Source organism: Liolophura sinensis, chromosome 6 (genome assembly GCF_032854445.1).
Source record: "Liolophura sinensis isolate JHLJ2023 chromosome 6, CUHK_Ljap_v2, whole genome shotgun sequence".
Lineage (NCBI taxonomy): Eukaryota > Metazoa > Mollusca > Polyplacophora > Chitonida > Chitonidae > Liolophura > Liolophura sinensis.
This window is the reverse complement of record NC_088300.1, coordinates 5,183,573-5,241,759: the sequence shown is the minus strand read 5'-3', so window position 1 is coordinate 5,241,759 and position 58,187 is coordinate 5,183,573. Positions and strand designations below refer to the sequence as shown.

Here is a 58,187-nt window from a genome sequence, read left to right as displayed (position 1 = left end):
TCATATATTTCTGTTAAGAGTTTTATTTAGTCTAAGAATAATCAGGTGACATATCCAATCTATATATTTTCCTAAATCACCATTTTCATCACCACTTTGACATTCCACCCAAAATTACTATAGACCTATATACTTGCTTAAACCGCCTGTTTGTTCGCAGTAACTGACATAAACAAAGTTTTAGTGAATATTTGAGTATCCCGCGCCCGCAAACTTCACGCCCAGTGGATGCAGTATGTATGGAATCATCTCGTGTAGCCCGGTACGATAACATGGGTCTAATATGTAGTTCAGCTGGTCAGTGGCATCAGATGATCTGCGCGGACGTGTTATGGCATGACATGAGACAAGTGGATATACATTAAGGTGGGACAGTGGTATGGCAACAGACAAGTGAATATAGGCTAACGTAGGACAGTGATATGACAACAGACGTGGAAATATACTAATGTACGACAGCGGTGTTAAAACAGGCACAAACGCTACTAAGGTGTTGGAAAACAAGCAATTGGACACGTGCTAAGTTAGCATAGCGGTATAACGGCAGACAAGTGGACACACTCTAAAGTAGAACAATGGTGTGACCTACAAATCACCCCACTACGTTAAGCAAAATTGCGTAGCCATCTATACAGCATATTCAACCCAGTGCCCCTGTTATTCATTGCCGTCATTAACACATTGTCAAATGAAGACTTTTTGAAACACATGTATGCTTTTGGTGCTTTATCTTTTACACGTTTATAGACCTGTTGTTTTTACTGACTTTATTAAAGGTTATTGTAAAACTTTTAACTATCTACACGACGAACAATTCTCAGTTCACGTGAAGCTTATGACTGATATGATCAAGTGACTGGAAGACTGAATATAGTTCCTTTATCTTCCCTAAAAGGTATTTTACAGACGTATACAGTCGGTGACTGAATTTTCCCTGACCTGTTTTATGGTTTTCGACCAAGTCTATAGGGGAAATGCTTTATATTATTAAAATATAATTCTGTTTTATGTTAAGGTCGCCAGACTGGATGTTTTTTATTTGCTTGCCTTACGGCTACAGTGTGTATATCGATGCCCACTTTGTAAGCAGAGCAGTATTAAAATATTCTATTTATTACCTTAACGCTTTTGTTCACTTTTTCTTTTTAGTAGTGGGTTTTTCCATTTATTCCAAGTTTGGCGTACAAAACGTACGAATCGGTTTCACAACAGGTAGGTTTTGACACGTATATTATAAAATGCGGGCTGGTCGTGACCGAGTGGTGAACGGACTTGCTTTCATTCTCCCCATAACACGAGACCTGGGTTCAGTAAGCCTACAATTCTCCCCATAACACGAGACCTGGGTTCAGTAAGCTACAATTCTCCCCATAACACGAGACTGAGTTCAGCAAGCCTACAATTCTCCCATAACACGAGACCTGGGTTCAGTAAGCCTACAATTCTCCAGATTTACTTCCGTGTTCTCGGGGTCAATTTGACGTTACACATGAAAATGTTGGCTATAGTATAACTTGCCATAGGTCGATGGTTTACCCCTTGCACTACGATTTCCTTCACAAAAACTGACCGCCATCGCAGGAATGAACAAAGTCTTCAGTATGGCGTTAAGGAACAATCAAACAAATAAAGTAAATTAATTTACGTTTTGAAAGTCATGAGATTTCTTCCAAAGATACAGTCGACACGATATGATTTAATTACTGCCAATTTGTCAGAATCCAGAATTACTCCTTCGCCGAATCATAGTCATTTAAACTGAGGCCCTCGTTTGGGCTCTGCCCAAACAACTCGGTTGTTTGGCCCATGAACATAGTGGTTTGGGACTGAAGGGCCTTGCAGTCTCGTTTTGGTCGTCTGTCCCAAGAGGTCCTTGCACTGAGTCGTTTGGACTGTACAGACGGAGGGGCCCTGTTCAGTTGTTTGACCCACGAGACCCTAGCAGATTCAAACATTTTGGACGAGGGTCCTAGCAGAATGTATCATTTAGACTGAGGGCCCCTCGGTCGTTTGGTCCACTGGGCATGGTTAACACCTGAGAACAAAGTGTAGAACTCACGATAACCATCTATTGTTGGTTAAGTGTGATGACAACACAACCTTCTTGGTAATTCTAGACCGCTGAGGTCTAATAAAATTGCTAATAACCTCGTTACGTTTTTTTACCAAATTCTGTTTGATCCATGATCATGAAATTGCTGCTGTTTAGGTATTTACATGGCTACTTGAAATAAAACTCAGACCGAGTTCGAATTCCAGCAATTACGTGTGACCATTAACCAGTTATCATTCACAGTGTTGTCGCTGTTCTACTTTTTCTTTCAGCGCTCGAGACTGTTATATTCATTACATAACGCCTTGGGTCGGGCCGGTGAGGCTATGATCAGCATGTACATGTACATACACATTAGTCATAGTCTGCGGTTGTCTCATTACGGATGTAAGGATATGACGATTGTCATGCTGACGTCTATAGCGGAATCAGGAAGAACATGACTTCCACTGTATAACATATCATATATCTATATAGTACTGCACAATAAACCACAAAAGTCGTAAATAACTTTTAATAAAAAGTTCTGTAACACGTTGCATTTCATAAATTGTGCGTGAGCAAGTCGCAAATCCGTGTATTTTATACATACGAGCTTGGTTATTGCAATGCCTGTCGTAATAATAATCGTGTAGTAATAATCTGTGCAGCTCGTTAACCTGTCCTTAACTGACAGAAAGGCAATGAAAATGAACCCGCTTCAAACATTGATCTTTGATAAACATGTACCATCCGTAAGTCCCCTGATTAATACACCAGAGGACCTGGTGGTGGACCCCAGAGAGGTACGATAAAAAAGTTCAAATTTCAAAATCCCAGCACAATTCTGTAAATTTCAGAATAAGAAGCATAAAAAACTTGGTCGAAGCACTTATGAAAGTGGTATGCCAAAAAGATATTGTTGCTTAGTAGTAACAATCCAAAAATGCACGCTCGATCAAAAATACCAATTTTTCGGTCAGTCGAGGTACTGAGTTTTGACGGGAGCACTGATCCGTGGAACGTTGAACTGAAAGTACATGTATAGGTGACTGTGTCCATCTGGTTGATTGCAACGTCAACGGTGGTGCTGACGTGACCGTTATTCCGTCACACCTTGCTCCCGTCTCAAAGTCAAAGTTAGCAATTCGCAGAAGTTGTTTTGGCCCTGGTGTAAAACAGCTTTCAGGGCATTTCACTGCAAAACTACACACATCAAAACATTCAACGACGCCGACTTTGTATGTAGTACAAGGTCTAAGAGAACCTTTGTCAGGCCGATCTGCAATCACCGAGCTTGAATTACTTCATCGTGTGGATGCTGTGGACAGTGAAAATAGTGGAGTTCCTCATGAGGAATCGTCACAGTCTCTGAAGACATTCACAACTCCATTTGGGAGATCTTGTATCCGACGCCTCTGCTTTCGCATTTCCTGTGACCCGGAAGTATTTCACAGGATCATGTCCCAGCTGCTAGATGGTATTCCTGGAGTCTTTTGTGATATTGATGATGTTCTCATATCAGGAAAAGGCAATGAACAACATGATGACATCCCCCATACAGTACTACGGAAACTAGAAGATGCACGAGTCACCTTCAGTGACAAGTGTGTGTTTTTACGACAAGAGACAGCTTTTCCAGGACACAGAATTTATGGGGAAGGTGTCGCAGTGGACCCTAAACAAGTAGCAGCGATCGAGAACTTTCCGAGATGAACAAACATGACGGAGGTCCGTCGATTGTTAGATATAGCCAAGCATGTTGGAAAGTTTAGTAGAGAAAACAAAGCTTTTCCGGGAGGTACTTGTGAAAGAGAACCAATGAACTTGGAGTGAATCACAGGTGAAAGCTTTCACTCAGATCAAAAAGGGTCTCACATCAGCGCCATTGTTTGAACATAACCTCGTAACTTTGGTATGTTGTTGTAGTCTAGAATACCTCCCCAAGTACTGACAACCTCGTAACTTTGATATGCTGTTGTAGTCTAGAATATCGCCCAAGTACCGACAACCTCGTAACTTTGATATGTTGTTGTAGTCTAGAATACCGCCAAAGTAATGACAACCTCGTAACTTTGATATGTTGTTGTAGTCTAGAATACCGCCTAAGTATTGACAATCTCGTAACCTTGATATGTTGTTGTAGTCTAGAATACCGCCCAAGTAATGACAACCTCGCAACTTTGATGTGTTGTTGTAGTCTAGAATACCGCCCAAGTACTGACAACCTCGTAACTTTGATATGTTGTTGTAGTCTAGAATACCGCCCAAGTAATGACAACCTCGTAACTTTGATGTGTTGTTGTAGTCTAGAATACCGCCCAAGTATTGACAACCTCGTAACTTTGATATGTTGTTGTAGTCTAGAATACCGCCCAAGTATTGACAACCTCGTAACTTTGATTTTGTTGTTGTAGTCTAGAATACCACCCAAGTACTGGCAACCTCGTAACTTTGATATGTTGTTGTAGTCTAGAATACCGCCCAAGTACTGGCAACCTCGTAACTTTGATGTGTTGTTGTAGTCTAGAATACCGCCCAAGTACTGGCAACCTCATAACTTTGATATGTTTCATCTATAGATCATAGTTCATAGTTCCCGATATACTTCAAACCTTACAATCTTTCAATGTTCATCGTTTGGTTACATAACAAACTAAGGAATATCTTTCCAGAAGGTGAATTTCTGAGAGCTTCTGCATGTGTAACTTTTAAAGCCAAGTACATTTACTGCGCATGAATAGCTGTAAAGTGTGATAGCCTTGTCTCTTGCCATCCAGACACCTTTTTATTATATGTATAACAAACACGCGATACTTTCACTTTGTTGTATATATTAGAAACATGATTCATGATGAAATTGTGTATTTCGCAGAATTTACGGGATAACAGTTGTTCATGTTAGTCGCAAAATGAAGGGGCACATCTGAAGAACCTCAAAAATGGGCGATGTTCGTCGTTAGAACCGTTGACCTCTGCGCTCTTTACAATCTTTATGTGGTAACGCCACAATTCCATACTCTTTTTGTTTGTTTGGGAAAGCCTGTTTGAATGATTAATGAACATTATAAAATTAGAAAAGAGGGTAAGGTATAATGGGCTTGTACTAATCTGTTATAAGGCAACATTCGCCTTGTTCTGATCGTGCATGCTTCTCCAGAATAAACGTGTGACCATTATTCTACCCCGATGTTAGTTGCGGGCCGTGTGCAAAGACACATATTAACGAGAAATGATCTTTCAAACAGCATAACGTTTGCCACGCAACACACCAGTCGGTACGTTTACCTCCTCGAGTAATATGATTTCATGCTGTTTATGTCCACAAATAAAAGAATTTGAGTTTGTTTACTTGTTAGGCTTGCTTTGGTGATTTATATAAAGGTGAACTATCGGAATTTCCTTCAGTGATAAAAGTGTTATTTCGCGCAGTTTATAGATATCGCTTCTGTTTTTATATTTTGATCGTTTACACCCAGGCACCATGGCGACCATGAAATGCCGTGTTTGCCTCATTTTGTTAAATTTTTAGGGCAGAATAGACTTTAACGCCTTCGTCTTGGTGTTTGCTGTGTAACCCGATACCACTGAACCTTGTTTTGTACCTCATCAAATCCCTCGAATGCTGTGCATTCTCGGAATTTGACTTGGTACGAAACAAGATTCAGCGGTACCGGGTTACACAACGGCGATCGCTACGGCGGTGTTAAATCCTTAAACAGCTACTTGGACAACTTCTGGAAAATAACACTCAACCAGTTTTAGTCATTTCCAGAAGCCGGTTTATTGTTGGCCCACTGATCTGAAGCACTGCACAGAATTCGTCGACAAACACTTTAACTGTTCAATCTCCCTCACTGAGACACAGTATAGATCACGTGTGTACAACCCCTTAGTTTAAAATCAAACCTATATAAGTAAAACCAACGCTAAAAAAAAAAATAATTCTTTAAGAATTTGGAACGCACAAGCAAGCACTATATAACTAAAATGAATTCCAGCGTAAAAAAAATATGCATTGATTAGTTATGAACTGTTGAATACCAGGTTACTTTTCTCTAATTTGGCTAACTGTTACTGTTGACAAAATTGATAGTATAACATTAAATAAAACATACCAATTTCGTTTCTCGAACAGAAAGATTTTTATGGCGTGAAGAATAAAATCGCTATAGGTTTCCGCCATGCAGGCGACTCTTCATTATATGATTAAAACACGATGATAATAAACATAACGTTATTTGTGAAGTTATACCTTAAACAATTTGATAGGGTTTGACAGTTTTTACATTTATTGTTCATGCTTTTACTTTTAAACTTTTACAGTAGTACAATCTTGATGCTCGGCATGCCAAAAGCTTTTCGAGTGCCCAGTTTCCTCCACTTGTATAAGCCTAATCGCTACACGCCTACAGATATATATATGGGTGACTTTATCTTAAGTATATACGTACACAGATGAGTCAGTAGGGTGCATGGGAGCTTACAGATAACATATCCTGAAAAGGGGTTGACCCTACTTCCTTCCTCCATTCCGACCTACAGCAATATCTCGATCTGGCACCGTGTAAGACATGTACGCAACGGTTCACCACCTATAGTTATGGCATGTGTGCATTATGTATGTGTTGGGCTCTGAGCAAGGTTTGATCATACAGAGGCGTTATGTATGTGTTGGGCTCCGAGCAAGGTTTGATCACAGAGAGATAAGATCAATGTAACACATTCGAACATCACTGGTGCTCGTATACAAAGATATATGATCCTGCCATCAGGTCCCCATGATATGGTGCTAGGCTTGAAATCCAAGTTGTGTATAGTTCCATGAACTGATCAAAGGGTAGGCCTATGCGTTGGGAATCACATACAGTTCGACAACCTCTTCACAGGCTACAATTCCAACAGTGCTTATTTTTTGAGCATGCAAACATCGTTGAATGGTTTAAACAATACCATCGTACACCATTTATTAGGGCCAGTTCTTAATATTTATAATGAATAAATATTCCTTAAGTACAGCCATAGTTTAAAGGCCCTATAGCCCGACCGTTGAGCGAACATTCTAAACACTTACCATTATAGCTTTCGGAGTAAATGCCAGTACTGTGCGTTACTATGCGAATATGCATATAAAATGCCGTTATATGCTAATCACATGGATATTGCAGCGTCAGTAGGAAGACTGAAGCGCCGTCTACTTTTACACGGCTTAGCATGGTCCGAACATGTATTATACTTCCTTTACATCTGTTCTTTAGAGGCAGTTTCGCCATCATCGTAAGATTGAATCTAATTCGAAAAAACGTTAATTAAGTAGTAAAAATGCACATCAAGAACAGTTGTTCAGCGAAAATGTCACAGATAGTATATAGGTGTATATGCATAAAGAATACAGAATGGAGAAGGCTTATGGCTTACTCCTGGCACTCCAGTTACCACCTTTGAACTCTTACGGCCAAAACTCGGGCAAATATTTTTGTGTTCAGTCGTAAAGTTTATTTTTGACGCTTATGATTTGGTTCCTGATTTTGTTTATTTGTTTTAGTGTTTCAGTCAATCTTTTGTAGCTATCAGAAAGATACTTCCCAACCAAATACGCAGCTGCTACAAGTAAAATATATAGATATCATGCCTTCAACCGGTTATACCCAGTTGTAACATAAAGGGGAATATAGACACTGGTAAAGATGGATAACAATCTTGTACCAGAATATCAGTTAAACACCGAAGAGAAATTATAAAAGGAAATTCGTTGTTCTCTTTTGCAATCTTCTAATTTCTGCCCAAAACCTGACCCCGTCATGTAAGTATATAGCTGCAGTTAAATAAATGAGCAAGTACTATTGCGTTGTACAAGGGACCAAGCTATGGTTATAATCCTCAATATGTATGGATAAAAGTAGCGTACACAATAAGGCACTCTCCATAAGCTCAATAAATTCAATGCCAAAATATACACATGAACAATATATATAGTCACAGAAGCAAGAAATGAAGCCAGCTCTTATGTCAAAGGTACGCATGGACTATAAAGGAACACAGAAGAGAACAATGAACTTCCAAGTCGAAAGTACGTAGAAGACAGTTCTGAGGCGTTAAAGTAAAGATATACGTTCGCAAGGATAAATTTGAAGCGCCATGGCCAAAATATACAGCAATCATACGGTCGCGGAAAAAAACAACGCAGTTCTTTGTCAAAAGTACACAGAAATTATGCGGTTATAGATGATTTTTGGTTAATAAAATTATGACCGAATTTCAAAATTTAAAATTATAAAACCGAAAAATCATTTTTCCCATCAATATTCATCAATAACTTTATTTTAAATCTCAGTACATATTTCCATGAATAAATATGCAGGCTTCGTGCCATACCAAATTCAATCTCCGTATGATATACATCATAACTGATATTACACTCATAATATCAGGGGCCTATCTCGTCATTCTTTGCTCGATCATCGCAATGATATCATTGAGTGTAAACTGATGTCAGCCGACGGCTCAAGTCGGACGGCAGACAATAATAATGTCATATCCAAACACACCCAATATGTGTCGAAACAAACATTCATAAAGCAAATAGAAGTTCTGAGTTACTAATCGTAAGATCAATATCTAAAACATTCAATACAATCAACAAAGTAAGAAATTAGGATGGACCCATGTCAGCAGAAGCAGTTAACAAACTAGTAATCCTCTGTCAGTCTTCAGCGCTTTGCAAATGTGGATATATAGCCACGCGTGAGTCGAAAGGCTTTATATACTGACCCGCTTCAAAAACATGCCAACATGAATCCATGAAAATATCATGATAGTTTGAAAATAACAACGGAAATGTCCAAGGTTAGAATTTGAAGCTCCAAAGATATTGTCAGGTTTGATAGCGTTTGTGTGAGCCGTCACCGAAACACAACAGGGAACAGTACTGGAAAACATGCTTTTACACCTGAAAAGCACGAAAAAATCAAAGTGTCATTTTTGGGGTGCTGAAATGGGGTATAAAGGGAAGGCATTCAACGCTATCAGGCAATATCGCTGTAAGACCGGAATAGCAGTGAGGTCGCAAAGCGATTAACATCTGAGGAACGGGAACGATTCATTGCCTTGATTGAAGTTGGTCTGGCTGTAAGGGCAACAGAATCTAAGTCTGGATGTCACCACAATAGCATCACACGACTGAACCAGCGATTTCAGCAGGCACGACGACCCATAGATCGACAACACCCAGGACAACCACGTGTGACAACAACCAGTGAAGACTGATAGATTGTGAGGGCTCATCTACCTGATTGAACACTTCTGGCGTCCAGAACAGCAGCTACCATCAAGGCCAACGATGAGTTGTCAGTGCCGAGACTTTGCGCCGTTGGCTTACTTGCACGTTGTCCTTATGTCGACAATGCTTGCACTGGTCGTGTATAATGCAGTTTACTATAAGAACGCCATTTTAAGACGTCATCTTGTCCCATTTTGCCGTCAACACCAACAGTTGCATTCTTTCCAACACGACAACGCCAAAACACATATAGTACTTGTTTCTCTGGACTTCCTGGCACAGAACAATGTTATGCCATGGCCTGCCTTACTTGTATCTATCGATCTATCGCCCATCAAATTTGGGCCTATACCTGGAACAGCGCATTGCACGTCGATCCCAATCCCGAGCTGTTATATAGAGGTTTATAAGAGTCCATGAGAAGGCGTTATGTGGCATGCTCTGCAAAAAGTGGTGGTCATACCCGGTAGTGATTTGTGTTTGGACTTGTGTGTTCCATTTCCTCATTAAAATTGTGTATTTTCCAATGACACTGTGACGATTTTCAATGTGAGCAGTCAGTCACAATTAATAACTGGTGGTAAACCTCTGCCAGTGATAACACAGGCATCCAAATAACTATGAGAGCTAGATGGAGTACGGAACAAACCCTGGGGAAAAGATGACAGAGAAATGATGTAACATAGATACATGGAAGTCTTTAATAAAACAAAGATACATGCGTAAGGTAAGACGAATTTAACAACAGAAAGAATCAACACGGTCTCCGTGTAGGCCTGGCAGTAAAGGTCCGGCCCGGTCGCTGTCCTGCGGCCCTCCGAGTATCCGGCCCAGCCGCGGTCGATGCGGCCCCCTGTGGATATCTCCGGCCCAGCCGCGGTCCTTGGTATTGCGGCCTGACTGCAATGCACCTGGCCCCCTATGTATCCGACCCAGCCACGGCCCCTGCTATTGCGGCCTGACCACAAAGTGCGCCCTCCTCCTCCCCCTACCAGCAATTACCGCCGGTGATCACGCTCCTTGTACCCACATCGGCCCCGCTGTAGGTCCGGTTTCGGCCGCGGTCCCTGATCACGGCTTGCAACCTTTTGGCGAAAAACCTCGCGACCTTGCGGAATGTGTTTGAATTGACCAGCTTACATACCCCACTGTTCCCGTCTAGCAGCACTTGAACAGTTCAGCCCTGAACAGCTTTCTATCTTGCTGTTCACGTCAGCAGTTTTCGATAGCAAACCTAACCAGCCGTGCAACAGCAGGGATTTGCGCTTATATACACGCCACCAAAAATGGAACAGTCCAGGAAAGGGGTGTCAGACCTATAGCCTTCTTAACCCGTCGCGCTCTGCCTGTCGCCCCTCAGCGTCATCGATTGCTTTCGACGTCCTTTTCATTCGTTACATAACACATGCCTTCGACATCAGGCGTCCTCGCCGTTTCTCGGTCATGGTTACGTCTGAACAAAGGAAAGTTCAAGTATCCTCCGGTAACTTCCCGAAACTTCATCAAAACAAATGAACTCAAGTAATGAACGGATGGCAAATTGGTTTCGTCCGAGTTTCATCCATGCAAGTTACTTTTTCTTAGCGTGGTGGTGGTCCTTCCACTTCCACGTCTCCTTGGATTTTTTGTAACATCACCACGAGCGTCTCTCTCGTAAGTGGTCACAACTTTCTTTCCTTGTGCTTTATTAAGCGGTGGACTCACTGAGCGACAAGATGTCGGCGATGCCTCGAACATCTCGTCCACTGGAATATCACCTTGGTTCGACCGAGGTGATGAATCTTCTGGCCATGGTAACAATATCGCTTCATCCTCCAGAACCATGCTTGCCACATACGAACAGAGTATGAAACACTACTGTTTTCAAAACAGCTTGAGTTACCAGAGATACAACGACAGACAAAGTTGTCAAGGTGAACCGGTCGACGTATAACTCGACCACGCCTCGTTGAAGTCGCCCAGGCTATCGCTTCCCTAGTGTCAGGTAAACACACCGTATCAACCGACTGCGAATGTGAAATGGGGAAGGGAACTCGATAGGGAAACGGATCTTCGCCGTCGCTATCGCTCTGGTCAGTTTTCCCATTCGCATTCAACTCAGACTCTTCTCTCGGCCATCAGGGCTTTAGACGGTCGTGGTGAACAACTTGCGTTTTCCCATCTGGACCCTGTATTCGATAAGTTACATCGGTTAAAGCTTCTAGTACGTCAAACGGGCGCAACCAACTATACCGTATCTTCTGATTCTTGCCTGATTTCTTTACAGTGGTAGGTAATATATCAACCTACGAATATCGAGTAACGTTACTGCCCAGGTCATACAACTTCTTCTGACGCAACAAAATTGCTACCCAGTGTTTTACGGGCTTCCTCGTGGACCATAAATAGATCATTCTCGAGGTTCTGAACCTAATCAACGGGGTCCACAGCTGCGACGGGGGGACTGCCAACAACCAGTTGTACAAGAAGGGTAATCTCCCTACCGACCATCAGTCCGTTTGGACTGTACCCTGTAGAATCATGCTCCGCAGACCGATATGCCATTAGCACCAACGGTACCTTACGATTCCAGTCGTCTGTGCAATTGTGGACAATTGCTTGCAGCATCTGGGCCAAAGCCCGTTTAAATCTCTCGATCATCCTGTTCGACTGGGGATGATATGCTGTCGAGCGAGTAAGTCCCAAGCGTCCTGTACATTCCTATGAAAAGACGACTCTTGAACTGCCTACCCTGGTTGGAGTGCTCCCAGACTAGATACCCAGTGGTCAGCTATGGCATTCGCCACAGTCTCGGCCTCTTGATCCGGCAAAGCTGATGCCTCATCACACTTAGTAAAGTAGTCACCTATGACCAGGATATAAACATTGCCATTGCAAGTTCAAGGCAATGGCCCCAAAATATCTACAGCAATCCTCTCACTAACACCTCCGGTCATTCCACCACGGTGGGGGCCCCGAGGCCTCTTCCCAGAAGATTGCACGGGTAACATGACCGACAGCACTGTCGGACATCATTCTGTAACCCAGGCCGTATGTACGACCGGCGAATTTTTCCCATCGTCTTTCTCATCCCCATGTGTCGGTCATGACACTCAGTCAAAATGGGTCTTTTGAGAGACGTTGAAATTACGAAAAGGCGTACAGTTTTCCCGTGTTTGCCCAACCACTTCCGAACCAAATGCGGGTCTTCCTTTGCCCAAAGATTAAACTGCCGCCACAAAGCTTTGGTCACAAAACTGTAACCCCGTACCTCTGTCCAATCTGGTTTACGGCCTTCTTTTACCCACTGGATAACAGGTTGAATAGCTTCGTCTTCCCGTTGGGCTTGGGCTAAATCATCATTCGGGACCACCGCTTCCACGATACGCAGGCTATCCCCTGCGTCGGTCAATACAGTTCGGCCACACTGTCTGCATGGAAGTCGACTTAATGCATCTGCATTAGTGTGCCACTTGCCAGGTGGGTGCTCAATGGTACACTGACAATATAAGCGACATGTCCGACGTTTGTATACCATTTGTGGTCTGTAAAGGGCGTTCCATGTTGATAATCGCAAGATCCATTTCCAAAACAACGTTTAACACTAGCTCCCAAAGACAAAGGTGTGTAAAAAATTATACAAATAGCAAATAAAGCCGGAAACACATAAGAGGGAAGCAGTCATCAGCTTTCAATGATGCCGGGCAGACAGTGGATATTGCAGGCATGAATTCCATATCAAAGTTCAAATTCATAGTCCAGGAATGAGTTCCAGGTCAAATAACAATTAAACAAGATATATCAGTCGCGCTTTGATTACAACCGTTCATAAAAGCACCATGCAGATGTAATGAGTATGGCTGCCTTTACGGCCCATAGCCCTAGGTTAAGCGGTATTAGATACAGTTCGAAAATGACGAGCGTTACAGACCTTAACTGAACAGATTGTGATTCAAAAGTAACGGTCGATTACGTCTTTCCGTTGATATGTAAGGATCTCATACTACAAGAAGCGCTATCTATGATGTTATACATGACATGCTGGTCTGTATAAAAGCTGTCTACAAGATAGACGGTTACGCTCGGCAACCAGCGCCAGCTATGTTGTTAAATACCATGTACGCGATAGATATGTACGTAAGGATAACAGGGCCGTCTATGTGGTTGATCACAATGCAGATCGCAAAAGATTCCGAACGCACTGTCCATACCTGCCAACGAGAGTGTTATACTCATTGTATACTTTGAGAAACTTAGAATGAAGGCGTTTGATGGAGTATCCGCCTCAATCCACATAGCTACTTGTCCCTTGGGCTCCTTAAAGTTCATGAGCCATTGCAGGGATGAATGGTCGGTTCTCAGCAGAAACTTTTCACGAAGAACACCACCGCTAGCAGCTCTCTACGGATAACACAGTAGGCCCTCTCAGGCTTGGTAAAAACCCTGCTAGCATAAGCAACAACCCTCTCACTATCTGCCTGCCTCTGTGACATTACGGCCCCGATTCCAGTGTTGCTTGCATAAATTCTGTGCTTCGCCAAAGTTGTCGCAGATGTCAACCTCTCTTTCAGGTTCCTGAATGCTCCGTCACACGCGTCATTCCACAAAAACTCGCTGTCCTTCTATGTAAGCTTATGAAGAGGGGCTTCAATTCCAGCAAAACCCCTGGACGAATCGTCTGTAATAGCTACAAAGCCCCAAAAAGCTACGAACCTCCGTCTTATCCATCGGTGTAGGTCACTCCCGTACAGCTGCAACCCTTTTCGGGTCCGTCTCAATTCCGTCGGTAGACACGACATACCCCAGGTATGTTACCCTTTGTTCTTCGATCAGGCGCTTTTCTTGTAGCAAACGCGGTCTTGCCTTTATCTTCTGGCTCGAGTTTAACCTGCCAGTATCCGGACATCAAGTGAAGGGTACTCCAGCCAAGCCATCGAGAGAGTCGTCAATTCTGGGCAACGGGTATGTATCCTTCTCGGTGAATTTATTTAAGGCACGGTAGTCAACGCAAAACCTCATTTTACGGTCTTTCTTCCTGAGTAAAACCACGGGGGCAGTCCATGGGCCGTAGGATGGTTCAATAATCCCACGCCGCAACATGTCGTTCACCTGCCTGTCCACAACTTGTCGTAAGTGCAACGGTGGGGGGGGGGGGGGGGGCTCGTTTTGGTGAAATGCGAATCGGCGGAGCATTTCCAGTCTTCACAGGACGGCGCACTAAAGTGGCTCTACTCAAGTAACCACAAGTAACCACACAAGGTGCCTGCACGAACCACTACTGGGTTTTCTGAGGGGTTTAGAAACCACACTGGTACCTGTCCCTTTGATGTAACTCTTGAGAGTGTCCTTGCCATGTAAACACCCATCTTTTCACTAAGCATATGTTCACTTTCAACAAGTCTAACTGCTCCCGGTAACTCGTGCTGAACCTTGGCTGAGGTAACCATCTCTACCCTTGGAGCGATGTTAAAGGTGTAAAGACCACCAAAGTTTTTTCTCGTTTCACTCCATCTAGGTTAATGAGGAATTTACCCTCCCCGTACACAGGTATGTCCGTTCCATCTGCGATGCGCACGCCACCCAAGGAAGACACAGTGAGTGTCGGTCTTGTCTCGGCTTTCATATTTTCCCGCACTCGCCAACTTAACAGAGACAGTGAAGCTCCAGTGTCAACACAGCACAGATCTTTACTCGACCCCATCCTTCCAGAGAGAGAGAGAGAGAGAGAGCTCCGCTTCAGTTGTCGTCGACAGACGCGCTCTTCGCCGTGGGGGACGACGTCTTCCTATGTTCGGGTTCCCTAGGCTCTTCCCGTCGAGGACAGTCACGTTTAAGGTGTTCCCGATCGCCGCATCCCCAGCAGCCTTGCCTTGATCCTCCACCTCGACCTCGCCCCTGCTTCGAAACGATCGATCTTCTATTGTAGCGATCACTGTCTGATGCCATAATCTCGCTCATCATAGAAATAATCTCTTTCCGTAGAGACTCTCTGTCACTTTCCTGTTCTGGCACATCCGAAAGTGATTCCTCTTTGGAAGCAGACCGGGATGTTGGCTGGACCCAACGCCTCTGTGCAGTTTGAAAAGCCTCAACCTGAACTGCCGCATGTACTGCTTCGTCAATCGCCTTAGGGTGCGTTTGCCAGACTTTAAACCTCAAGTCATCACCATCCAGAAACTGATCTCTTGTCAGCGTATGCTGCAGCGTCTCTACCAAAAGGTTAGCTCCTGACAAATCTATGCCAGCCTGACCAACTCCTGGGCTCATTCCGGCAGGTTTTCACCTTTACCCAGTTGTCTAGCTCTGAAGTGTGACTTATACAAGTGCGTGTGGTTGGGAGGTGCGAACCGTCGCTCGAGTGCCTCCTTTAAGTGATCGAAATATACATACCCTGGAGTAGATTTCAAGTTCGACAGCACCTGCTGTGCTGTTCCCCTCAGCGACACTTCTAGGTGCTGTCCCCTCTGCTCTTTCGTCCATCCATTAATAGCGGCCACGTGCTCAAAATGAACCAAGTAGTCCTTCCAAGGGGTCTTCCCGTCAAAAGTGGATACATTTACGAATGTCCTTGCATGCTCCGCTTGGGCGTTTCGCCGCCCCTCTTTTGTGGACTGCCTACCCGTCCATGATGGGTATCCATTGCTCCTGACAAATGTGGTCTCTTCGGGCATGGCAGCGGCAAAAGAAGTACCCTGTTTCAATCTATTGATTTCCCCCTGCAACTGCCTGACCATCTCCGCCAGAGTTAAGACTGTATTCTCTAGCGCACAACCCTCTTGCTTTGTGCGTCTACCAGTCTGCCCACGAGGGGTAAACTCATCACATCTGTCGTGAACCCCTGATACATCTACCTTAGGCTGCACTGCGGCCACACTGAAACTGCCTAAAGTGTCAACTAGTGTCATCCAGCCGTCTTCACCTACACCGTCTCGGCTCTTCCGGCTAAGGTCAGTGAGAAATTCTCCGCCTTCGGACATACTGCCAATACTAAGCAACATTCCACTCGTCTCGAAGTATCGGTCTACCCCATCCACCTCGTCCCTTCCCTACTTCAGGATTTTCCGAAAATTATAGGGCAGATCCCACCGCTGCCACCAAATTTGTGACGATTTTACTTCTGAGCGGTCAGTCACAATTAATAACTGGTGGTAAACCTCTGCCAGTGATAACACAGACATCTAAATAACTATGAGAGCTAGATGGAGTATGGAACAAACCCTGGGGAAAAGATGACAGAGAAATGATGTAACATATATACACGGACGCCTTTAATAAAACAAAGATACATGCGCAAGTTAGGACGAATTTAACGACAGAAAGAATCAGGGGCCTGGTTGCTGCCTGATATTGCTCAACACGAGCTCGATGCGGCCCCCTATGGATATCTCCGGCCCAGCCGCGGTCCCTCCTGTTGAGGCCTGACAGGAATGCACGCGGCCCCCTATGTATCCGGCCCAGCCGCGGTCCCTGCTATTGCAGCCTGACCGCAATGTGCGGGCCCCTTTGCAACCTTTTGGCGATAAACCTCGCAGCCTTCCGGGATGTGTTTGAATTTACCGGCTTACATACCCCTATGCTCTCGTCTAGCAGCACTTGAACAGTTCAGCCCTGAACAGCTTTCTATCTTGCTGTTCACGTCAGCAGTCTTCGATAGAAAACCTACCCAGCCCCCGACAGCAGCGATTTGTTGCGCTTATATACACTCCACCACAAATGGAACAGTCCAGGAGAGGGGTGTTCTGCGTAACTGGGTCAGACATGTAGCCTTTCTAACTTGTCGCGCTCTGCCTGTCGCCCCTCAGCGTCATCAATTGCTCTCGCCGTCCTTTTCATTCGTTACAACACTTATTACTAATATATAACCAACATACGAGTCTGAATGTAATACACAGCCAACACCAAATAAAATCTGGCTTAGCATCAATTTCACTTTGTACCACTGTGTTTTGAATGCGTTTCAGTATATTAAAGTTTGTCTAATTTGCGTTTCCGGTCTTGAAACGTGATAAACAAACAAGACCTGATATGTAGGCAATCTAAGACACGTCGCCATAACTATCGGAACATTACCTTACAAATTTATTCATGGATTAATTTTCTACAGAACTGCAACAACATTGTAACAATACTTATCGAGTTCTTTGGGTTGCACAAATACACAGAGGAAGAAGACATATGATCTAAGCCAACATATTCCCTCAGGATCTGTCGATTTTTGGCTTGCTCAAGCCCCTCTGCCGACCTTAATCCCAAGAGTGTCACTATTAATTTTCTAGATAGGATCGACTATCCCGCACAACAGGTGAAGGTCCACAAAGACCGTAGATTTGCTTTTCTGTAAGAAAACGGATAGGATAATCAAATGTTTAGGGGTGGTAGAACATCACAGGACTTGTGGTGGAGAACTGTGGGCAAAGCTCCACGGGCCGCCTAGACCCCGGAAGGTCTGACATTTCAGATTACAAGAGACGCATTTTATTAATACAGCAGGAGTAAGGGTTGGGTTATCATCAGTCTTACGCATGATGCCTTGACTATGGTCTTTATATCTAGTTTATCTCAACGACTATACTATCAACACACAATGGTCAGATTGGTTCTACAATCAGACCAGAGCCTTGACCAATGTGGTTAAACTGAAACCGGGATTTGTGGGCTTTCCTCTGGTTTTCTCAACCACCTGGACAAGTTCTGACTCCTCCAACAATACATATGACTGCCTCACTTACATCAAAATTTGTGACAACACAATAACAAATACAACATTTTTATATCACATTTTTTACTTCAATGTTTCTTATGGTAAAGTTTTCTTACATGTACATCATGAACGATTGTTTAGAAATACGGATAAAGTATATCAGATCATATCAGAACTATGTGCACGATTATGTAAACAGACATTATAGTAACATCAACTATCTTAAGACAATGAAAATACAATTCCATACAGCTTATTTCCAACAAATCTCATGGATGAACTTGTGACTACTGCTTCTCCTAGCATGGTGTGGCTCTGTCAGATGAAATTCTTAAGAATTTAAATATAATGAAACTAATAAATGATAATGGAACATCAAAGGTTAAGGTATATATGATGTATGACAGCTTTCAACTCAGGATATCTACATCAGTTCTAGGCCCAGATCAGCTCATGTTGTTTTCCACAATAAATGGAACAGACATATAACTTCCAATCAGGTACAGTATCTACTCAGTACACCCAATGTCTTCCTGGTGGAAATTCACAATATGGCAGAAGGAATGTCCCTTTACTGATTTCACTTCCATGAAAACGAAGAAACTAGACAAGTCAATGTAAAGAGGGTTTCCCTTTCACTCTGTCCACCTATGAACACACTGTTGGTTGGTGCACACATAATACAGTCTCATTCCCTCCTGAAATATGAACGATATATAATATCAGAAATGAGACTGTCAAACAAACTACTACATATACCAATCACTGCCAGTACTACACTGGTGAATTATGGGTATACAAGTCATATTAAAGTAGTCCATGCATTCAGCTGTTCCAAATGGATTACACAAGTCATATTTCAGTAGTCCATGCATTCAGCCATTCCAAATGGATTACACAAGTCATATTACAGTAGTCCATGCATTCAGCCATTCCAAATGGATTTCACAAGTCATATTACAGTAATCCATGCATTCAGCCATTCCAAATGGATTACACAAGTCATATTACAGTACTCCATGCATTCAGCCGTTCCAAATGGATTACACAAATCATATTACAGGACTCCATGCATTCAGCCGTTCCAAATGGATTACACAAGTCATATTACAGTACTCCATGCATTCAGCCATTCCAAATGGATTACACAAGTCATATTACAGTTCCCCATGCATTCAGCTGTTCCAAATGGATTACACAAGTCATATTACAGGACTCCATGCATTCAGCCATTCCAAATGGATTACACAAGTCATATTACAGTTCCCCATGCATTCAGCTGTTCCGAATGGATTACACAAGTCATGCATTCAGCCACTCCAAATGGATTACACAAGTCATATTACAGTTCCCCATGCATTCAGCTGTTCCGAATGGATTACACAAGTCATGCATTCAGCCACTCCAAATGGATTACACAAGTCATATTACAGTTCCCCATGCATTCAGCTGTTCCGAATGGTAATAACATTCCTGCATACATCAGCTGACTAATGGACAATAAATCTGACCATATAATTCCATTGAGAAGAAGGAAACTGAAATTTTCTGACATGCTAATTCTATAACCACACTTATAATACCTGGACTCCAATGTAAATACACAGACAGTATTTTAACTCAATAAACCACTTTCACACAACCTGCACTATAATGGACAAATTATAAGTAGAAGTAGTCCTGTCATATGGAACTGCACGTGGAATTCTGACTGGATGACAATATTCTTAAAAGAACAAACCATGTGTTATGTTACTGATCCATTAAATGCACTTCAGAATAAGTGTTTTACCTCAGCCTTTGTGCTGTGGGACTGAAAGAACACAGCTTCCCGGTGAGAACATTTTGGACATGGATGATCTTCTGTTCTAGGTAAAGTGGGATCAGCTATGACATCACCTATAATCTGAGTGATTTCACTGAAACATAGACAAGACACAATGTTCATACAGGGATGAGACAGTACATTGTACTGCAATATATCCAAAATTACTGCCACGTAGGCACTTAAACCCAAGTGAGGCAGAGGCGTCAATGACAAACTAATTAGAATACCAGCACACATTATTAGTTTGGGTATACTGATTGATGTTTAATGCCATACTCAAGAATCTTTTACTTACTATGCGATGCCATCAGGTTTATGGGTGGAAACCAGAGCGCCCAGCTTGAACTACCAACAAGTTACTGACAAACTAACCCACCATTTATGTACAAACTTGCACACCATACGCTGGAAGACAAGCAGTCTTCATCAAATATACACGCACCTACGGCCCCAAACAGTGCCATTATCTGATTTTTATTACCAAAGATACTGTTTATAGTGTGATATTACACATTAAGAGGACTTCGCATTACCTTACATGCTTAGGATATGTACATGAAGTCTTACATACGTGTACAGGGAGGTAGTATGTGACATGGTGTAATTTGAAAGGAGAACTGACTTACTCGACTTCGTGCTGAATCTTGTTGACATAGATGCAAGGGTTATCAGACACCTGCTGGTAATCACAGTTCCGACACTACAAGTAAGTTCAATAATAATACGGTTATCGGACACTGCCAAACAGAACAAGTCTGTATCCTTATCCAATGCAAGTGTTACAGTAGTTTTATATCTAGTACACATAATAAGTGATCATGTGAAGAATGTCTGAACATGTGACAATAATGTCTAAATTCTGAGCAAATGATGCTAGTTTAAAAGAAAAGGCAACAAATAATACATCACTGGTTGTTTTAGAGAATGGGTGCAAACAGACACACCTAAAAAGCCACAGAAATTTTGTTCTGATGTGCTTGGTAAATCAACTTTTTACTTCTTAGCAGGTCATGGGGTACACGATGTTTGAGAAACCAGAAACAAGACATCCCGTCAGTCGTACCCCACAATCATATAGCTAAAATGCATAACAGGGTTTGAGTGACGTCATCAAAAGCAGTTGCATTCTGAAAGTTATACAAATAACTCAAGGCTGATTTGTTTAAACTGATAACATGGCGGCGCTTTTGATTCTCTCAACGTGCAGGATTTGGCTATATTAGAACTATGTGTTTTGGTTATGCAACATTTTAAAAATAAAACGCATGCATTGTACACCTTATATGGGTTACTATATTGATACATACTGTAAATATTCAACCCTTTTGCATGTTCGCAAGGTGTTTATTAAAGCATATTCTGAAGGCATTATCCTGTGTTTGATAAAATTATACTTTTTGTTAAGTCTTGAAACTGGCTAATCCAACCAATGTACATGTCCAAAATCAAACGTGCATTAACTGCATTGAAAGTTCTGTTTCATATGTGAAAAGGATGAGAAATTAGGTATATATACATTTTGTCCAATGTTGTCTTTTCATTTAATGGTTTTTATACTTACAGCATACAGCAATACTTTTGTTTCTTTGTCTTCCTTGGGGTACAACATGTTGTTACTAGAAATAGACAAGGTACAACAGTATTAATTCATCTAACTGAATAATGTTTTATAAACCAATGGCTATCTATGCCCAGAGCCCCGGATAACCGTTGTTTTAGACATATGCCCCGCGGTCATTAGATGTACTTTAAACGGCAAGAAAAAAACACAAAGTGAACACTGACTTCCTATCATCATGACGAAAGGTTTTTGTTCACTCTACTCTTCTGTAATCATTGAAATATGTTGAGATTAATGATACTGGTCTCTTAGCATTTTAGCATTTAGGACTTGTGTAGTGAAACCAATAATGTAAAATGGTCTTGGCCAATCCACATAGGGCAACCCATGAATGGTATCTGAGATGATGTTCCAGTTGGGGCAGGCAGCCCTAGATATATGGTAAGACTATCAAAGCACATTTATCTGTATTTATTTATCATTTATTTATCAATTTGATTGTTGTTTAATGCAAGAAACAAGAGTGCCCCAGGAAAACCTCAGACGTTGGAACATTACTGACAAACTTACAGCATTTGAACCTCCCCATGGCTCTCATCTATAAGACACTTTCAAACATACTGTCATTCCTCAACCTTTTTGCATGTTTACAGGAAGTTTATTCAAGGAAATTCTGAGTGCATTATTCTGTGTAGACCAATAAGATACTTTTTGTGAAGCCCTGAAATTGGCCAATCCAACCAATGTAGATTTGCCTCCAAAATCAAATTAAAAACATGCATAAATTGCACTAAAAGTTGTTTTTTCATATGCGAAAAGGCTGAAGAATTAGGGTCACAGAGCCACAGATCAAACACCAAAAACTGTCCATATAATGACTGGTAGCAAAGTTTTAACTGACATATCTGAATTCAAATAAGCAAGCAATTGTTAGTATGACAGGACAATTCTTAACACAAGATGACTGCACGGGTATAATACTATTAATAAACAGAAATTTATTTATTTATTTGATTGGTTTTTTACGCCGTACTCAAGAATATTTCACTTATAATAAACAGAGATTTGCAGTAGATTCCAGCTCAATGTCAGGTCAGCTATCACATCACAGTAAGAAGACACATCAGCAAAGAAAGAACTTACATGTCCCTTAACCCAAGTAACAAAACACACACAAATGATTTCCTTGGAAAGTGGAGTGTAGTTTTATTCTTGCTCTTCAGAGCTGTGACAGTATATTTTATGTGCAGGGATGTGATTACGTATAATATCACAGCCCTGTCTTGTTCCATAAGCTTACCTTGAAAACCTTTGTGTTTCCCTCAATACACTGATGCTGTCCGCAACATGTGTCTGCCTGTACTCATGGTGGTCTTGACTATCAATTCCAAGTAGGTGTTCCCATGTACTAGTAAATCCACACAAGCGTAAAACTCGTGGAAATGGATAAATCCCAACTCCAACCGCTGTGTTTGAATGCATATTCCTCGCAGTGAGGGGAATCATGTATACGAAGGTAACACTGCCACCACTAGACAAGTTTGACCTTTTCACACGCATGGACTAATTTTCCATGATCAATCTCATCAGTAATGACCCTGTGCGAACCCATAATCAACATTTCGCTCGGAAAAGATTTCTGTTCAAAATATTCTGATTGGTAGTAGTGTATATGTGCCATGTATAACCAGACCAGTAACTTGGTTGTCTCCCTTGTATGCGCTGTGAGAAGATTGTATTGAAACAAGTTGCAACTGATTCACTTTCCACCAGTTTTATTCTTGTGTGGATTTACTAGTGAGGACACATACGCGTACGTAATTACCTGAAATGGATAGCTGATATCACTATGAGTATCCGTAATAACATTATTTGGCGGACAACATTAGTGTATTGATTTATTTTCATTGATTTGATTGGTGTTTCATGCCTCACCCAAGAATATTGGGGGAATCATGAAGCCTTGAGTGCTGTTTATGTGTTCGTTTCAATATTTCACTCACCTTTACTGATTTTTCATTGGCTCAAAATGAATGGGGAGACATTAAATTTACATACACAAAAATGAAAAACAGCCATAATTGAAGTAAGACGTTCTTCGCTCTAGTCATCCACGAGTGTTCTACACTCAACTGTTCCCAGTGCATACACATTTCAGAAAGTCGTCTTTTCATTTGTTGTGAAAAGCTCTGGATTTTACCTTGGAAACACAGCGTGTTGGGTCCATAGTCAGATGCTTATACCACTTGATTACTCAAGTTGTCGTGACAGAATGACTTCTTTAGACGAGTTTAAGACAGATGAACATGGCAGGGCTTCCTCTGGGTCAGTATTTTTTTAGCCCACCACTTTATCCACTCATCAGAATTTGTAAGAAAAACACTATTTTTCTTCAGCAAAGCTTTCTTAGCGGCCTTATCTTTGTGATCACCAACTGACTGAATGGGAGCAGTATCTATATGACTTGTTGGTCTCATCTGTAATTTGTTTTTATCTGCCTTGGTATAGCTGCTAGAATCAGTTTGATCTCTTCCACCTATATCTGGAGTTTATCCCATGCTACATTTACAATAATAGCTCTCAAAATAATGGACCAATGCTTGGCAGAGCATTTTTTTTTTTTTTAAATCCGTCTTTTTTTCAATCAATCGCTGTAGGGTCCAAGTAAAATGTAATTTCCTCTATAAGAAAAATTTGTTACAAAATAAATTTGTAAATTTAGCCCATTTAAATGTAGCATTATGATCGATACATTGGGGTAGGACAGTAGGAGAGGAGAAAACCAAAACCTACACACATTTATGCAGCGATACATATTCTGAAACATTTAATTTACTTCCAAAAAAAAAAAAAAAAAGAGACTATTCAAGTGGAAAGGTTACATTTTTCAAGGGAGGTAACTTTATTTACAGATCTAACACTATTAAGATATATCTCCCTTGACAATGTTTTTTCTTCTTTTTTTTAGATTTGGCGATAGAAGGCATCCCAAAAATGCCATGACTCTTGTTCATTATTTAACAAAAATGATTTTCAAGCATTATTTCATGGAAGTCACCTTGCAAGAATGCTGAGCCCCCTTTGTAGATTTCTGTCAAGTAAAATCGCCACAGGACTGTGTTGTTTCACAGAGATGAGGCCGTTTGAAAAGAAAGTATATGGATTGTTTTCATCAGAAAATTAGTGAAAACACGCTGAAACTCAAGAAAAATCTCATGCTTGAAAAGTACTAGGAAGATTTTGCCAGGTAGTTTTTGTATAACGTTTGTAAATTTTCTTAAGTAAATAAATTTGTTGCCAAACAAATTTGCAACAATGGCGAGTGCCAGCATGACATGGTAAGAGTTCAATTTGCATGTACATGTGTCACACGCTTTTGTCATATTGACTACATCTGAAAATGGTCTTTTCCATATCTGGCCTGCCCCATTCAGTGACCCTCAGGCTCTGTCCAGTTTCCTCCCACCACAATGGTGACCACTGTTATAAAAGTGAAATGTTCTTGAATATGGCATAAAACACCAATCAAATAAAGAAATAAATCATTCAGGGAAGCATGAATGAATCAGCCGAGTTGGCATTTCAGGAGTCTCGCAAGATCACTCAGTTTTGTATGAGACAGGGTGGGGGCTTTCCGGACTAATACAGCTAACAGAGGTGATTTTTACGAAAGCCGCTACCAGTGCTGTTGACAGATGTACATTCAAGTAAAAGACAGCACCTGAATAGTGTTTACATCCACTGAAAGACTACCATTCAAAGTATCTTAAACTGGCATTAAATATTTTTTAAAAATTTTTTCAACCCAGTGAAAATTTAGTGCAACTTCGCCTTGTCACAGCTTCAGCGCGTCTCCATTAACGGCAGCAAGGTGACATCATCTTTATTCTAGCTCTATAACTTCGAAGGTATTTCCTTTATTATAGTCTAAGCAGTAGCCAATGGCAGTTTAACACTGTGGACTTTGGCAATGAAGGATGAAGTGACAAATAGCTTCCTCTGAAATTAGACATACTGAAAAGATATTTCTTTCACTGCTTGAACTGTTCATACAGCAGGCCTACAATAACATACATACAATTAACGAGTAGCCTGCAGATGCACGGCTAGGATATTCCTGGTTCAGGTCGTAGCCTCCGGATGGGTTGTGCTAGTGATTTTGACCCCCATTAAATGTTTGCAAAAATACATTAGGATTGTTGTATAACTGAATTCATGACAGGAATGTAAATTAATGTAAGCACCCCAACTGAGGCTAATCTAGGCATGCGACTGTCGCTAGATTATATGCTTCAATTTTGTAGTGTTGGCTTCTAAGATAAGAGCAGTGCTGACCTAGTTACCGCGGACGTCAAAGAAAGCACCTCGGCTTAAACAAAGCGTTTCAATCATTTCACTGTATTTTATGAAAGAAAACAGAGAAAAACATCCCTTACACCCCAGAAAGACAAAGGGCAAAATTTAAATTCTTCAGTTTTAATAAATTCAGGGAAAAAATATTATATCACATAATTTAATTAATTTTAAGCATTGTTTGATGAGATGCCATCTTCTCATTCCCATAAACCTTTGGCAAGATATTTGTTATTTAGCAACTCTATGTGGACTAAACGCTAACATGAAGGACTAAACGCTAACATGAAGGACAAAAATGTATTTGTATAATTTGAACAGCGTGTCTAAGTAGGCCTAAGGTCTACTAGGCAGATGAATGAGGTTTGGGCCGAGATGATATGCTGCTGTCTCACATTAATTTTAATACCGTCTTTGAATAATCTTTACGTCTGCAGTGGTCTGTAAATGATAGACAAGTCCTACAACACTTTGTGAAATGGACCTGCGGCCACACATAAATAAACCGTTGTAAACGATCCAAAAAGGATGTCTTATGCAGTAGTTCTCTGTTATCATATGTCACTTCATGGAGTGAACGGCTAAAGGCTACATCACAGTTGATGCCTCACAACCTTATAGCAATGTGTTTGACTGGATAAAGTTCTCAAGATGGCTGCTTCGATTCACACTTGCCATTTGTACAGCAATGTCATTTCATTCTACATGTTATTTGATGAAATCTCATTGACATAATAAAGCATGAGACTTTTTAGAAAGCTTGACTATCTTGCATTCAATTGCAATATGTTTTACCCACATACAATCTTGTCCTTTCAATGTAGTAAGTACTGAAAAATATCGACTTTTAGCTACATTAGTTTGTGAGAGTTCCTCTCTATCTCGTCAATATCGGCGAGAACACGCAGGACTCTTAAAGGGCTGACTCAGTTTACTGACGTCGGTAGTCGCATAGAAAGTTACACGTAATGCAACCTCTCAGTTTTACTCTATCCAATATTTCTTGATTTATTCTGACAATGTCATGTAGGTAGCTCAACTTCTTTATAGTCATTTGTTATTTCTACATGACACACCATAAACATCTTGATTACTAAATGACTTGGGCCATTGGGCACAGAAACGGATTAGACTTTTGACTAACAAACTGCGCAGTTTTCATGTTACTTTTTGTCCTGTTATTCCTAGTAGATAAGTGTATATATAGATAAAATAAATGTATGTACAATGTTCACTATCAGGGCGTTGGGGACACGAACTTATAACGTTATCAGGAAGACAAAACAAAAGAAACATTGTAATTATTACCGATGTCAATGTTGTGAGGAGAACTGAGATGGTTATGGTGACGTTGTTGTTGTCTACTCTTAATAAAACTCCCGCATTTTAGTCCTCAGAAATGGAAAAAAAATCGGGTACTTTCTTCCAAATAAAAAATTAGCAGCGATACTGACCATTCTTTACAAAATTTGATTCCCACAAAGCCAGGGCCTTCACTCGCATGAGGCTCATAGATGTCCATTTCTTTTTCAGATAAATGTGTTCGTAGGCTTTCACCACCGGAAGTTGAACAAAAACTGGTTCCGGTTTACGGACAGGCTATTTCCATGCACGCTGGATGGGGGAGCTGTACCTTGAAGATAGAATATACATATTTTATAAAATAGTTCATTGCACCGGTAAAATTGTGAAGGGACAATTGTATCAAAAGCTGAAGTATCAAGAAACAACATGCTGATATGTTGCGTTGCATCTAAATCTGATGTCTGGAAGGGAGGTAACCTACTACTTAAGTGGACTGTCTCGTTGGTGCTGTCTACAGCGCGATACTCGCGTCTAACGTATCCTGGGTTGCAAGAGCCTGCTGCAAATTTACAATGTGAACGTCAGTTTCTGGGAGTTAAACGAGATCAGTTCGGTTTTCAAACAGGCTTTGGAATGGAAGCAAATTTTAAAGAGTGGGATATTGTTGTGTTTGGTGCAACGGGGTTTACAGGACATTTTGTAGTTGAGGAACTAGCCCGCGTAGCAGACGAAGAAAACTTATCATGGGCTGTTGCTGGTAGAAAAATGCACAAACTTCAAAACATGTTGGAAAAGACTGGAAAACGTATAGGTTAGATTACGAGGTTGTAAAGCCCAGATACCCGTAACTGCTCCAATGGCTACTGAACTAACGTACATCGTTTGCAAAGCCTGTCATCATATTTTCCCCACATTGCAGCTACCCCTCAGTAGAAAGGAAATACCTCTCACTCGCTTTCGTGAACGAACTTTCAGCTTTGAGCAGGGTGTCATTTGTGACAATGATGTCTGTGGAGCAGTTGTGGCTAAGGGCACCATAATGAAAAGGGCAATTACACTTGATTTCTTGTTTCCTGTCAGAATATATATATATTTTGAAACATTTGTGCATGTGGTGGAACAATATTCAGTATCATTGTCTGCTACATTTTTTAACATAAAGTGCGGGTGGAAACAAGCAACCAAGTGAGATTCGCTTAAGCTGGGTGATAGTGTGATTTAAAGCTGGGAGCTGAAGTATGAAGACCTCTGTTGTTGGAGTTCCTTTCAGCCATTAAAAAACTTCAGTTGTATTTGTACCATTATAGCTATGTCCTTTAAGTTGGAATAACATTAAGTAATCTGCATGTGCCTCCTGATGCATTTTATACTATTCTAATAATGTGCCCAATGAAGTATGCATTTGTAGCCATACCTTTTTGAGAGTACATTGTACATGTACTCAGATTCTTTTGTTTGTAGGGAGAGATTTAGACAATACAGCAATCATCAAAGCTGATGTCTTCAGTGTAACGTCACTGAAAGAAATGTGCCAGAAAGCCAAAGTTTTGATCAATTGTGTTGGCCCAGTAAGTATTCAGCTTTATTCTCAACACGTAACAATTGTCTGAAGAACTGTATTGTATGACCTAATTCATGTCTATTCTTCATTACCCCTTTTAACAATGATTTAGTAACTTATTCATTTTGAATTATCTGCATTTACATGCCTTGTGTTTGTTTTTATTTTTATAGTATAATTACTATGGTGATGCTGTCATAAAGGCCTGTATCACAGAGAAAACAGATCAAGTGGATGTCTGTGGGGAGAGTTTTGTATGTTCCTGAGTATTAAATTATTTCTCAAGTTATAAGGTTATAATCATCGCAGGGCCTTCACTGTTTCATTTAAATAGTTACTTGTCCATGCAGACATTCAACCTTGACAAATGAATTAACCACCTTGAACCCAGCTGGGGCCTCTGTGGTTAGTATGACAACTTTGTGCAATGACCTAGGAGCCTCTCACCAATGCAGTCGCTATGAGTTCAAGTCCAGTTCAGACTGGCTTCCTGTTTGGCCATACAGAGGAAGATCTGCCAACAACCTGCGGATGGTCGTGGGTTTCTCTCGGGCTCTGCCTGGTTTCATCCCGCCATAATGCTGGCCGCCATCAAATCAGTGAAATATTCTTGAGTACAGCATGAAACAGCAGTCAAATAAAATAAATACAATGAATCCAGCTCCTGCTGGTTTATCTGTGCTTTTGAAAATCAAGATGTTTGTTAGGTATCTTTAATGAGGCAGCACTTGGTTTCCTCTGCATATAAACCTGATAGCTGAAATATATGTGAAGTATTGTGTGAAGCATTAAACTCCAATGAAATAAATGAATATAAACACAGTCTTAATACCCAGAGATTTATTCACCAGTTTTGACTAAAGATTTCATTTGTGATGATATTAGTAATAATACATGCATTTAATCTTATACATAATACCACCACTTTTTTTAGTTCTTGGAAAAATCACAGTTACTTTATGACCAATATGCAAGAGGATCTGGAGTTTACATTGTTGGAGGATGTGGATTTGACAGTATTCCTGCTGAGATGGGAGTTCTTTACACAGAAAAGCAGTTCAAAGGTGTGCAGTAAGTTTAGTACTTAGGTCATGTGAGTTAGTCCATACACAAATTACAGTGATACCTAAAGGTATTATATGCAAAGAGGAATAAAACGCAAGTCATTGTAGGTCAGTGAATGTTTTCATACACTTTACAAGTGCAGTTGAATTTTTTTATATTATGTGTGGAAACCTTTGTTAATACAGCTTTATTAAACCTCCAAGAATTGCTTTTTCATGAAGTTATTATTTTATTTGTTTTTCATTTCTTGTATTAGGTGAGCTTGTGTCAGTTGACAACTTCATCAAGTTTCACCACCAAGGAGCTGTAAGTATACCCATTTTCTAAACCAACCTGTCAATAATAACTGTAAAGGAAATGTGCTCAGTTAGAGCTGGTGGTTTTTCTGGATCATTACATATGCAAAGCGTTCAACTATTACATTACAGTCTGACAGACATGACATGTTTTGTTACTATTCTCAACTGTAAAGAAAAATTACAGTTAAGACAAGCAAGAATGTTACAGAAGTTTTTCATTGCAGGGAATAACTGTCCATGCAGCATCTATGGAATCCTTTTTGGTGGACTTGGTTCGTGTGTTGGACAGAAGACATGTCAGGTCTCAGCTTCTCCCAAAAGATTTACCAAAGGGCCAATATCAACGCAACAGGTACACCATTAACTCACAGAATAATGGTAGTGAAACCTAAAGGATTATCTCCCCTTATTCCATTTGGCGTGCAGTACAAGATACATCCTTATGTTAATCATTTAGAGCATTCTTAAAATGCACACGTGCCACATCTGGTAGTTTATCAGTTTTTTTATCTCCTTGTAAGCTGCCAGGCCATAAGTTAACTCAAATTCGAGACATTGAAAAGGAATGCACTCTCACTGACAAAGACACATTATGATTTAAATAACAACAAGAAATAATTACCAAGGTGTAAGGTTAAAACAGATTTCAGGGGCTTCTGTGGTTCAGTTTGTTAGTGCGCTATCATAGCGTAATGACCCAGGAGTCTCTCACCAATGCGGTCGCTGTGAGTTCAATCCCAGCTCATGCTGGCTTCCTCTCTGGACATACATGCGAAGGTCTGTCAGCAACCTGCAGATGGACGTGGGTTTCCCCCGGGCTCTGCTCGGTTTTCACCCACCATAATGCTGGCCACCTTCGTATAAGTGAAATATTCTTGAGTACAGCGAAAACACCAATTAAATAAATTAATAAATAAATAAATAAATAAAATGGATTTATTAATTCACTTAGGTATTTTTATAATGAGTTATTTGCATTTTATTTGAGAAATACCACTGGTGAGAGTAATTTGTTATATTTTTAATATAAACTTCGCAGTGTAACACAATATTCTCTTGCAAAAGTTACGCTGGGACAATGGGCTGTTGCACTGCCCAAAGAGATACATAAGTGCCCCTGATTTGTAATTAGGAATTATTTCGTAAACATTAGCAGTTTTTTTTTTTTTTTTTTTTTGCTGCATTTTTGAAGTGCATATGCCACAAATCTTCTTTTTTTTTTGAAGAATAAACAGAAACAGAAGGTTTTTTTACTTGTTGTGAAGTATATTATGATGATAATGAGATAATCATGCGATCTGTTAAATTCCCCCTGTGTGTGAGGCTTTGGTGACAATAAACCTTTTCCATGGGACAGTTTGTCAGTTACTTGCCAAACACAAAGTGGATTGCGCCACCCTTAAACTAACTGCCATAGCATGAGTTAAAAATTCTTGCCTCTGGCCTCAAACAACAAATCAGATAACTAAATAAGTACATAGGCAGGTTGCTTTCTTCACTTTTTTCTTCTGCCTTTTATCTAACAGCCTTTGTCAACATAAAGTAATCTAAAGTGTGAAGTAGGTAATCATGCAGATAAATCTTTCCTATTTAGGTTGCCTGTGTTTTATCAGAAATCTATGAATTCCTGTTGTCTTCCGCTCATCAATGCTGATGGCTCTTGCGTGGAAAGGTCACAGAGCTACTTTTATCAGAAAACAAAGAAGAGGCCAGTAAGTTCTATTGTAACTGGAGATGTGGAGGTGTTTCCATATCTTATACCTGTCAACAGTAACGTTTTTAGTCAAAAATCACATCATTACAGCCAGTGTGTAATGCATTACATTTTTTGCACAAAAATGTGTCTTAATATTGTTGTATGATGTTTTAATCTTATATAACCATGAAATAAGTGTATACTTGCTAGCAAAGGATTTCAAAATACAACTAGTTTTATGATTTCCAATGTACAGCAGTTTGATACGTGCTAAATCAAGGATTGTACTGTTAACTTACTTGTAACTAGAACTAGAAACTTACTTCTAATTAAGTAACACCGGTGTACATCATCATGTACTTGTAGGTTGAGTTTCGTGCCTATCTGTGTCGGCCAAACCTCTTGTGGATCATGGCGATGTTGGGGTTTGGTTTGGTCTGGGGCATGTTTGGACTCTTCTCTTGGGGTCGCAAACTCTTGTGTGCGGTAAGAGATGATAGCCTCCTCACTTCATCATTTGTGACTTGTGACTGGGGAAATCAATTATGAATAAGACGAAAAATAGTATACGTTTATATCGGAGTTATTTAGATAGATGGCAGGAAACAGACCTAAATGGCAACAGAAATTTTTTTGACTTGCTTAGTAACTCTATCAGAGTAGTAAACTTTAAAATTTGGAATTCTTGTAAAGACATGGTGTTTGCAGTGTTAGAGCATTAAGAAACATGATATTGTGTCATTCATACCCAACACAAACGGTTAAAAGACAAACCAACTCTTGGCTGATGTAAGCATATTCAACTGCCTTCTCGGTTTATAGAGATATCTTGAGCCTGAATGGATAAAATTGATATGGTGGCACTTTTTGATTTCTTAATGTGTGCGATTTTCCTTACATTGAAATTTGATATCTGATTACACAACATCACAAACTTAAAAAGTTCTGCTGTCTAAACTAAACGTGGGATACTTTATTGATGCCTGCATACAGTTGGTCTGATCTTGTCTGTTTTTTAAGGAAACAGGCTCATTAGATGTTTATCAATTTATAACTATGTTGTCTTAAATGGAATTTTTATTCATATTGATTAAGCACACAGTAGAAACCAAATGTATGGAAGATGCTGGTGAGGTAAGAACATGAACACAGTTAAAAGCTTCGCGGGATTGATATAGAGGTTCATATTTATGAAAGCATCAGTCCTAGTAATATGTTTTTATTGTACTGGTATTTTCAGTTTCCAAGGTTTTTCACCGCTGGATTTTTTTCTAACCAAGGACCAACCAAAGAACAGGTAAATATCTCACTTAACAATCAAATACTTTTTACCAGTTGGCCACTGGCTGTGGTTGATAAGATTGGTTTAAAAGTCATGCATGTACATGTACCTTACTGATGGGACAGATATGACTAAGAGTAAAAGATGCTTGTACTTGTGTCGATGTCACATGGCAATCCATTTAAAATTTAAAATATATTGAATTATTCTATGTTGCAAGCAATGTAAAACAGAAGAAAAAAAACTTCACAAGGACTAATAATTGGAACGTTTGTGTTGAAGGATGTAGAAGGATAACATTGTCAGATGCCAGTGTGTTCTTTTTTTAGATCAATGGCACTTCATTTGTGATGACCTTTGAAGGATATGGTTACAGTGGTAATCATCGGCACGTTCTCAAGCCAGATAAAAAAATTGTAACATGCGTGACTGGCCCAGGTGAGAACAGTAGTGTTTGCCAATAGTGATTATAACATGTGTGACTGACCCAGGTGAGAACAGCAGTGTTTGCCAGGAGTGATTATAACTTGTGTAACTTTACCAGGCAGGAACAGCTGTGTTTATCAGGAGCCCTTATAACACACCTGACTGGCCCAGGTGAGAACAGCAGTGTTTGTCAGGAGTGATTATAATACGTGTTACTGGTCCAGGTAAGAACATCACTGTTTGTCAGGAATGATTACAAACTGTGTGACTGGCACACAGGTGAGAACAGCAGTGTTTGTCAGGAGTGATTATAATACGTGTTACTGGTCCAGGTAAGAACATCACTGTTTGTCAGGAATGATTACAAACTGTGTGACTGGCACACAGGTGAGAACAGCAGTGTTTGTCAGGAGTGATTATAATACGTGTTACTGGTCCAGGTAAGAACATCACTGTTTGTCAGGAATGATTACAAACTGTGTGACTGGCACAGGTGAGAACAGCAGTGTTTATCAGGAGCCCTTATAACATGTGTGACTGGCCCAGGTGAGAACAGCAGTGTTTGTCAGTAGTGATTGTAACTTGTATGACTGGCCCAAGTGAGAACAGCAGTGTTTGTCAGGAGTGGTTGCAACCTGTGTGACTGGCACACAGGTGAGAACAGCAGTGTTTATCAGGAGCCCTTATAACATGTGTGACTGGCCCAAGTGAGAACAGCAGTGTTTGTCAGGAGTGGTTGCAACCTGTGTGACTGGCACAGGTGAGAACAGCAGTGTTTATCAGGAGCCATTATAACATGTGTGACTGGCCCAGGTGAGAACAGCAGTGTTTGTCAGGAGTGATTGTAACTTGTATGACTGGCCCAAGTGAGAACAGCAGTGTTTGTCAGGAGTGGTTGCAACCTGTGTGACTGGCACAGGTGAGAACAGCAGTGTTTATCAGGAGCCCTTATAACATGTGTGACTGGACCAGGTGAGAACAGGAGTGTTTGTCAGGAGTGATTGTAACTTGTATGACTGGCCCAAGTGAGAACAGCAGTGTTTGTCAGGAGTGGTTGCAACCTGTGTGACTGGCACAGGCGAGAACCGTAGTGTTTATCAGGAGTGGTTGCAACCTTTGTGACCAGTCCAGGTGAAAGCAACAGTGTTGCCAAGAATGATCATATCATGTGTGACTTGCCCAGGTGAGAAGAGGTGTGTTTGTCAGGAGTGATAATGACCTGTGTGATTGCACAGATTGTGTTTTTATTATGCTTTTTTTTTCTTTATCCTTTTAGCAAATAAATGTTATATCTGTCTTGCCCAGAATATGTTTCTCTTACCAATAATCGTAGTGGACAGTATTTGTTTTTCCAATACTGTAAATCACCACCACCTCCAATATGTGTCATTCCAGACATGGGATATGTGACAACCCCCATCTGCTTGGTTCAGGCAGCAGTCGTGCTCTTAAAAGAAAGAGACAAACTTCCTCAGGAGTAAGTGACTAGTTTTGTGGAGCCCAAAAAGTGCAAGATTTGCAGCCCTCCACAGCAAATGTTGATTCAGTGCTATAAGGCCTAGTGTTAGTCTGTAAGCTCTTACCTGATGACATGAATGTGTTTGTCTTCCAAAGGTTCAGTGTCGCTTGAACATTGCATGTAATGCGTCACCAGATACAGTGGTTTAGTCTGACAAGAATACCTGACGAGTTACACTTTTCTGCCCAGAGTTCTGCCTGGTTTCCTCCACTCAGCAATCCCCAACCTACACACTTTGCTTTGTTCTTATCGAGGCTTGACAGGATGAGTTACACTGGTTACTCTGACCTTTGCCTGGTTTCCTCCACTCATCAATCCCCAACTTACATACTTGGCTTTGTTCTTATGGCGGCTTGACAGGATACCGGATGAGTTACAGTGGTTACTCTGACCTCTGCCTCGTTACCTCCACTCATCAATCCCCAGGTTAAATGCTTGGCCTTGTCCTTGTTTTAGGGTTGACAGAATACCTGATAAGTTACAGTGGTTACTCAGACTTCTGCCTGGTTTTCTCCACTCATCAAGCCCCAACCTACATAATTGGCTTTGTTTTTATGGAGGCTTGACAGGATACTGGATGACTCCGCTCAATACCCTCTGACCTGACAACTGTCTTCTGAGGGAAATCGTATAACTTTGAAGTTCATGTGGGACTTAATGGCAAATCTTACAGTTGATTAATAAAAAGTTAAAAAATGACAGTTTTGACCTGTACCAAACAATCATAATACTATGTGGTGCAACATATTTTCCTACTGCTGATTTTCTGGCTTGGTGTGAGGCTCAGATTGAAGTGAAATTGATCAATCACTCAACAATTCTGAAAAATTTTAAGAAATATTATAACATTGCTATTATTTGAAAGAATTTTTGTTTACATTTTCAGAGGAGGGGTGTACCCTCCTGGAGCAGCCTTCTGTGACACCAGCTTAATCCAGAGACTGAACTCACACAATGTCAAATTCTCTGTCCTGGAAACTGACTAGAAGACAGACCTATTGGACTTTAAACTTCTCCTAAGGCAGCACAATATTTTGCAATAATTATCATGAGTATTTATCATGAATGAAATTTTCACAGTATACAGTGATATTTGTTACATGAACTTTACTTGCCATGTACATATGTTTATAATATTATAAACATATTAAACATCATGGTTGCTAATGCCAGATAAATATATGGATAGACAGGTACGTTAACACAGAGCTAACAATTTGTGATCAGTTTTGTGTACCGTAATTTAATTTCTTTTAGCTTAGTACTGTAGTATCACTGAACATACTTCATCACTTTTATCTTCACTCATGTTTCAACCATACGGTCAGAATAAAATTTTTCGAAAGCACTATTAAGCTTTGCATAAGTGGTTATAAGAACAAGTGCTATAAGTGGTAGAAGAACAAGCATTTCAAAATATGAAATACGTCAAGCAAGGAAAACAGATGGACACTAGTGTAGGGGAGAATGGGGTATTGTTAAAATTAAGCACATTTTTAAAATGTCTAAAAAGTTTCTTGAAGTAGGAACTGAAAACAGTCTAACACATATTCATAATTAAAGAACATCAGGTGTTTTATTTTTTATTTTCCATGTACAATCTCTGTTAGCATACTGAAAGAATAAATATACTGGAAAAACATTCACATTTGTATCTCATCAGTCTTGTTATGGACAGTTTAGTGTGAAATAGGAAGTGTCTACTATTGACAAAGAAATTTTTTAATTCTTTTTTATTATATCTTTCTGATCTGCATGGAATAAATATAATATACAAAGAAAACAAATGTTTTTATTATTGGATTGTCCTGTCCGTTGCTCGTAATGCAGTAATGGTATTTTTACTGTCTAGTCATTAAATTAAACATACATTTGTAACTCAATATAATCTTGACTCATTGGTCATCATAAAAACTACAGCAGTGTGGTGATTAGTGGCAAGATTTATCCACAGGGACAGGGTGACATATTGCTGATTAGATGTTCAACTACCTGTATATATCCTGAACTTTGGATTCGAGCATTACCATCAACCCAAGACAATTCCTGCAATGTAAATCAGCTGTTTGTTTTTCTTTTCTTGAGTGTATGTTGTGGTCAGTTTGACAGTCACAGTTTACTTTTATCTCATGCCAGTATTCATGATGGCCTTTCTCACTCAGAGTGAATACATTATTCCAAGCATGGGGTCGAGCTAGAAACAAGTGTATCATGTGAGATTAACAGTCTTCTTAGTAATGGGCTGTCACGGTGACTTGATAATAACAACATACTCTTGACACATGCAATCATAAATTCTGCACAGCCTGGGTGTATGATTGATGCTGTATGGCACACTAAGAATGTCGCCTTCATTAAGGCACAGGTCAGCTTTATGAGAAGAACAAATTTAGGAAGTCTTGGGGAAAACCAGAACACCATTGCCAGAAAGACCCTTGACATGACTCATTGCTGGTAAGACTCATCCAAACCAGCCAGAGCTGGGGTCAATTTCATGAAGTGTGCTGTGCGTACTTTAGTGCTTAGTAACCGGCCTGGGCTTAATGCACTTTATATCTCTACAACGGAGGTTTGTCAATGTAATAAAGGTCTTGGTTAGCTAAGTGTGCTTTGTACTGCTTTATTTGAACATGTGATTGATTGGTCACCTTGTCGGCTTTGACAGCGAGGACCCTATATGTGACTGAATTATGAAACATCTGAAGCAGTATATAGATGCAGTTAAGGCATTCATGCCTGGTGAGATGTGAGATGTAAGTCTACAGACTTAGGCCCACGTGTGCGTGAACATGAGCATAACTGGTGTTTCAGGTATACCGACATCTTAAATGAGTTTCGTCCTCTTTAGTCAGATGCAAATGCCCATTTTCCTTTACATTCATTACTTTTACTTGAAGGCCTAACCGTCGTTTTCGTCATTTTATAGCATATGTCAGCAACTCTTCACCTATCCTCTCCCCCGCACCTTCCATTCTCCCTGCAGAGACGATGATACACATCTGTACATGTTTTCCTCATTCGACAATTCATTTAGACATTGTCGCATTGTTTCACTTGTGAAACTTACTTTTGTACACGTCATACGAGGACAGTCTATTTCAAATGCAGGTAACTCATATGGAATGTGTGAATCGTGTTAAGCATCACTGAAGCGCATGCTTCAAGATTCCATGGCTGCGTTGTAGTCAGATGATGTTACTAAGCTTTGACAGTTATAACCACATTGCATAGCTAAGTCTTATCGTTGATAAACAAAAGAGTGGATACACCTCCTTACCCCCTGCATTGAATGGACTTGCCTCCTGAATTACACGCAAGTACTAGCTAGAAATAGCTCACTTCCATCAAAGCGAGGACCTAGCTCTCGACGAGAAAAATGGCAGAAGGCGAAGTGACGAGTTCAACCGTGGAGAAATACGACTTTGTAATATTTGGGGCTACTGGATTCACGGGTAAATATGTTGTAGAAGAGGTAGCTAGAATCGCGGATGAAGAGCCGGGGTTGACATGGGCCATCGCGGGTAGAAGCATGGAAAAGCTCCAGGCTGTCTTGGAAGCGGCGTCAAAACACACGGGTAAGTGTATTAAGTCTGCGGCGTGGTAACTGGGATAATCGGCACGTGTTCCGCATAATGTTATCGTATTGCAGACTGCCTAACAAAGATCGAATACATTTCAAGTATGACTGACATTGCATGAGATAACAAACATGTCAGCGGCCTTTCATGTCAGAGTGACATAACTCGAAGTGCTTACTACTCTTGTTTCTGTCTGCTGGCTGATACTTTGACCGCTGTACATGGATTAGTTACGACGACATGTCAGCGTGTTATTGACGTAGGCCTAGCCTACATGTACATTGTATTCTCCCAAGTGAATCCCCAAGCGCAGCGGTAGCCATGCACGACGTAATTAAACTAGGGTATGAAAAAATTGATGAATTCTTATTCAAAACAACTTTGCCCACAGTAGGTCAAGCTATTGCATATTATTGATACTATCTGTGTATTATGGACAGTGTAGTGTGGAGAATGCATGGATTTGCCTTGGTTTCACTGTATGTGGATTGTTATGAGATGGTGTCATTCTGGCCAGCATGCCTGTTGTAAGGCTAGTTCATTCATTATATATGGAATTACGCTCTCTTCTAACTTTTTGGATATAATTCATGTATTGTCGGGATGTCTTGTTAGATCTTGTGAATGTTTTTTTGAAGATGGGTTGGAGGGAATGGGGGGGGGGGGGGCAGGGAAGGGCATCCCAGCTGCAACCAGTTAATTATATGTTTGCATATGTGTGATCCGCTAGCAAAATTGTGATCAGTTCATTGCAGTTATGTACATGTATAATATGAATTACAATGAAGGAATAATGCATAGCACTTGATTTAGAGCACATGATCAAACAAAGGAGCTAATCAGAGCAGATGTCTAGGGTTATTCACCACTACTCACTGTCTCTATGTACACATAGATATGCTGGAATGTGGAGTAGGTGGATATCGCTATGGTAACAAGTCTCCTGCAAGTAGGTCACATAATAAAATATCAACCAGAGTGTTTGAATGTCAGCATTTCCAGAGGTTTCCTCTGTTATAAAATGTGCGTTATTGCTGAATGTTGGCCTAAAAACCCTCATGGCAGTAATCGTGATGAATATTGCTACATATTTACTATTTGTATACGTAACAACCTGGTATACTTATTTAAAAGAAAAAAAAAATGACAAATATACCATGCAGTGAGTAAACATATAATTATACAAGCAAGTTGACTTCAAGTTAAAAAAAGTTGACTGATGTTTTAAAAAAAAGGGGATAACCTGGAAGGATGTGACATCATGACTTGCATATCCAGCTGATTGTTAGGATTCTGTGTTAAAGCTTTTTTGCAAGTGTAATTCCTGTCAAATCTACTATCGTGCCAGTCCAGCTATTGCTGGCTTCCTCTCTGGTAATTCAAGGAAGCCTGCCAACATGCAAGTGAAATATTCTTAAGTATGGCATAAAACGCCCATCCAATATATAAATAGATCATATCCGATCATAGCCTAGCTATAAGTATAGTTAAACACCCCAATTTGCAGAAGTTTGTATTGTGTGAAAACAAGTGGACACAGAGTCAAGATGTGCAGCTACTTAAAACATGTCTCTGCATCTCTAACGGCACAACTAAGCTTTTCTGATGTGGAAGATGAATAATAGTAGTACACAGCAACATTAGTGAGAGGGTTTTGATTGTGAAGAATTGTCATAATTGTTAGTGGGTTTTTTATGTACATTTTTATAATAATACCAGTAGTTGAGAAAATGTTTGTCATGATTTACCTGTGGGTACCTGCTTCATAGTGTCAGCATAATGTGCCTGATTGGGGTGTCATGTCTGGTGTCTTCAGCATGCTTCAGTGGCGGCAGCATTTTGGCAGCTTGGACTTGTCTTTGCACAAGAAGACACAGCATATGTTCACACACCTAATGACCCCTGGCCATCATATGACTAAAAAATGGTTAAGTACGACGTTAAACTCCAAGCATACATACATATATACACACATTCATTGTATATAACTCGGATATAAAGAAAGTGAGAACATGTTCTAATGAAGCTATACACCACATTGTGTGTCATTGTCTGTGAGGACAGTCAGTAAGGAGGACTGTCACACACACACCCTGCTTGGGGTGGTATGCCAGGACTGAGATAAGGAGGGTCACATACAAAGCTGACTTTGGGTGAAGTGGGCTCCTGGACTTTCAGGTAGGGGATTGTCACACACATACAACCTATTTTGAGTTGGGTGGGCTCCTGAACTGTGAGAAAAGATGACTGTCACTCACACAGAGCCTGCTTGGGTGGGGTGGGCTCATGGACTGTGATAAAAGTGGACTGTCACTCACACACAGCCTGCTTGGGGTGGGGTGGACTGATGGACTGTCAGGCAAGGGGACTGTCACATACACACACAGTCTATTTGGGTTGGGGTGGGCTCATGAACAGTAGGGAAGGTGGACTGTGACACACACGGTCTACTTGGGGTGCAAGTTACACACACACACACAGTTTACTTGGGGGTGAGACGGGCTCATGGACTGCGGGGAAGGTGGACTGTGACACACACAGTCAGCTTGGGGTGGGGTGGGCTCGTGGACAGTGGGGAGGGTGGACTGTGACACACACGGTCTACTTGGGGTGGCATGAGCTCATGGACAGTGGGGAAGGTGGACTGTGACACACACAGTCTACTTGGGGTGGCATGGGCTCATGGACTGTTGGGAAGGTGGACTGTGACACAGTCTACTTGGGCTCATGGACAGTGGGGAAGCTGGACTGTGACATACACGGTCTACTTGGGGTGGGATGGGCTCATGGACTGTTGGGAAGGTGGACTGTGACACAGTCTACTTGGGCTCATGGACAGTGGGGAAGCTGGACTGTGACACACACGGTCTTCTGGGGGTGGGATGGGCTCATGGACACTGGGGAAGGTGAACTGTGACACAGTCTACTTGGGGTTGGATGGGCTCATGGACTGTGGGGAAGGTGGACTGTGACACACACAGTATACTTTGGTTGGGGTGGGCTCATGGACAGTGGGGAAGGTGGACTATGACACACAGTATACTTTGGCTGGGGTGGGCTCATGGACTGTGGATAAGAATTACTGTCATATACACTCAGCCTATCAACAACACATGTGTAAATAACATCTACATAGCCTGACATCATGCCCATGATGAATGAAAGCTGTGCGCTCAGTGTTCTGAACAGGCAGCCTCTGACACACCATATGGTCTAGCCATGTGGGATGTAGTGCTGCTTCAGTTAGACAGTCATACAGTCCTACAAGTCTGGTTAAATCTGACTCATCAAGTCAGTACAGCATGGGCTAATCAGGTCATATCTGGAGTAAATTAAGACAGCATCAGGATGACTAACTTAGTGCACGTTGTTGAGCCATAACTGACGTTGTGACAAAAAATACTTCGCTTACATACATGTACCACAGACATGTTATACCTTGTACACCTTGTGTGTACACTAGCTGTTTACACCTCTGCACAAGTAAAACTCACGGTCTAACCAAAAACTGCGCGCGCTTAATTTTATGCCAAATCACACCAGGCTCTTTAAACTTGTTATTTTGGCTAATAGCATGTTACATTCCCATACAGGTATGCTGTGTACATTTAGCAATATGAATTACTATGCAATGTAGCTCCATGTGATTAAAGATGTCATTGACCTTGAGTAGGAAATTTGTAAAGCCCTATTGTTCAATAAGAGATCGACAGCCCTTATTGGGCTGTGAATAGTAACAGTAATTAGTATGCACCGTCCGCAATTACATCGATATGCAAATTAAAAATCGAGGTAACAAATTATGACACCTATTTGCAGAAAAATACACAGGTAGTGAAATAAGACTGACTTACCTTGTTCATGTTGGAGACATAAGCACAAAATGAATCGTCCACACACTGTCAGACTGGAGCTGTATATCCGCCACTGTATAATGTATTGCATGATGAATTTAAAATGTGAGAAATGGAATGAAATAATAAATGATTTGGTTGCTATACCACATTGGCAGTAATTCAGCCATATCACATTGAAATGGAGAAAAATGTATATTCATGGATGGATCAGATACAATGCCATATGTATGGTTTAAACTAAGCACATGTACATACGTGTGGGTGTCAACACAGCTGAATGTTGGGGGATTACAACGCCCAGCAGATTGCTTTTTTTGATTGAATTTTAACATCTGCACTCAACTTGAGTAGGACAACACTGGCCAAACAGAATTCAAGGATAGCAGACGACCTTTCGTATATTTTCTGTGCCGTTAAACATTCCAGTTCCCATATTTATGAACTTGACTAAACCTTCTAAAAACTTGTCTGAACCATTACTGTGTTACTATGTCAAGGTCACCCCAGTATCACAATTGCATTACAGAACTGTTGAATTTGTATGTGTTTCATACAGCCTACATAAAGAAGACAGTGTGTGTGAAAGTCTATAACCAAATATGCAAGAGCTACATGTAACTACAAACACATCTAGTGATACAATGTGTGAGCAACCCTGGAGAATGAAACACACCAGTTTGTTCTGGATGTTCGATAAAGGCAGGACTGTATTACAGCCCTATGAACTAAATATATTACCTGTGTTGTATATTAATATATTGTCCACATATTATGAAGTCTGTATATTATGAAGTCTTCATGTTTTGGAGTTACTCACCTTATGATTGTTGCATTGTGTGTTTCAGAGAAGAACCTGTCCCAGGCCCCTATCCTGATTGCTGACATCAACAGTGAGCAGTCGCTGTTAGCCATGTGTAAGCAGGCCAGGGTGCTGCTCAACTGCGTTGGACCGGTCAGTAACACAAATAATGTATTTACACGGCAGATTTACCTCAAAAAAGCTTTTTGGAGGCTTTTAATGATTGTAAAATATTACTATTGGTGCTAAAACTCAGATTTTCCTGCCTTCCAAACAAACAGTAAAATAACATTTTAAGATGAGCAGAACTCTGAAACAGGAAACAGTGAGTGACTTTATCATGTTTGAAGATTTAAATCAAGTACAGCACATGCAACTATGTTTGCAATGTTGTATCTCAGTATAGAGTCTTATTTACTATAACAAAATATGTATTGCATAGTTGTATAAAAGTAAACATGTTCACACATGTTGTGAAATTTTTTTTATGACGGTGACAGTTACAAAATTTATTTGTATAAAAAGTATAATCTTGTAACACAACTACACTGTATGTCTTGTACCAGAAGTCCATTACCTAGAAGTATGCAACTTCCCTGTAGTCTCCACGGCACTTTACGCTCTTTTTTTGATCTCGAACACATTATGTGATGTATCTGCACAACCATGTACGTTTCTTTCTCTCTATTGCTCAGCAAACGTTTGGGAAAAGGCAGATGCATGATGAGTTCTAAAACCTGTTGTGTTGAAAAAAAATTACAACAACGGAAAGTTTTATAAAAGGACAGCAGTGTCTTTGATAGTAATTATTTAATAGTTGCTTGGATATATAAAAATAGTCAATGGGTTCTTAACTGCACAGTAACATTGATTAGGAAAATCATAGTTTTTAAGCACAGTGTTTCTGTTTCATGGTATGTCCAGTTCTTGTAGCTGCTGTTACAGTTAGATTTCCCACGATTCAGTTCATAATTTCCACCCAAGAAGCTGGCATATTTCTCCACCAGGTGGTGCAGGCTTCTACAGATGATGTAAAATGTGTGATGTACAGTGGAGACTAGCTATAGGGAAGTACGCTGATGATGGTTGTACTTTAGATGTAGAGACTATCCCATAGGTAGAACCATAGGTTCTGGCTGGCCTAATAGTGTTGGTGTCTATTTGCCACATGATCACATTATTATAGCATATTATTATATAGATCTGATAGCATGCTGCCTTTGCCCAAGGGCCCATCAGATGCACTACCTGTGGTGTCATCTGCCTTGTCTTTTTTTCAGTACCGTTTCTATGGCGATCAGGTGGTTCGTGCATGCATTGAGGCTGGGGCCAATCACATTGACATCAGTGGGGAGCCTCAGGTATGTTGGTGGGACCAGTCCACAGCGCTTGAATTGTAACATCCTGTATCTGATGGTCTGTCCTGAAGAAAACATTGTGTTTTTCTATTAAAGACACCTGCAGTAATGTTTGGAATATTCGGCAATATCACTAGGGTGTTGATCACACTGCACACATGTGACTCTTGTCACAATGTAAGTGGCCAGTTTGTGTCATTCTTAGCTGCAGACGGATGAGGTCGACTACACTTATAGAATCACAATGACAGATTGATAAGCTCTCTATAAACAGATGTGCAATTAAATATACTTAATTTAGGCCTGTTACAGGTGAATGTCAGCATGGATTACACATCTGTTATTCTCTTTGTTAATGGCGTAGTTAACTGAAGATATTTGAAAGATATACCCTAACTCTTTAACCCTTTCAACCACCTCTGTGACCAGTATCTTGAAATATTCTGAGGTAACTATGGGGTGTAGAGAAATAATCTCCACAGTTTGACAAAGCTTGCATCTTTAATGACACAAACAAACCATTTTCGTCTTATTTTCATAATAATTGTATGCATAACTATGAGTAAAAAAGTGTTTTAGGTCGATAAAGGCTAAACAAATAGCTACAAAGGACATGCAGAGTGTGTGTTGTAGATCATGTGCTGCTGCAGTTTTTCTGCACACAACTGCATGAGTCATACATACTATAGGTATTTGTACTCCTGCCAATATACATGTAAATGTTGGAGATTCCAGGCTAAACTAGTGTGGCCACATTCAAAAGACCATTATCTTTATACTAAAAAATCTCATGTCGTGAAAAAGCCAAAGCAATGCAGGCATTGTAAAATGGATTTTTCAGATTCCTAAAATTGAGGTTTTTTTAATATTCCAAAGCCAAAACAACACATTAATGTGTTGTAACCATGGATATATATGTATATATATATACATGTATAAACATAGGCCTCCGTTTTGTAACTAAAAGAAAGTCCAGAATATTAAATTCCAAACAGTCATGTACATTCTTTTTGTTTTTGCAGTTTCTGGAAAAGACACAGTTGCTGTACAATGGCAAAGCGAAGGAAGTGGGCGTGTACATGGTGGGAGCGTGCGGCTTTGACAGTATCCCTGCAGACATGGGAACAGTCTACACACAGCAGAAGTTTGAAGGTAATTTCATCAATCTGCACAGACATTTCTAGTGTCAACTTATTTGCAATATTTTTTCAGAAGTATGGTATTATGCAGGTCTTCTTGTCCATGTAATCATGTCAGTAGTTTTTTGTTGTTAATTATTTTAAATTTCATAGAGTTTTGAGCAGATTACTTGTGTACATTTGAGTATAATTTCTTACCCGGCTTGAATTATTTTCAAAAGTGTATTAACCCCAGCTCCTCACTTATGCATGTTTGATCCAGTTTATCATGGCGTATGTTGTATACTTTATGTTTATCAGAATACATGCAACTTGTTAACTATCACTGTTGCTTTCAGTCAGGAGGTATGTCAGGTAATATTCCAGGTGTAGTGGAATCCCGTGGGCTTATCGGGATTACCATTATCCAAGTAATGAAATACTGAGTGTGACATAAAACACTAGTCAAATTAACATGCAAAGTAGAGAATAAAATTAAGCACTTAAAATTTATTGATCAAACTCAGCCCCTTGAAAGAGTTAAATTTTTTCGTCGTGTCGAACTTTCTATCTGCAATATTGTCTCTGGTTTCCTCGCTTGGTACTCAGGGGCTACTTTCACAAACTTTGTTAGCCATATTTCTCCTAACATTTTTGGTAAAAGACGTCTGGATTATAGCGTCATAAGGCAACATCATTTACAAAAAAAGTTACAAAAGTTGAGAGCTTAGAATTGTCTGTATAATGTGACTGGGTGGGACTTGCCACAAGAAGACACAATGTACACACACCTAATGACTCCTCATCACCATAGGCATACATACATACATGTTTCTGGTTTCTAGGGGATCTGAATCATGTGGAGAGTTTTGTGAACATCCATTCTGGACCAGAGGTGAGATGCACACACTTTGTCTACACACATCTCTCTGCATTTTTTTATTATTTTAAGTCAGCCTTTTTTTAATTACTGTTGATACAATATGTATACTTTAACTTTTTTTTTTAGTAGTGGTAAATATGTTTTTAATATTGATGCTTCTTGGGGCCTCCGTGGCTCAGTCGGTTAGCGCAGCGTAATGACCCAGGAGCCTCTCACCAATGCGGTCGCTGTGAGTTCAAGTTCAGCTCATGCTGGCTTCCCCTCCGGCCGTAAGTGGGAAGGTCTGCCAGCAACCTGTGGATGGTTGTTGGTTTCCCCCGGGCTGTGCCTGGTTTCCACCCACCATAATGCTGGCCGCCGTCGTATAAGTGAAATATTCTTGAGTACGGCGTAAAACACCAATCAAATAAATAAATCAAATTGATGCTTCTTGTTCCAAAATTTTGTGTCACACTATTAATATACAGTTTTCAGGGCTGCGGTCAGGTTTTGGTAATGGAACAAACGATTGTCCATGTCCAAATGTTTGTCCATCAGCAGTGTTGGTGGTACGAGTCTCCATGCTATACCCACCATCAGCAGTGTTGGTGTGAGTCTCCATGCTATACCCACCATCAGCGGTGTTGGTGGTACGAGTCTCCATGCTAAAGCCACCATCAGCAGTGTTGGTGGTACGAGTCTCCATGCTATACCCACCATCAGCAGTGTTGGTGTGAGTCTCCATGCTATACCTACCATCAGCAGTGTTGGTGGTGTGAGTCTCCATGCTATACCCACCATCAGCAGTGTTGGTGGTGTGAGTCTCCATGCTATACCTACCATCAGCAGTGTTGGTGGTGTGAGTCTCCATGCTATACCCACCATCAGCAGTGTTGGTGGTACGAGTCTCCATGCTATACCCACCATCAGCAATGTTGGTGGTACAAGTCCCCATGCTATACCCACCATCAGCTGTGTTGGTGGTGTGAGTCTCCATGCTATACCCACCATCAGCAGTGTTGGTGGTACGAGTCTCCATGCTATACCCACCATCAGCAGTGTTGGTGGTGTGAGTCTCCATGCTATACCCACCATCAGCAGTGTTGGTGGTGTGAGTCTCCATGCTATACCCACCATCAGCAGTGTTGGTGGTACGAGTCTCCATGCTATACCCACCATCAGCAGTGTTGGTGTGAGTCTCCATGCCATACCCACCATCAGCAGTGTTGGTGTGAGTCTCCATGCTATACCCACCATCAGCAGTGTTGGTGGTATGAGTCTCCATGCTATACCCACCATCAGCAGTGTTGGTGGTGTGAGTCACCATGCCATACCCACCATCAGCAATGTTGGTGGTACGAGTCTCCATGCTATACCCACCATCAGCGGTGTTGGTGGTGTGAGTCTCCATGCTATACCCACCATCAGCAGTGTTGGTGGTACGAGTCTCCATGCCATACCCACCATCAGCAGTGTTGGTGTGAGTCTCCATGCCATACCCACCATCAGCAATGTTGGTGGTGCGAGTCTCCATGCTATACCCACCATCAGCAGTGTTGGTGTGAGTCTCCATGCTATACCCACCATCAGCTGTGTTGGTGGTATGAGTCTCCATTGCTATACACACCATCAGCAGTGTTGGTGTGAGTCTCCATGCTATGCCCACCATCAGCAGTGTTGGTGGTCTGAGTCTCCATGCAGCAACCTCTTAACTTTATGAAGTTTTTCATTTGAGAGCCAACAGAAAACAAGTCCGATCTATTGTTATCATGCTTCCAGGTAGGCTAAAAACAGTGTGTAGGCATGGCAGTTATTAGGCTACTATCCATAAAGATTGTTTCTCTTTACAGGGAATAGCCGGACATTTTGCAACATTTGAGTCAGCTGTCCATGGATTTGCTCATGCATCTGAATTGAAAGATTTGCGGAAACAGCTCCACCCAACACCAGTCCCAAGGAGCAATCACAAGATGCCCAAAAGGTAGCATTAAGTATAAAGTCGATGATGTTGATAGTGAATGCTTTTACTTATAACTAGCCATGTCACTGTCATTTATTTGTCAGATTGACTTATTTTGCTACCAGATGTAAAAAGATGGCATCTCCAATTTTTAAATCCTATCGGATATTGACAATATGGAGGCACCATCTGACTATCGTTTGCAGAACATCCTGTGACATGTGTCATTGTCTAATGTAGATACTTCATTGAATACTCCATTATGTTTTTGATGTCGACTTCTGTTATCTTATATGGACTATTCTTCTCTGTAAAACTTCCGTGAATTATCCTCCTCTATTAGGGTCTATAGTTGAATGTTCCATTATACTCTGAAGACGGCCCATGGACGGCTTTATTAGGTCTATAGTTGAGTGTTCCATTATACTCTGAAGACGGCCCATGGACGGCTTTATTAGGTCTATAGTTGAGTGTTCCATTATACTCTGAAGACGGCCCATGGACGGCTTTATTAGGTCTATAGTTGAGTGTTCCATTATACTCTGAAGACGGCCCATGGACGGCTTTATTAGATCTATAGTTGAGTGTTCCATTATACTCTGAAGACGGCCCATGGACGGCTTTATTAGGTCTATAGTTGAGTGTTCCATTATACTCTGAAGACGGCCCATGGACGGCTTTATTAGGTCTATAGTTGAATGTTCCATGATACTCTGAAGACGGCCCATGGACGGCTTTATTAGGTCTATAGTGAGTGTTCCATTATACTCTGAAGACGGCCATGGACGGCTTTATTAGGTCTATAGTTGAGTGTTCCATTATACTCTGAAGACGGCCCATGGACGGCTTTATTAGGTCTATAGTTGAATGTTCCATGATACTCTGAAGACGGCCCATGGACGGCTTTATTCGGTGGATAGTTGAGTGTTCCATTATTCTCTGAAGACGGCCCATGGACGGCTTTATTAGGTGGATAGTTGAATGTTCCATGATACTCTGAAGACAGCCCATGGACGGCTTTATTACCATTGTACAAGGATTGTTCTCTTATGTTGTTTTTAATATTCCCATTGACTGCTACAGTAGCCTCTACAAATCCTCAGTGTCATCTCCCATTGTCATCTGCATATCCTCAGTGTACTGCTCCATTATACCCAACAGATTCTCAGTGAACTGCTCTGTTATTCCCAACAGATTCTCAGTGTACTGCTCCATTATCCTCTGCAGGGTCTCAGTGGACTGTTCATGGGTTTCCTTGGGCTCTCCCCGGTTTCCAGGTCGCTATCGAATATGGCGTAAAACACTAACCAAATAAAAAACCAAACCAAAACCTTGTCATCAGCAGACCCTCAATGGACCTGTCCATTATTCTCTGTAGACACTCAGTGACTGCTCCATTATGTTCTTCAGTCCGTCAGTGAAATGTTCAGTTGTCTTCTACAGACCCTCAGTGGACTGTTCCACTATTTTCTGCAGATTCTCAATGGGCTATTCCATTATCCTCTGCAAACACTCTATCGAATGTATAATTCCGGTTATCCTGAGATTATTCTGACATTCGGTTTGGCAAAAGGTTGTTTGGCAATGGATAGCCCACACCAACATCAGAGAACACTCCATTTGAAAACCAGATGTAGTTACCTGCCCTTGCCAAATATGACTAGGCTGTCGGCAGAGCCATTCGCTTTGAACATCACCAAGGAATCTCGGACCCATGCGGCCTAGGAAATAACAAATTGATGTTGTGCTTAAGATAAATCGACAGACGAAACAATATTTAACATAACTGTCTGCAAACTGAAGGCCGTGGAGACGAAATTGCTAGATAATTTTTGTCTCAAACACTGTGACACACTGCCACAGCAACTGCATCAGAAGTGCTCTCTGATGTTGGTTTGGGACTAACCTTGGCCAAACACAATTTTGCCAAACATAACATCTGAGCAATCTCCAACAAAATTCTGGTGTCTTGTTCAGATTTGGACTTCGGATGATATTCTGTTCGAGTGCATTTCTTTGAAGTAGTGATATTCTGTACAGAGGTTGATATGGATCCCAATGCTGCTTGAATTAGCTCTTAACCGTCCAGTCATGATGTCCATAATCATTTGTAAATCTCAGCCTGTGGTCAGGATTTGCATTTCATTTTTTTCTGTAGATCGACGATATTTGAAAGCAAGGAGGCTAACAGTCATTGTGTGCCATTTCCTGGCAGTGACCGGTCCGTGGTCAATCGTTCACAGAGATACTTCTATGAGAAGAAGAAGCTAAGGCCTGTAAGTTGGCCACATTACAGGCTGACAGAATCTATTCTGACTGACTGATGGGGAGGATAATCCTTGGTTAATGTTACAGTATTGCTGAAAATTGAGTACACATTAGTAACTGATGTTGTAAGTTGATGTAGATTTAGTGGTTGTTAATGCAGCAGTGGCCTACATACCTGTATTTATAGTAATTATGACTGTCTGTGTTACTGACCAACCAAAAGAACTCTTTTCTCTTTTACTCCTATTTTGCTCATGATATCTGTATTTTTCTACTCAGGACATATGCCATGTGTATGTTGCTGATGATATCTGTGTTTCATACTCTGGACATATGTGATGTGTATGTTGCTGATGATATCTGTGTTTCCTACTCAGGACATATACGATGTGTATGTTGCTGATGATATCTGTGTTTCCTACGCAGGACATATACGATGTGTATGTTTCTGATGATATCTGTGTTTCCTACTCAGGACATATATGATGTGTATGTTGCTGATGATATCTGTGTTTCCTACTCAGGACATATACGATGTGTATGTTGCTGATGATATCTGTGTTTCCTACGCAGGACATATACGATGTGTATGTTTCTGATGATATCTGTGTTTCCTACTCAGGACATATGTGATGTGTATGTTGCTGATGATATCTGTGTTTCCTACTCAGGACATATGTGATGTGTATGTTTCTGATGATATCTGTGTTTCCTACTCAGGACATATGTGATATGATTTCAGGTGCAATTCAATGCATACTTCTGCAGACCGAGCTACTGGAGTGCTGTGCTGACGGTCATCGCAGGAGTTATCTTTGGTGTTTTTGCCTCCTTCAGCCTTGGTAGAACTCTGCTTCTAAAGGTTAGCTTCTGTGGCTGAAGAGCTTTTCCGAGTCATGTCCCATTAATCAATCTGTTTTAGTTTGGACACTTCTGCAGAAAATAAAATCAGGAAATATTTTCTTCTGTCCAAATTCTAACTGGTCCTGGTATAACATGGTACTTTAATAGTGAAGCAGATATAATGGTGCAAAATAGCTATGGTTGAACCCTTTTATATAGTTTACAGCTGTTGCCTAAAATAGAAATAGATCAGTTGTGTATTAAAGCTGGTATGATAAATCTACACCTGTGAAAGAAGCTTCATAATTAAATTCTGTTAAGTGATAGAAAAGTAACCATGCAGTGTGATAAATTCTGTTAAGTGATAGAAAAGTAACCATGCAGTGTGATAAATTCTGTTAAGTGATAGAAAAGTAACCATGCAGTGTGATAAATTCTGTTAAGTGATAGAAAAGTAACCATGCAGTGTGATAAATTCTGTTAAGTGATAGAAAAGTAACCATGCAGTGTGATAAATTCTGTCAAGTGATAGAAAAGTAACCATGCAGTGTGATAAATTCTTTATTTTACCAAAGGGATTAGTGTATGTGATCATGATGTCTCCGCCCTTGGCCTCTCTGAATGAAGTGATTGCAATATAAGTGAAACCGCTTTAGGGAAATATTTCATATCTGGTGTGCAGGCTCATATTGGCCTGCTCTCAAATATAACTGAAAATGCTTCAGAGATTGATTTCATGATTGGCATCTAGGTTCATAGTGAAGTGAAGTGGGGTCCTATATAACCTGGGGCTGTTTCAATCAAATTCCAACTTTCCATGGCTGCTCACTGGAAATAAAGGGTTTCAATGAAGTGATTGCAGTGCAATCAAACTTCTTCAAGAAGCTATTTCAAATTTGGTATGTGGTTTCATGTTGAGGTGAACTAGGTTCCACTTTGAATTAAAACTTTTGATCAAATTTCTGGTTTTAATAGCAATGGACTGAAAAAAAATCCAGTTTGAGCAATGCGAATACAATAAAATTCATACGGTTTTACACTGGGATTTAAATTTAAAACTAGTGGGGATAAAGCACTTTCATTTTCAACTGAGTCACATTTTTGGTTTCTATAACAGCCCACTGAAAACTGATGACGAGTTACCTGAATTTTCCACATAATAAACTGTTTCAACTGCCAAGGGGATTGTGTGGGTGTGTCACTCACTTCTGAATAGATTCTTATGGATTTTGTTTTCTTTTGTCTTGCAGTTTCCAAGTTTGTTCTCTTTTGGGATTTTCAGTCATCAAGGGCCAACAAAAAAGCAGGTAATTTCATCTCAAACATTTTCATTTCCACTGACAAGCTTCACAAAGTAGAGTATTGTGGTAACTGCAACAAAAGATACAAGGAGATGCATGATTCAATATTTCGGTTTTATTTAAACCTTTTCAAGAATGAAGTGTTGAATCATGCCTTATTTCTTTTGTTGGAGTTACCACAATATTCTACTTTGTCTCAAACAAACATACACTGTTTGAACATGATAGAATGAAGGTTCTGATTTACAAATTATAGTGTTAAAGAAAACATTATCGAATACCTGTCCGAAGAATATGTTTATATTCAGGTAATGTATTGATCATGCATAACTTTTTTTCCCCGAACTGAAAGATTTTCCTAAATTGGAACTGGTCATCAGTAGAATCATGACTTACCAACCATGGCCCCCTTTTCAAAAGATCATGGTGGTGTCGGGCAAAACTATGTGTTTCAGGTAGATCAGAACAAATAATGTTACATTTATCATATTGCAATCACAATTTTATCACGTGTTAATTTCTTAACAGAATCTGGACTGAATAAAGTTTGAATCAACTGGTAGATCTTGGGACTTATTGCTGGATAACAAGTCTTCAGATCTGATGACATTGTCTCATGGCACAGATATCAACAAGCACTCTGGTATCTAATTTCCCTATGCCTGTTAACCTCATATCCTGAATGATTATGATTGACAGATTGATGGAACAACATTCTCCATGACATTTGTGGGGGAGGGGTTCAGTAAGGAGATCTCTGACCCCGATGTTCAGCATGAGGAAGCCCCAGACAAGAGGATAGTCACTAAGGTGGTGGGCCCAGGTAAGATAGTCACAACCTAGATCCTGACTCTTCTGATGCCTAGCTGTTGTTTTCATGTCTCACAGCTCAAGTCATCTCTCATCGTCACATGGGCAGAGGACATATTTGACAACAGAGAAATTCTAAATCTTGCATTATTTATGTACTTTGTTTCTGAGAACAGTAAGAAGTCTACATGCTTTGATTACAGTTTCAGCTTACATTATTCACCTGTGGGCAGTAACAATCAGGGTTAAGACAGGAAACAATTTCAAAATCAATTAGTGTATAGCTAAACGTGCAACACTGACTCTCAGTAAGTGTATAACTAAATGTATAACACTGATAAGCAATTAGTGTATAACTAAATGTGCAACATTGACTCTCAGTAAGTGTATAATTAAATGTATAACACTGATAAGCAATTAGTGTATAACTAAATGTGCAACGCTGACTCTCAGTAAGTGTATAACTAAATGTATAACACTGATAAGCAATTAGTGTATAACTAAATGTGCAACGCTGACTCTCAGTAAGTTTATAACTAAATGTATAACACTGATAAGCAATTAGTGTATAACTAAATGTGCAACGCTGACTCTCAGTAAGTTTATAACTAAATGTATAACACACCACAATTAGTGCATTATCTAAATGTATAACACTGACTCCCAGTGAGTGTATGACACATGATGAGTGTTATCTGTTTGAACAGAGCCAGGATATGTCACCACTCCAATTTGTATGGTACAGGCTGGCCTGGTTCTTCTGAAGGAGAAGAATAAACTACCATCTGGGTTAGTATGCAGCATTTACATCTGTCTTTCTCTAGCAATATACTTCAGTTTGTTTCATTTTATATTTATATCAAAGCATCCTTTAAATTAACTACGGGTACATGTTAAACACAACGTTAAACCTCAAGCATTCATACATATTTATTTATGTATACACATACTATATGTACATTGATGAAGTTTGGGTGAGGTATGTCTTGTTGTTGATGCATTTTTTAAATACCCGTAGGGCAAGATGAGATATATGCAATGGCTGTAACATTTGTGTTTTTTATAAGCTTTCTTATGTGAACCCTCTACAGCTCTGCTATACTTTGGAGGTGGAGGTGGAGATGGAGATGGAACTAGTGTTAGCATAGCCTTGGTTGTGAATGTACCATGAGTTGTAGTTAATTGTGTGGTGTTGACATGTGAGAGAAGAATTACGGATGACAATGATGTGTTTGTTTAAACATTTGTTTCAAGCTTTTGTAGGAATTTGTAATACCTTAGATATCTCATGCTGTAACAATGGATATGTCTGGTTTTTTTATAGTTTAATTTGTTTATGATATACATGAATGAATAATGTTTTATTTTTCTACTTCTCAGTGGTGGAGTCTTCAGCCCAGGTGCTGCCTTTGCTGAGACGACTTTGATTGAGCGACTTGACAAACACAATGTGAAATTCCAAACTGTGGAATGATTGTGTTGACCGCGGGTCACGAGAGTCTTGTTTTAGCATTATATATCTCGTACTGACAAAGTTGTTAATTCATCTTTGTATCCTAGGTAGTTTAATATGATTGCACCTTCTATTCAGCACACTTATATATAGACACAGGTAACAAGCACTGGAGATGTTACAACTATTCTTGAGCTGCTTTATGCTTTCCAAAAGTTTGAGCTGGATATTAAAACTTTCTGTGTGAAATTTCTCATTAGGCTTACAGTGAATGTGCTAAGTGTAAATGAGATCATGCAGTGTACTTTGCAGAAGTAAGATTGTGTTTCACGTCTGGCTGTTTGCGGAATTCTTGCTAAGCATGTCTTGTGTTGACCAAAGTTTTTGTTATGTTAAGCTAAAATATGAGCTATAACTAGTAGATATAGTTTGATACTGTGCATCAAAAAGTTAATTAGTGTTCTAAACAAATTTTAAAATTTCCACATAATTCTGTGATGGAAACACTGTTTTTACGTTTTGTTGCTTATAAGTTTTATTTGTCCAGTGTTAGTGTGTTTGTGCTGTGGTGTTTAAGCTATTTGGGGATCAAAAACAAAGTGTTCTTTGTACATTTTTATGCACCTTGTATGGTTCAAATCTAATATATCAGCTTTGTGCAAAGTGCCTTTTCTAGTTTGTAAAACAAATTAATTGTAGTGTTTTAGTGAATTTAACTTAAAATATTAAGCTCACCTTAATTTATTCTTCTATGAATGTTCTTTGTTATGTTGTCATATTGTTCTGTTTCATGCCTCAGTGTATCACTACTAGAACTTTTCTGTCATACTGTTATGCTAATTTCAGAAACCTTATGGTATAAGTACATGTACTTGTTATGATAAATGGGAAAAACATTGTGATTAATGTGATATCCCTATATCTGTGATGGGAGGGGACCAGCTTGTGGGGTTATGAATTGCCCCAGTAATTTGTGGTCATGCCTGATTTCAGGCCAGCTTTAACAGCGTGACATGATATTCTATCAAATTATCCTCCAGACTTCTGGGTGAATTTGTTTGTTCCATACCCAACCTCCCCTGTTCATCCCGCCTCCCTGGGCCCAGGGGCAAGTTCCATGAAACATACCGGTACTTAGATAAGCTTTTAACCACTGTGACAAAGTCTGCCATAGAGATATGAATTGCAGTTAGCTAAGAGCTGCTTAGCCCTTACATTGTAAGTATGCTTCATGACTGACCCCATGACCTACACATTTACAACTACTATGTTACCTTGTTTTCACAGTGGCATTGTGGACCATATATTTGGACTCAATAACCGTTGGATGTTTTAAATTTAGAATCCTATTTATTTAACAGTTTGCATCAATATCAAAATTCCTAAAAATGAGAAATTTCAGGGGGTATTTTTCTTTCAAAAAATATCAAATAATGTAACCTGTAATTTGTAAACCTTTCAGTCTGTATAAAATCAAGTGCCTGGTTTCGTGAAAATTGGATTTTATGTTCTAGAACCCTTTTATGCTACACCTTAGCATTCTTTATTCTTGTTTATATATATATATATATATATATATATATATATATATATATATATATATATATATATATATAATTTTTCTTTAACTTTATTTGGGCTTACGTGGTGTAAGCAGTTATCTTCAGCAATGCTAAAAATAAAGAGACTAAAACGACATCCCATGCTTTTATTGTTTGTTAAATTGCATAAAAATTTGAAGTTATTTAGATGTAAGAGGAGGAGGTTCGTCGGGTACCTTTGGGTGCGGTGGCTCCCCTCATTCTCTGTCCTGTTTCTTCCATACTTTATAGGTTTTGCCACTGGCATATGTGTGAAACCGCCTCTAGTAAAGGCCTTATCACCAGAGGCTATGTGTTCTCGTGCAGCTGGCGTGATGGAATACTCGAGTCGCCGGTCCTGGGTGTATGGGAACCAGGCTTAATGATTCTCATAGAACCGGCGGTCTCTCATGAGAACGTGGCCACCGGCGGTCGGCCCGATGAAGTTGAAACATATTCAACTTTCCCGATTCACCGTCAGTGTGCTTGAAAACGCTTGAACAGCCGGTCACGACAGATTCCTATGTATTCTGCAGGCTACCGGCGATCATCCGCCGGTGTACATGAGAGCCAGGCCTTACAAATCAGACAGGTGCCCGCTCTGTCGGAACCGGGAATATATATATATATGGTACGTGGGACTTATATGTCAATCATAAGTCCCAGATGGTACGTTCATCTGTACATATATTAGGCCTATCACAGCAACGAATCTACAAATACCGTCAAGAGGCAACACGGGTGTAAATTCCGTTAGCAAACCTTTATATGTCACTGAATTTTAAGACGCCTTGAACTCGATAAAGAAAATTAAAACTGTAATTCTTATGGGACACAGAGCTAGACTACCGCTATTGGTTCAATCTGAGCCTCTGATGGGGATCTTGCCTCAACGGCAAGAATCTCCTGCTTCGACTGTTATCTGGACCTAAATGCATGGTTTACAATAAACAGTCGACGGCGAATGCACGCATATCTTCCGTTAAATCCCTTCATTCGGTGATGACGGATTGCATTTTCGTCGATCTAATGCATAAATTCTTCTTGAAAACGAATTATAATCTGTTCCAACTACCGAGTTAATCCGTAATTAGAAATGATCCATTTAATCCGTCAGATCGGCGAAAATGCAAAGTCCCTCATCAGTCAGGGAAGGGATTAACGGAATATTTTTTTGAGAGTGTATATATAATGATTGGCCTGAATTTTAGATCACTGGGATGGGGTAGAGTAATGCATTCCTATTATTGACTTTCAGTAGGATCTCTGATTTGTGAATTTTTGGCAGGCTATAAAAATGGCTGGTTTCGCATTGGTGAAATAATCCCGTTCTTTTTTCGTGAAGAGGTGTTCATATTTATGATCTAACTAAGTTACGAAGGTCCATTAAAATACGATTATCAGGATTACTTGAATTTTGTGTGTAGATCTCCTTATCGATGAGCATTTCTAGAATTTTATCATTATAGTAACTCTTGTCCATAACAACTACAGCTTTACCCTTGTCTGACTCT

General features: G+C 40.3%; 3 protein-coding genes across 3 annotated transcripts; 2 read left to right on the top strand and 1 right to left on the bottom strand.

Moving 5' to 3' along the window:
• Positions 1–17,632: 17,632 nt before the first annotated feature.
• LOC135468807 (DNA-directed RNA polymerase II subunit RPB9-like) lies at positions 17,633–27,305 on the bottom strand. The gene is made up of 5 exons (XM_064747237.1): positions 27,188–27,305; positions 21,381–21,435; positions 20,446–20,519; positions 19,784–19,910; positions 17,633–18,689 (listed from the first exon to the last, which is right to left on the bottom strand). The coding sequence occupies exons 1-5, from the start codon at positions 27,253–27,255 to the stop codon at positions 18,627–18,629; spliced, it is 387 nt and encodes a 128-aa protein (XP_064603307.1). The 5' UTR covers positions 27,256–27,305; the 3' UTR covers positions 17,633–18,626.
• A 132-nt stretch (positions 27,306–27,437) lies between these two features.
• On the top strand, positions 27,438–36,527 carry LOC135467921 (saccharopine dehydrogenase-like oxidoreductase). Its single transcript, XM_064745850.1, has 12 exons — positions 27,438–27,849; positions 28,500–28,606; positions 28,773–28,853; positions 29,534–29,663; positions 29,921–29,970; positions 30,188–30,315; positions 31,558–31,675; positions 32,026–32,145; positions 32,900–32,956; positions 33,271–33,379; positions 34,763–34,844; positions 35,773–36,527. Exons 1-12 carry the CDS (start codon positions 27,465–27,467, stop codon positions 35,870–35,872), a joined length of 1,467 nt encoding a protein of 488 aa, XP_064601920.1. The 5' UTR covers positions 27,438–27,464; the 3' UTR covers positions 35,873–36,527.
• Positions 36,528–38,040: 1,513 nt separating this feature from the next.
• On the top strand, positions 38,041–56,622 carry LOC135467922 (saccharopine dehydrogenase-like oxidoreductase). The gene is made up of 12 exons (XM_064745851.1): positions 38,041–38,461; positions 43,167–43,273; positions 44,401–44,481; positions 45,501–45,630; positions 46,442–46,491; positions 48,309–48,439; positions 50,577–50,694; positions 51,429–51,548; positions 52,780–52,836; positions 53,530–53,653; positions 54,348–54,429; positions 55,021–56,622. Exons 1-12 carry the CDS (start codon positions 38,263–38,265, stop codon positions 55,112–55,114), a joined length of 1,293 nt encoding a protein of 430 aa, XP_064601921.1. The 5' UTR covers positions 38,041–38,262; the 3' UTR covers positions 55,115–56,622.
• The last annotated feature ends 1,565 nt before the right edge of the window (positions 56,623–58,187 follow it).

Excerpts from the sequence above, each read along its gene's own strand:
- LOC135468807 (XM_064747237.1), bottom strand. The coding sequence starts at position 27,255 with ATGGACATCTATGAGCCTCATGCGAGTGAAGGCCCTGGCTTTGTGGGA. Across the intron at positions 21,436-27,187 it reads ATCAAATTTTGTAAAGAATG|TAACAACATGTTGTACCCCA; the intron begins GTCAGTATCGCT and ends GTCTATTTCTAG. Across the intron at positions 19,911-20,445 it reads AAGATTCAGCACGAAGTCGA|TGAAATCACTCAGATTATAG; the intron begins GTAAGTCAGTTC and ends TCTATGTTTCAG.
- LOC135467921 (XM_064745850.1), top strand. The coding sequence starts at position 27,465 with ATGCTGATATGTTGCGTTGCATCTAAATCTGATGTCTGGAAGGGAGGT. Across the intron at positions 29,664-29,920 it reads CACAGAAAAGCAGTTCAAAG|GTGAGCTTGTGTCAGTTGAC; the intron begins GTGTGCAGTAAG and ends TTCTTGTATTAG. Across the intron at positions 32,146-32,899 it reads GTCGCAAACTCTTGTGTGCG|TTTCCAAGGTTTTTCACCGC; the intron begins GTAAGAGATGAT and ends TGGTATTTTCAG.
- LOC135467922 (XM_064745851.1), top strand. The coding sequence starts at position 38,263 with ATGGCAGAAGGCGAAGTGACGAGTTCAACCGTGGAGAAATACGACTTT. Across the intron at positions 48,440-50,576 it reads AATCACAAGATGCCCAAAAG|ATCGACGATATTTGAAAGCA; the intron begins GTAGCATTAAGT and ends TTTTTTCTGTAG. Across the intron at positions 52,837-53,529 it reads AAGGGCCAACAAAAAAGCAG|ATTGATGGAACAACATTCTC; the intron begins GTAATTTCATCT and ends TATGATTGACAG.